A 59006-nucleotide genomic window follows, 5' to 3' on the forward strand; every position below is an offset into this window, starting at 1 on the left:
AGATTACCATGTGGTTAGGGGAAACCAGAATTATATCTTGGATTAGTCCAACCAGGTGACAGGTTTTCTTTTGTAATGATGACAAATCTGGACCTGGGACGGGAGATCAATTTTCACTGGAGATCATGTTGAGTGATTGGATCACGGCTACCTGAGAGACTGGAATGTATGGTCCAAATCAATGACACCTGACCAAGGATGGATAAAGCAGAGCAGAAACCAGAGACAGATGGCAAGAACCAGGAAGAATGAAACCCTGTGAAACATGAGCCAAAGTGCCACGTGGAAACCAATACCAGGCTCATAACAGGAGCAGGGACGATGAATCCCCATTGTTATGGAGTCATCACAGACGAATTACCTCAGCTATTTGGTTCTGCTTGTGTGAACTCCATCACACGCTACTCTGAGTTATTTATAGATGGGGCTGGATTGGGGGATTTCTCCCTTCCCCGTCTGCACTGAATCTAAAGGAGACAGTGATGAAATGAGAGCTGAGGCCAGGTCTACACTACAGACTTACCTCAGTATAACTACTTCCATACCCCCGAGCGACAAAGTAATACCAACCTAACCCGGGGTGTGGACAGCGCTGTCAATGGGAGAGCTTCTCCCCTCGACACAGCTACCGCCTCTCGGGGAGGTGGATTAATGGCACTGACGGGACAGCCCTCTCCCATCAGCGTAGGAGCCACTATCTGAACAACCAACCGCCGCATGAGGACCGTCAGACCCCTATATATACATCTATTGCAGTGACGCTGGGCCGGGGGTGGAGGGAACTGAACTGGCCAGTTGTTAAAATCTGATACATTTAAAACACCAGAACAGGTGCACAAAATGTTAGAAACCACCACAGAGACTGAAGGGCCGGCTGCGGTCAGGACTCAACACCGCTAATGGGATGAGTGGGTCACTTTGCCAAAGTTTGTTTTGCTCCCTGTAAAGGTGCTTTCATTACCAGAGCGGCACGGAACAACTGTACCAGGGCTGAGAATGCAGCCCATTATCTCTGCTGTTAGCACTAGAAGGGGATTTTGCATGTGTTCAGCTTCTGTTGATGGTCGCTCACCATTTGAGCCATCAACAGCAGCCATCCTCCTGAACAACATGGCAGCTCCTTTAGGGCCCAATCCAAGCCCAGTGAAATCAATAGGAGTCTTTCCATTTCTGGAAAGCCATAAAGCAAATGGCATTAGCTAGCCCTCCCGGGGATCAGTTCCTGGTCCTGTGTTATTTAACATCTTTATCAGTGACCTGGAAGAAAACATAAAATCATCACTGAAGTTCATCCAATAAAAGATGTTACCTCACTCACCTTGTCTCCCTAATATCCTGGGACCGACCCAGCTACGACTACACTGCATACTGATCCATTGGCAGATGCCACAGACACTGGGGGAGTGGTAAATAACGAAGAGGACAGGTCAGTGATACAGAGCGATGTGGATTGCTAGGTAAACTGGGCCCAAGCAAACAAATGTCTACACTGTGAAATTAGGTTGATTTAATAGAAGTCGATTTTTTAGAAATCGATTTGATGCAGTCGATTGTGTGCGTCCCCACTAAACGCAGTAAGTCAGCGGTGTGTGTCCACAGCACCGAGGCCAGCGTTGACTTTCGGAGCATTGCACTGTGGGTAGCTGTCCCACCGTTCCCGCAGTCTCTGTTGCCCATTGGAATTCTGGGTTGAGCTCCCAATGCCTGATGGAGCAAAAACATTGTTGCGGGTGGTTCTGGGTACATGTCATCAGGCCCCCCTCCCTCCCTCCCTCCGTGAAAGCAATGGCTAAAAATCTTTTCTTGCCTTTTTTCCTGGGTTACCCATGTGGATGACTTGATTACAGTCTATAAATACCTACCTGAGGAACAAATATTTAATAATGGGCTGTGCAGTCTAGCAGAGAAAGGTCTAATGTGAACCAAGGGCAGGAAGTTGAAGCTGGACACTCAAACAGGAAATAAGGTATACATTTTTAATAGTGAGAGTAATTAACCACTGGAACAATTTACCAAGGGTCATGGTGGATTCTCCACCACTGACAATTTTAAAATCCAGACTGGACGTTTCTCTAGAAGATCTGCTCTAGGAATTATTTGGGGGAAGTTCTATGGCCTGTGTCATGCAGGAGGTCAGAAGAGGATCACAGGTATCTCTTCTGCCTTAGAATAGATGAATCTCTGAAATTCGACAGACATAGGCTGAGATCCTGGCATTGGCGCTACATGGGTTTGGGACTCAGCCCAAATAAGGAAAGTTATGTTTTAAATGTGGCATAGAAAGAACTTTCTCCCAGCAGGCAGCTGACCCACCAGGAAATGTATGTACCTACTGTGGGTGGATCTGTGGTTCCAGGATCAGAATCCTGAGTCATCTCAGGGACCCATATGTAAATCCGTGGTAGAGATCACCCTTGAATCAAGGGATTGCCGATGATGATGATGATTTTTCTAACTAAGAGACTGTTAGTAAATGTAGTTATGGTTGATGCCTCATCCTCTGTAAGTTTCTAGCCTGTGATACAGTTACTATCGAGTTAGTAGAAAGCAACCTTGGGAGTGTAGCTATGTAACTGCTCCTTTAAATTTCAGATATCTGCCATTTTGTGTTCTGTTCCCATGCAGCCTGTTGTCCAGAGGATAATAAACACACTGTGCTCTCTCTCTCACAGAGGCTGTGTATTTGGTCTTTCTTCTTTTGTTGTTTTCCCCTTTAATCTAAAGTAAAGCATGCAGGCTGTTCTCCCATTTCCAGCCTGGATTTTCCACTGCCTTACACCTTGTGTCGTCAACCATAAACTATGGGCCCAGAGACTATAAAGCGCTGTAAAATCCACACTCGCCATTCGTGCACAGGTATAAATGACAACACAAGACGCAGGACAATGAAGACTCAGGCCCCCTAGCACTAAGTGGCTGACCTGACCCACGCCATGAGTCCAATGTTGTGTGTTTTTCTGGAAATAATTGTTGCTGTCACTACAACATAAAGCAATGCAAGGAATTTAGCTCTTTTCCTGCTCTACGTGTCAGTTGTGTTGTCATTATGAATGTATGGGAAACCCAGCATCCTGAAATCAGGCCTCAGTTAGCAGGAAGCTTTCAGTTCTTATAGCCCTTTGATCTTTGGTGGGGGGTGGTAATTCTGGGGTTGTCATAAACAGATAGCTAAGGGTGATAGCTAAGGGTTAATGTCTCTTTCACCTGAAGCACCTGACCAGAGGACCAATCAGGAAACCGGATTTTTTCAACTCTGGGTGGAGGGAAGTTTGTGTCTGAGTCTTTGTTGTCTGTCTGCCTGCTTTCTCTGAGCTTTGGAGAAGTAGTTCTGCTTTCTAATCTTCTGTTTCTAAGTGTAAGGACAAAGAGATCAGATAGTAAGTTATATGGTTTCTTTTCTTTGGTATTTGCATGAATATAAGTGCTGGAGTGCTTTGATTTGTATTCTTTTTGAATAAGGCTGTTTATTCAATATTCTTTTAAGCAATTGACCCTGTATTTCGTCACCTTAATACAGAGAGACCATTTGTATGTATTTTTCTTTCTTTTTATATAAAGCTTTCTTTTAAGACCTGTTGGAGTTTTTCTTTACTGGGAAATTTCAGGGAAATTGAGTCTGTACTCACCAGGGAATTGGGGGGAGATCTGTGTGTGTTGGATTTACTAGCCTGATTTTGCATTCCCTCTGGGTGAAGAGGAAAGTACTTTTTGTTTCCAGGACTGGGAACGGAGAGGGGGAGTCACTCTGTTTGGATTCACAGAGCTTGTGTCTGTGTATCTCTCCAGGAGCACCTGGAGGGGGGAAGGGAAAAAGGATTATTTCCCTTTGTTGTGAGACTCAAGGGATTTGGGTCTTGGGGTCCCCAGGGAAGGTTTTTCAGGGGGACCAGAGTGCCCCAAAACACTCTAATTTTTTGGGTGGTGGCAGCAAGTACCAGGTCCAAGCTGGTAACTAAGCTTGGAGGTTTTCATGCTAACCCCCATATTTTGGACGCTAAGGTCCAAATCTGGGACTAAGGTTATGATAGGGGTGGACAGTCTAGTCTGATGGAGATGACCTATTTCTCTCCCAGTGGAATCTGTACTGAATGCTGGGTTAACAGTCCCAAGTGACAGCTGACAAGAGGCTGAAATATGGCTGATCTGCATAGATTTATGGCCCAAAATGTGAAACAAAAAATCAAACCAGGCGTTATTGTTTTGCACCAGAGCAGAGCCATAAACCATCCTCGGGGACTTTCTTTCGCTGACTCAGGTCTGTTCAACTTCATGCGTCATCCTTCCCTCCCCAAGAAACTGTCAAATCAGCGGTGCCCGGATTCACTTGGCCCTGTGTGAAAACGCACCAGCCTGGTGTTGTGCTGACAGCAATGGAGAAATTCTTAGCTCTAAGCGCTTAGAAAGGTAATTAAAGAAAACCATTAATGCAGCTCTGTGCAAGGTTTAATTTTACTCCAGGTACAGTAATGGGAATGACTCAGCCATGTATATCCTGGCACAGCGTTTTCAGGTGGTGAGGTAACCAGTCCGTGTCATCAGGAGGAGTTGGAGTGAGAGCCTGTTTGATACACACAGAGCCAAAGTTCCTAGATTTAATCTCCAACTGCCCTTACCCCAACCCTCCACCCATCTTTTTAAAGCAGTCCTCACAAGGTAAAAATTATAACCTAAAACCTCCAAATTCCTTGTTGGTTACTAATAACACCCCAGATTGTTCAAACTGGCTGGTTTTTAAAACCTAATTTACTTTGCAGCATGCCTCTGCGGTATTGCTAACTCCAAATCATCCATCAGACCCCGGACATCTTCAGATGGGCTCAAACATCCTGAGATTTCGAAAAAGAATAAATGTGGGGTTCTTTTTATTTTGTCTTCTGAGGTCGGAGACTTCAGAGTTCATCCCCCCCCTGTGGTTTTTCTCTGCAGCCAGGAGGGCTGGAAATTTACTTTTTTTGTTTAATGAAAGCTGAGACTTTCAGATAGCAACATGATTCCAGCAATCAAAGGCCTTAAGAAACACACACACCACACCCCCGAGTTCCCACCCTAATTGCACAACTCTTGATAACACTGCAAGAGTTGGCAATGCTGCATCTGCAGTTACTTTACTCTTTTTTGCTTTTTCTCAGCTGGGATACTGAGTCTGGAATGGTAAATTTCATGTTCTTTCTCAGACCAGTTTCACATCCTGGTTCTCAGGCACTGACTGGCATAATGCTGATCCATTTCAGTGCCCAGTCCCGCCGGGGACGATTGACGTATAAATGTACTTTACATTCAAAGGAATATAAAAACATTTCACAATGAGCTTTGTGCCAGTTGGACAACATCTCTGCTTAGGCCACTTCTCCTTTATTAAAGAAAAGGCTAAACAGGATTTCAGATTACAGCAAAGCAGAAGTCATCCCAGCCAAATGCAGCCCTGATACAGCAAAAATCCCTGTCATACAATTGCCTCCCAAAAGTCTCTGCAGCAGGGACTTTTAGTAAAAAATTCTCACTGGCTCAGCTGACTTGGCGGTAACATCATCGGGACTATTTTGCTAAAATCCCCATGACTGTACAGTGTCCACAAAAGGAAACTCTCCTTTAGCTCACGCCAAGGGCACCAGAACAGAGGGACCAGGGGGCCATGCTAGCCATAAGTGTGAATGATGGGGAGTGAGGGGGCAGAGAGGAGCGAATGGAGGTGGGGCCTCAGGGGGTGGGGCCACGGTTCGGGTGCATGTGCGCCCCCCCCATACCTTAGGGGGCTTCTGCCACTCCTGGCTCAGGTGCCAGGGCCCTGAGATTTTGGAGCTGGACAGTCTGTGGCCAGCATCGGGGCATCTGTGAAGCCCCAGACAGCAGTGGAGGTGTCTGAGCCCAACTACATTCATAATAAAGAATGACTGAAGAGAAATACAGAGAGATGGAATTACATTTATTTTAAAAGTTTCCTAAGCTTTAAAAAATCCCCTTGGGCTGCTTTGTCTTAGGCTCTCAATGGCTCGAGCCCCAGAATTTCGGAAGTCAGCAGCCTCCTAGCCCTGTAGTGATTCTCTCATTAACACAGTTCAATTACAAAATAAAGTTCTACGTCTCAGATCGCTTTTCAGGCCCTGCGTGAAGCGATGGCCTTTGCAGCGAAATGAAGAACTGAAACTTATTTGTACCCATTTTGTATGAAATATCCTTCTGCTACATCCTAAATGCGGCTGTGTCTTAGACGCAGGAATGTACACATCACAACCTGCATCAGGTTTGCTTAAAAAATCAGTTGTTGATTCTTTACTGATTTTCTAACCCATTTCAAGGTGCAGCGTCTGTCTTTATCCTGTTGCAAAAACACTTTCCCTGATTTTGGAAAGTTCAGAGGTACTGTTTGCCAAGAAACGCTCATGTGTCCCACTCCCTTACCCCAGTTTTACACCCGTGTAACCCCATTGACTTCACTGGAGTGCCTCTGCTGTAGACTGGTGTATATTGAGAGGATACTCAGGCTCTGTTTATGGGTTTCCTCGAGGGCTAAATGCAGAAGTGATGGGCAGGGACACGTAGGTTAGAGGAGTTGTAATAATCTGCGACCACAACAGACCTCATGGCTGTCAGGTGCCGTGCACACTACCACCATGTAGACTTTGCAGTTGTCAGCAGGCATGAAACTCAAGTTATTCTGCTCCATTAACAAGGGAGGCTAATTGTTAGCAGCCATATGCACAGCAAACATGCCTAAATTGCAGCAGAATCATCATCTGCAATGTAGTGATGCAGATGGCAGAGACAGCAGGGCTAGAACACCAGACTGGGACCTGTATTCTTTGCACACTGTTACTCCATATTTAAGATGATGGTAGCTTTGGTCCCCATGTAAAACTTCCAGGAGAGGAATTTGGCTCATGGGTCTCCCAGTGGCCAATCTCTTGTGTAGAAGAGCACTCTAAATAGCAAATTATCCTGGGGATAGCCGGTGGCTCTCTGGCAGCTGAAATGAATGGGGAATCTGTGGAAGCATGTGAGGATCAAAAGAGGGTGATCTCTTACTTCAGGCATGCCCGGGCACTGCCAGGAGTTGCCATTTATTGCCAGTCATGGTGAAGTTTGATGTTCTTAAAGCCCTAGCTCCTAGAGGCCTGTGATTAAGTGAGAATCGCATCTGTTGTTCTTCTTTTTTTTAAGTACATTTCTCACCTTGGTCATGGTTGGAGAATAAAACTTGCAGACATGACCCCCAGATGCTCAGAAATCAGAAGAATAAAGACTCTGTATTATTTTTAATGATTTTTAAGCCAACCTCGTGACTTTTTTGAGCCTGAGGCATGATTTGTTGAACACTTAGGATTGGGGATACCAAGGCAATTCCATAGCCCCCTCACTGTATCGGGGTGACCACTGCTCCTGTTAGACTGTAAGTGTCACAGCGCAGGGATGGTCTCTGCCTGTGTCTTGTACAGCAATGGTTCTCAACCAGGGGTACACGTAGTGACTGGCAGGGACATGTAGGGCAGCAGAGGAGAAGCAGGAAGAAGGAGGGGGAGAGAGAAGAAGCGGAGAAGGGGGCAGACGAAGGGGGAGAGATCTTCCAGTGGGTACATCAACTCATCCAGATATTTGCCTAGTCTTACAACAGGCTACATGAAATGCACTAGCGAAGTCAGTACAGACTAACATTTCATACAGACAGTGACTCGTTTCTCCTGCTCTATCTATCATGCACTGAAATATAAGTACAGTATTTATATTCAAATCCATTTATTTTACAGCAGGGTGGATTTGATTTAAATCACTAGTCAGGAAGACTCCATTTAATCATGGTTTTCTACACAGAAGTGCATTCTTGTTGGTTGTTATAACCTTAATACATATTCTTCACAACTCAGAGATTTTAGAAGGTACACACGATACATTTTTAACCAGTGATTTATTTTGAAAACTCTTCAGATTAGTTTTACAGCTATATCAGAAAATGAACGATTGTTTGGTTATTTCATTTACCAAAGGTAATTGAAGCAGATATTTATGAAGTCATTGGAAGGCTAACTATCTCCAATTCAACAGGTTAAACATCAATATTTGGAGGATTTTCCTGCCATGCTGCATTAGGAGGAGAACATCACCAGACAGACGTTTAAATTGTTTTAACTAAAACAACAACTTTAAATATTCTGGATTTTTTCTACAACAGCAAACATAATATTTTAACAAAACAAGCATATGTCCCTCACTTCTCATATTTATCTCCAGACTTCTCCTTGTCCAGATCTATTCTGCCCCCAACAATCTTCTATTCATTGAACTTTTTAAAATTTTGCACTTTTAAGAGAAAGATAAGGGATTGACTCTGTGTACACAGATTTTCTGAGGAACAATACGATTGAGGTCTGTTATTTCTCACCTCTGTATATTATTTATTTTAAAAGATTTTTGCTGTTAACAAGCATGTTACCTCTGGAGACACAAACGCACAGTTTGAGAACTGCAAAACTAAGCATGTCTGATGGTCTCCTCTAGACTGAGCACTGAGTCCCATTGGATAGATAGAAAGATTAACCTAAATAATCTATACAGAAGCCCCTGGAACCCCATAAAATTGAGTCCCTAATCCATGAACTATTGAAACTCATTTACAAAACTTTTCTTAAACATGACATGAATATATTGTCTCATACTATAGAATTAGAATGTATAATCCCTATTCCATGATGAGATATCTTTGAGCTAACGTATCTTAATTAAAACTATCTTTAGCTAGGTTTTTTCCTTAAAAAGCATTTTATCAAAAAAAATCCAATTTAAATAAAAAAATCCAGGACATCTTTGTATGTTATGTCTGATTTTGTAAGCAAGTCATTTTTAAGTGAGGTGAAACTTGGGGTACACAGACTCCTGAAAGGTTGAGAACCACTGCTGTCCAGCTGCCCCGAGATCGCAGTACACATAGGCAGGTAGAGTTCTGGGCAAAGTGGATTCACAGACTCCAGTGGGGTTCTCCTTTTCCAGCAGAGCTGGTCTGGCACGGGGAACCCCTTCTCCTGGACCAGCAGAACTAGAACTAGAACTAGAACTAGAACTTCCCCACTCTTCTAGGTCCATGCCCTCCCCCACCCGGGAAGGGGACGCTGCCCCTTTAAGACCTGCCCCCCCCACGGGTCAGGGGCGGGGCGGGGCTCCCCTCGCAGGTGTTGCCAGATGAGATTGATACAGAGCGTTCTGAGCGGGGAGGGGCCGCGGCGAGAGTGGAGTGACGGGGGAGAGAGACCAATAGAGAGGCAGGCTGCGGGGTCGCCGGCCAATGGGCGGGCGAGGTGGGCGGGGCAAGGCTGAGGTCTGCCAGCTGGCGCTGGTGGTCGGGGTCGGTCGGTGGCTGCGGCTGGCCAGGGCGGCCGCGGCTCCCATGAGCCGGCGGTGAGTGAGCGGGCCCGGGGCCATGCCCAGGCGGCTGGCGGGGCCCCCCGTGGGTCCCCACGGGGAGGATTTCTCCTTCGTGAGCCCGCTGGTGAAGTACCTGCTCTTCTTCTTCAACCTGCTCTTCTGGGTGCGTGGGGGCGAGAACCGGGCCGGGGGGCAGCCGGGGGGGCGGGCCTCGGGGGGGGCACCTGAGGCAGGGGACGGGCAGCCAGGGGGGCGGGCCTCGGGGGGGCACCTGAGGCAGGGGACGAGAACCGGGCCGGGGGGCAGCCGGGGGGGGGGGCGGGCCTCGGGGGGGGCACCTGAGGCAGGGGACGGGCAGCCAGGGGGGCGGGCCTCGGGGGGGGGCACCTGAGGCAGGGGGCGAGAACCGGGCCGGGGGGCAGCCGGGGGGGCGGGCCTCGGGGGGGCACCTGAGGCAGGGGACGAGAACCGGGCCGGGGGGCAAGCAGGGGGGCACCTGAGGAAGGGGGTGGGTAGCCGAGGGGCACAGGGACAGCCAGCCCCATCCCTTGGCAGAGTGTGGGGGGCATGGGGGGCGATTCCCCTGTCTGGTGCATGGGGGGCCGGCAGGGCATGGGGCTCCCAGGGTTTTGCTATGCCTGGGGAGCCTGGCGGGGATGAACCGTCAGGTCAGAGGTGTGTGGGGATCTGGAGGGGAGGGCCGTGAGACGGTCCATGGGTGGAGAAAAATGACCCCATAAAATCCAACCCAGCTAATGTTCTCTTCATCCCAGCTCTGCACAGGGCTTGCTGCTCTTTAAGGAGCACGGTCAGTTTCTCTTTATCCATGTAATGGAGGAAGCACTCCGTTTTTCCCTCTTTCTTCCCCTCTCTCTTTGCCTGCTCATTAATTTTGGCGGGGGGGGGGGGAGAGGGACATGATATTTTTATTCCTAACAAAATCAGGAGCTGAGATCTGTCCAGACCAAAGTTGTACATGTAAAAAAACCCTTCCCTGGGCTTCTGAAAAGAAAACCAAAAGAAGGGGAAAACTCTCATTTACTTCACCTGCACCTGAAAGGGGACTGGCTTCACTTTTGCTGTTGTGTTCAAATGTTAAAATCCAGGAAACCAGAAACAAAATGCATTTCTAGTTTCAGTAGGTTTCATAAAACTGTCTGTCTCCCCCACTCCCTCCAACACAGGTGCAAGTATGGTAAAGGTTGTCTCTAACCTACATTGTGAGATGTATCACTTTAAGAAGGGAGTGGTGCTTAGACTATCCGAAAGGTCACTGGATAGTGATCACAGTTCCTTCAACCTGGATACAGTTCTAAAGACAGCAACTCTAGCCTGGTATGAACTTGGCTGAGAATTGGGGAACAGCAGATAATGCTACACTTAAAGGGGCCTATTTGTAGTTTTGGTGGTTGTTTAGACTTTGATTATTGTGTGAAATCAGTCAAAAGCGATGGGGGGGACGTGCAAAAGAAATGTCTCACTTGCTCCGAGTAGTTGGAAAGAAATGTGCTTCATGGACCTTCAGCCGCCATCAGCAGTGGTGTCATGTCAGGGTATGTTGTCCTTTTGGATAAACAGCCTAATGTAAATTTGGACATGTTTTGTCTCTGTTGGTGTTTGTTGCTCTATGCATTTCTATTACACAGGGACCTGTGTGGTGCTGCATTGCTTGAGACTGTGGAATGGGGTTGCCAGTCAGCTATTGGGTGACTTCCACCCATATCTCATATACTCATCTGGCTTCTTTTTTTTTCCCTCAGAAAAGATCTTTTAATCAAGGGAGGTAAGAGGGAGGTAAAAAACAATAAGTACCCCTGTTCTCCTTGCCCTTCAAAGCCTGTAGAATTTACTGAGACATTGATGTTAAAAATCACACATCCTTTTGGCTTTTCTTAAACCCACTATGGAGCTTTATTCCTGTCTTACACAGTCAGTTTCCACTTCTGCTTTCTGTGGGTTTTCTTGAGACTGGCAGGCCAGAGAGAGATCCTTTATTTTTAAAGGAAAATGCAATTGCTGCGCGGCAGCATTGGGGACACTCCTTTGAATATTTTTAAATTGACTGTATTTCCAGTTGATGTTGGCTGTTTTGATATTAGTAGTAACTTTACTCCAGTTAGTACAGTGAAGTGATATCTTGGGGTAAAAAGAAGATGCTTTTAGAGCTTAGAATGACTATACATTAGGAGTGTATGCCCAGACCTACCCTGTAGGCACCGTCAGGTTGGCTGGCTATTTCCAGTGCTGCTGAGTGAATTTGTTGCCATGTATAACATCCTTTGCAGTTCAGCTCTCTTTTTCCCAGGTTCGTGTAGTTCAGACAAGTGTTCAGAGCTTACTGGAGTTGCCGTCGTCAGAATATCTTTGCTAGGGGAGCACAGTGTCCGAGAAGGGCTAGACACAGGCCAGAGAACAAATCAGAGCAGATCTTCCTATCTGGTCAGCCCTGTAAACAACTCCCTGGTGAGATGTGCCTTCCCCAATGAACTAATGAACCTTACAGCTGTGCCCAGCATACATGGGGCGCGGTTGCTGATTGTCTCCAGCAATGTCCTTCATCTTATCTGGCAAGTCTTTGTTCCCTGAACTGAACATCAGGTTGTCAGTCTCCGCAAGTAGCATTGTGTAGAGAAGACTTGGAGATAAAAGAATTCCTGTAAACTGGCTGGGGCTTCAGAGGAACACTTTTTTGATCTGCATGCCAGTGAGGGGATCTTGTGCTAGCAATGCGCGCTCGTGCAAGTACTGTGGTGCTAGTGAAAAGGGTTTGCATAGCTGCCGAACAGAGACCGTGTGGACAATGGCAGCCTTCCCACAGCCTCCTGCCCGTGTTCTCCAACCATGTCCAGGGCCACCTTGGAGTAAAAGCAGTTCAGTCTCCGTGGTACATTGGTTCCTTGTTGCCTCTCCTGAGATTGTTGGTTAGATAGGTGACTTTTTGTGGGGTGGCCGCCTGCCCCTTGGAAATGGGGCTGAGATCCCATCTCCTTTCCCAGTGGCCTCCCAAATCCATTGGTGGTTGGCTTTCTCTGCCTGTCTTCATTCTGCATTGCCCTGTGCAGCACCTGTCCCCTCTGAATATTATGGTGTTATCTCCCTGTAAAATCCCAAGAAGAAGAGGAAGCATAAAATATAGTAGTTCCACAAGTTAATCTCGTACATCTGAATGGACTTGGGCCAGCTCAGTGTAAAAGTGAAATTGACTGACTTCTAGCACAGATAAATGTACAGCTGTAAATACCTACTGGGTTACCCATTTTTCCTCCCCCCTACGCACTTCGAACCCTCCCTTGGCCAATGATGATTTCTTTAATAGCTGAGATCCTTAGAGTGGTCCTCTGACTGGGAAGCAGGACCTCACAAGGTTGTAACTTGCCAGGAACTGCCCCAAAGCTCCTGTACTTCCAGTCTAGCAGAATCCTCTGCTTCTAGCTTTCTTGCCTTGATCTGTTTGTATTGGCCCCCTCTTCAGTGAGCATCTACATCGCTGTCTAGTGGTCAGAGCTGGGGGGCCTGGGAGTCAGGTGATATTCCTGGGTTTGCTACTGGACTCCTAGGCCTTGCCTACACAAGAAGGGGTTTGCTGGTATACCAGCAAAAGGGCTTGCATCCCCCAATATAACTGCCTCTACACAGGGTTTTGCCAGCATGACTGTATTCTGTAGAGGTGTATTTATTATTCTGTTCACACTTCGAACCAACATAGCTATTCCAGCTCTAAATACACCTGGCACAGGCCACAGTAGGTCACTTTCCCTGCCTGTAAAACAGGGATTTGACTCCAAGGTTGAAGATTAACTAATTGTCCCTTGCAAAGAACACAGAATTCTGCCAGGAGGTGCAACGAGGTCAAATGAGGCTCGCTCTGATAAAGGCTCCAGACCCAGCCTAGCCAGGGGGACGTCTGCCACCCTTGTGGGTGCAGCTTTGGCATGATCGGGGCCAGAGGGAACCTGCTGCCCGAGAGAATAGTGCATGGAGGAGGCAGTTTCTTTCCTCTTCTTGTTATAAGGCACGTCCCTGTGCGATGCTTGCTGCTTCGTCTGGTCTGGTGGGCTCTCACCCCGATGCTTCTCTCCGGCCTGATCGCACTGGATCTAGAGACAGGAACGGTGGCGGCAAAACGTCCAGGCTCAGTATTGTAGTGGGAGGAGGGAGCCAGCAATGTGTTTGCCCTTCCCCTTCATAAAGGGGAACCAGTGTCCCTCGGGGGGGCTCCTTTCAGAGCCCCCCCAGCCCTGCCCCTTGGTTAGCTGGCACTGCTGCTGTAAATGGGCACAGCAATTCCTGGTCAGAAGTACAAACGCATTCCAAATGCATGTGTGGGAGCCCCCCCGCCCCCTTCTGCCCTCTTGTAATGCTGCAGAAATGCCAGGGGCTGGAGTGGCGCAGAGCAGGCCATGGGCCAGGATGAGCATTGCAGATCTCGCCACCGGCCTTCTGAATTCATGCAGCCCTGTGGAGTCTGTCCTCGCTGCATGCCTCAGAGAATGATGGGAATTCGGGGGCCGTTGACTGGTGGGGATGGAAAATGTCTGATTCGGGGGATGGCAAAAACCGGGGGGGGGGGGGGGATGCTTCAAAAGCCCCACCCCAAAAGAAATGCTATCAGCATGTTTCTAAGCAGAGACCTGCCAGGCTGGGCCAGCCGTGCCAGGGCTTCCTGTGCTGCTTGCACGCACCGTAATTACTGCTGCCTCTGTTATCCAATTACCTGCCTGGCACTTTCCTTTGCAGCTCCTCTAATCCGGTCAGTCGTTGGCGTGATTGTTTTTATTTGGCTTGCCTGGGGAAGAGGGAGAGCAGACACTTCCCCCCACTCCCCCGCATGCCCATTGCAAATAGCACAGGTAGGAAGTAAAGAGTTAAATCAGGCTGGGTGGGTTCAGAGGTTAAGCCAAGGGGCACGGCAGGGGGATACATTCATTGGGGGAAGCCGTCCCATACCAGCGGAACTGCCCCATGGAGCAGGGCTCTGGTGTGTAACGACTCCTTGATTCTCAGCAGAGGCGGGCAGAGCCCTGTCCTTGTGTGGAAACCCCGGCTTGTGTTCCCTGCTGGGCCGCTAATTGAATTATAATCCCTCTGGCCGCCCAACGGAGAGGGTGCGCCCCAGCCTCGGGATGCAGATTACAGCACTTTATATAGCTAATGAGCAGCGCTGGCAGCTGAGCAGAGGAGCGTAATGAGCTCGGGGAAGAGACAGGGCCCCTGGAGGAACGTGCTGGGAATGGGGTGATTCCCACGGGTGTGACTCGCTTTTCGCTGACTTTGTAATAAGAGACACTGACTGGGTGGCTTTGATTTTAACTTCCACGGGAAGGAGCTTTACTTGTGGTGCAGTGAATATTAATGCAGCTGAGTTCTGGTTTACCCCCAGCCGCACACACAATTCCTGCCCAGTCCTGGGCCCCCCACCCCCATTGCAGTCCCATCCAGGCACTACTGGCAGTTTGAGGAAGAAGGACCCGCTGTCTTGTGACCAGACCCCGTTGGGGAAGTGCTGCCAGCTGAATGCAGTTAAAGAAAGGCAGAAGCAGGAGAGGGAAGCATCTGTATAGAATTCCCCTTGCAGAATCTAGCTGCAGAATCTTCCGGATATTGCGGGGAGGTGCGGGGACTTGGATGCAGGGGCGGCTCTAGGGTTTTTGATGCCCCAAGCACGGTAAGCAGGCTGCCTTCGGCGGTTTGCCTGTAGAGGGTTCGCTGGTCCTGCGGCTTCGGTGGACCTCCTGTAGGCGTGCCTGCGGGAGGTCCACCGTAACTGCTGGACCAGCAGACCCTCCGCAGGCAATCTGCCAAGGGCAGCCTGCCTGCCACCCTCGCGGCGCCGGCAGAGCGCTCCCTGTGGCTTGCTGCCCCAAACACACACTTGGCGTGCTGGGGCCTGGAGCCGCCCCTGCTTGGATGGAGTTTGTAAAACTTAGGGGCCTGTGTTAAATAGGAAAAATTCCCAGTTTCTTTTGCCCCCAACCCACGCCAAGTCCTGTGTGTAGAGATGTCACTCTGCTGAGAGCAGAGTATCGAGGGTAGCCGTGTTAGTCTATATCCACAAGAACAACAAGGAGTCCGGTGGTACCTTAAAGACTAACAAATTTATTTGGGCATAAGTTTTCATGGATAAAACACCCACTTCTTCAGATGCATGGAGTGAAAACTACAGCTGCAGGCATTATACAATGACACATGAAGAGAAGGGAATTACCTCACAAGTGGAGAACCAGTGCTGACAGGGCCAATTCGATCAGGGTGGATGTAGTCCACTCCCAATAATAGATGAGGAGGTGTCAATTCCAGGAGAGGCAAAGCTGCTTTTGTAATGAGCCAGCCACTCCCAGCCCCTATTCAAGTCCAGATTAATGGTGTTAAATTTGCAAACGAATTTTAGTTCTGCAGTTTCTCTGACGTCTGTTTCTGAAGGTTTTTTGTTCAAGAAAAGTGACTTTTCAATCTGTTAGGCCTGGTCCACACTACAGTGTTAAATCGATTTAACGCTGTACCCGTCCACACTACAAGGCACTTTAAATCTATTTTAAGGGCTCTTAAAATCGATTTCTGTACTCCTCCCCAACGAGGGCAGTAACCCTAAAATCGATATTACTATATCGATTTAGGGTTAGTGTGGACGGAAATCGAAGTTATTGGTCTCATTCTTTTACTGAGCTACCCAGAGTGCACCGCTTTGGAAATCGATGGTAGCCTAGGACCATGGACGCACACCACCGAATTAATGTGCCCTAGTGTGGACGCGTAAAATTGATTTTATAAAACCAGTCTTATAAAACCGGTTTTAATTTCGATTTTATGCTGTAGTGTAGACGTGGCCTTATAGAATGTCCAGGGAGGTTGAAGTGTTCACCTTCTGGCTTTTGTATGTTACCACTCCTGATGTCTGATTTGTGTAGCTAATCAGTCACCATCTGCCTTGCAGATTTAGGTGCTTGGAAGAGCAAACCCAGGCGAGAAAATTGCATGCAAAGGATTGACCCTGGCTTAGTGCCGAGTTACAGCAGTAAGGGGAGAAGTTAGGGACTGATTCCCAGACGGTGCCCCCAGCTCCTATGGACTTCAGCTCCTGTGACCTGCCTTTGGGTATTGCTTTCTGAGCAGGTCACAGTAGGTCTGTCTACACCGCAATAAAAGATCAGCGGAAGCGAATCTCCTGACTTGGCCTCACAGGGCTCAGGCTTCAGGGCTAAAACAGCAATGTAGAAGTTGGGGCTTGCACTGGAGCCCGGGCTGAGAAACCTTGCGAGAGTAGAAAGTCTCCGATCCCAGGCTCCAGCCTGAGCCCAAATCTCTACTCTGCCTTTTTAGCCCTGCAAACCTGAGTCAGTTGACCTGGTCTGAGTCGCTGTGGGGTTTTTTTTTCTTTACAGTGTAGACATACTCTGTGGTCCATGCATCCCTGGGCGGGCGGGCAGGAGATGGAGAAGTGTGTGAAATTATCTCATCCAGCGGCTGAGGCTTCATATAAAAGAAAGAACCACCCGAACTCTACAGAGTGGCTGTATTTTTGTATATTGCAACCAACAAAAACTTTCTCCCCAAATGCTCTGAATGTTTAATTGTCTATTGTTTCCTGCGATCCTAGATGTCCACCTTGGGATTCCATTTTTCCAGTGCGTTAGCACGTCAGAGTCCTTGGGGCTGTACAGACACCTAGAAAGATACCCAGGAGCTTACGAACTTTACTGGACAAAACAGACTTGCAGAAATAGGCAGGCACCATACACAAACGTTGTCTGAGGGGGTGTTAAGGCATGTCTAAACTGTGGGGTTTGGTTTTTGTGTCTCACACCCCTGCCCCCTTTACTGGCGAATAACATCCATAGATTTGGGGGGAAGCAGGGTAGAGAGGAGAAGCAAAATCATACAAGTCACTTTCGAAAACGTTTACCTTGGTGTCCTCGATGTCTGTCTGCACGGCCAACTCCTAACTTCCTAAAGGGACTTGATTTTTCCCAGCACTTTCCTCTGTAAAGGAATGTTTATGCTGCAGCTCGCAGCGAGCTACCTGGCCCAGCTAAGCAGACGCACGTTTCTGGGGTTCGAAATAGCCGTGTGGATGTTGGAGCTCCAGCAGAGACTCCTGAGCTGCCCAAGTTCAAGCCCACCAACCCCTTAGGCTTAGTTCAGTGGCTAACCTTAGTCTCCGCTGAAGCTGCAGCATCCACGCAGCTAATTTTAGTGTGTTTAACATAAGTGGGGCTGAGATTACAGACGTGTCCTCAGGTGTCTTAAACTTCCCAATCCTCCAAAATCACTAGCTTGCTTGACAATCTCAGCCACTGACTTATTTTTCTTTAGATAAACTTCCCCATGGCACACTGTCAGAAGGTGGCTTTTCAGAATTTTAAACCCCGGGTCGGCTGACAGTACCACGGCTCTCCTGATTGCAGGTGGGGGCAGTGGGGCATGCCTGTCCCCTAAAAATAATTACAGATAGAGCCGTGTTGCTGAATAGCCCACATTCAGCACTGGCTTTACCGAAGCTGCTGCTCCCGGATGATAACAAGTTCCCCCGCTCTTTTGGGATGACTTTAAGCACTGGAAAGAGGCTGCACATGTAACTTACATTACTGCCTCCATGGAAGACGTCTTTGTAACCCCTGTAATTTCAGTCTGTTCAAAATATTGGCAAAGAAAACGAATCCTCTAAGGCAGCAGTTCTCAAACTTTACTAACCTGAGGACCTCCATTTTGATTTAAAATTTTTCGTGGACCCCCAACCTGACTTCTAATTTTCCCTGGGGGTGTTCAACCCCCGCTTGGCTCCAGACCCTGCCACCACTCCACCTCTTCCCCAAGGCCCCTCCCCCACTCCACCTCCTGCACTTTCTCCACCCCTGACCCTCCTCTTCCCGCCTCCTCCCCCAAGCTTGCCCCATCCCACTCCTCCCACTCCCTTTCAGCACCTCCTGCACACCCTGGAACAGCTGTTCTGCAGCATGCAGGAGGCCCTGGGAGGGAGAAGGAGTTGATCAGTGGGGCCGGCAGCTTCGGACATGACTTATGGCCCCCCTGGAGCCGGACGTGACTCGCAGACCCCTTGGTGTACCCTCATGGACTCCCAGGGGCCCGCGGACCCCAGTCTGAGAACCGCCATGCTAAGGAGACGCTTTAGGAAATAGAACGGTGGTTTTAGGGGGGAGATGGCAAAGGGGGCTGTCAGTAGCATAATGCCCAGCACATTAAAATCTTGTAAAGGATTTTACCAAAAAATGCTGGGTGAATTTCAGTCCCTGCAGAAGACCAGCATATGATGTCTATATATCCCTTAAGCCCCTCTTTGTTTGCCAAAAGAACAAGGAGTACTCGTGGCACCTTAGAGACTAACAGATTTATTTGGGCATAAGCTTTTGTGGGCTCACACCCACTTCATCGGATGTTTGCAGTGTTCCGTAAGCACGAATGCTTGTCTGTCTCGCTGACAAAAGTTGGTGCAGTAAAAGATGTTTCCCTCATCCGCCCTGTGTCTCTCTTGAGCATAGTGGAGGTAAAGTGACACACAGGAGACCGTGCATTAGGTATCCATGGGGATGGATTTGATTCATTATAAGTATAAAAGCTCTCATGAAATGAGGAGGAAATGCATGAGAGTGTTAAAGGCGTGCACCCGCACAAGAGCAGGCAGCTAGAGAATGCAGCCTATACAATGAAACTGACCTGGTTTGGTCTAGTTTAATGCTGAATATGGCATGAAACGCCCCTAGCAAAGTAAATCAGGCTTTGCTAAAATGTTGTTTTAATAATCTAGCCAAGGGAAGGACACCTTGTGGAAGGACTCGTATTTAGGTGGTGTCGCTTTAAAATCGAAAGCATGGACTGCCCCGAGCGCTCACACCACAATGTTCTCTTTCTCCTGCTGTGCGAAGGCTGCTGTTGGATTTGTCTCCCCAGCACAGATCTTTCCTCTTCTGAGAGCCATTGTGCGGGCTGAATCGCTCTGGCTGCCTTCTGAAAAGCCCTGGCATGCGTGTTTGCCTGCTGCTTCCCTTCCACCACCTCCAGACTAGTTCCTTGTGTTTTTGTCTTCTCTCCGGTTTATAAACGCTCTGTGTGTCGGGGCTGCCTGATATTCCCCAGCAGCTGCAGCAGCCTGCACCCGGGTTCTGGAGCTGGGTTGTGGTGTTCACGGGTGCAGTGGGGGAGGGAAGGGGTGCCCCACAGAGGTGCTGGGCCCTCAGGCGGTGCCAGGGTTCCTTTGGTCTGAGAGCATTGCATCCTGGATGTGCTCCGAGCGTGAGGCGGGCGTGCAGCGTGCCAGCACTAGTGAGCCAGGGAGCACGTAGTGTAAAACGCAATGCCCTGGGGGGTAAAATTGGTCTGAGTGGGACAAAGAGAGAGTGCTACTGGAAAAAGAAAATCTTGTTTCATACAGGATGAAATGAAACTGCAGCTGGAATTCCTGCTGCAGCTTGGATGCTGTCCTGGCCTCACTCTGGCTGTTTTTCCGGCCTTTCCAAGCTCCCTGCTAGGCCTGGAGATGCTCATAGCTCCATCCCCTAGGGAAGAGGTCAAGTCCCGTTGGGGATAGGGCTCTGCCTGACCACACTCTCTCTCTCTCTCTCTCTCTCTAAACAGGTACCGGTTCCTTTCAGCCACTAGAGCGGGGACAGCTCTAAACTCACGCCGTGTGGGCCATTTTCCTTTTCAGCTCTTGCGTTTCTCTCCTGCCCGCTCCTCTTTGGCCAAGAGACTCCAGCCTGGGGCTGCTGTGCCCCTTTGGAGGTCTCCCAAGGGGAGCAGGGCCCCATCCCATGGTCTTCAAGGATGCAGTCAGGCCATCGCTGATTCTTAGCTGGGAGCCTTTTGGTGCATGCAGTGCACCTGGGCGTCAGACCCTGCTGACTTTGGAGGAAGCAGGGTCACCCAGAGGATTCAGGGGGCCTGGGGCAAAGCAGGGGGAGCTGCGGTGCTTGTACTAACCCGGCGGCAGTCTGGGTCTTCGGCAGCACTGAAGAGCCCCCTGCTGCAGAAATGCTGCAGAAGACCCGCACCGCCGCCAGGCCAGGGCTCGCGGGGGGCCTGGGGCAAATTGCCCCACTTGTCTCCCCCCGGGCGGCCCTGGGGGGAAGCGGAGGGGACTGTGCCACTAGCTGCCTGCGCACCCCACCTCGCTTGTCTCCCCTAGGAGAGTTCGTGAAGTGCCTCCGAGTTGCTGCCATTAGCTCCATTCACTTCACTGGCCCTGGGTGTGATCCGCCCTATGACTCCTGTGCCAGCACCTGGTGTCTCATGGCTTATCCCTCTCATGGCCTGTGGGCCCATCTGGGGCTGGAGACGTACGTGGGTTCCTGCACTGAGGTCAGCAAGGGCCATCAGGGCCTCCGAGCCTTGTTGCTTTGTCAGCGGGTTTGGCTAGAGGTGGCCGGCGAGGAAAGAGAATGGAAGATAAAGGGCGCCCGGGCATGGTCGCACCGCAGCAGGCTGGCAGAAGCATCTGCAGTTCAGGCTGGGTAGCTGAGCCCGTGATCCGTCACTCAGCCATGTCTGTATTGGAGCATTAAAGCAGGAACCGTGTGCATGGCTGGGGCGGGGGCTGAGTTATTTACATACATTTAAATATTGTCACTTGTCCCTTGTGTAACTTTGCATCACTCCAGGGGAGTTGGGATTTCTTCTGACCTGGGTTCAGGTAGCTCCACTACTACGGGAGGTGTCTGGTACGGGGTAGGCGCAGGACAGCCTTCCCCGGCGTTTTAACCCCCATCTGCCCCAGGCCTGCTCTCTGCAGGGTTAGCTGCTGAAGCACCCGTGGATGCTGATGCAGATGAAGGCAATAGGGGATTTTTAGGGAGGGGAACGGCCTGTCGCAGATACAGCCCACAGTGTGACTTGCGTGAGGAAATGAGTGGCAGTCTTGAGGCACAGGGAGCTCTCAGCATCTGTGGGTCTGTGTAAAGGGCTCTAATGATCAAGCACTGTGGGGCTCTGCATTTTTTTTCTATCAGGAAACTGCTTCTACTTGGAGGTCTCCAACTGATTCTTTCCCCCCTTTGCCTCCCCTGTCGTGTGAAAATTCAGCTGTTCTCTTTGCCTCGCGCACGATCCCAAGTAACCTGCCGTCTGAACCTAGCTAACGCTTCAATCGATTTGATTATTCACTTCTATTTAATAGCCCAACGTTCTGCATTGCATCCTAGTGCTATACAAACATGTGCTGTGCGAAGCCAGCTCCAGCCGCTGTCCTGGCAGCCCCGCTACACCACTGCTGGGTAGGTCATTGGCAGCAGAGATCAGACTGAAGACCTCTGGGTCTAAAAGCCTGGGCCTTTCTAAGGGACCTCAGGTCTGTAAGCTAAGGCTGTTACAGGCTTGTCAGTGTCTATATATGGCCCAGCCGAGGGGAGGGGAGCAGACCACCGCACTGAGTAGGTGTGGATGACACTAACACTAATTCAGGTGGAGCTGAACCAGTGGTAGCAATGCTGAGAAAGTTGTGCAAAAATCTCTCTAATGTAGCACAGACTCCGGTGCCGCCATACCGAGCAGGTGGGGTTTCCGTGGCAATTGCAAGGAATAGAGAACTTGATCTAAACTGTGTGTGTTCTGCGCGTACAGGCCATAGGGGCACAAATGGGGAAAACTTGCTGGGATAGGAGGCAGAGCAGATTTCCTCCTCTAGCTATCTGGGTTCTGCAGGGCTCACAGGGATAAATGCGTGTATGAAAACCAATACAGCTGAGAGGCTGTGTGAAGAAGGTCCCTTTTTCTCTTCTGCTTGTAGCTGCACTTTAGATCAGACTTAAGTCAAAATTTAGACTCTGTAAAAGTGTGTGTGTTTCTTATTTTCCTAATTGCCTAGTGGCCCCAACCAAGATCGAGGCCGTGTTACGGTAGGCGATGGTCTTTGTGCTGAAGAGCTTGCAAGCTAAATGGACAGGACAGGAGAAGGGTGGGATGGGAAATGGAGGCATGGAGCAGGGTTGTGTTACACCTGTGATTGCACAGTGTCAATGGCAGAGCTGGGGGGTGATAGGATATTTTTTAGAGTCTGCGCTCCTCTGGGCAGCGACCGTGTCCGTCGTGATACGGGGCTGAGTGCGTGGATGGTGCTCAGATAATAAAGGGTGTTTAAAACACCTAGATTAAGGTTTAACATGGGGCTGTCCTGTTTGAAATGTAAATGCTGAAGGCTGTTTTTACTTCCCTGTTGCTCTCGGAAGCAGCAGCAAAGAATAGCCCCTGGGGTGAGGTGGGGGGGGTCCTTCTACGGTGTTCTAAAGCTACAGGACCTGTTAGCCTCCTAACTCCACCTCAGGCTTCCCAGGAAAGCTGTCCCACTTGCACGCAATTGCCCAAGGGCCTCGGTGCTTGGCTCCTACCCGCTCAGCCGGGCCGCCTGGCGTTACTGCTGGTTTGAGCACAAGGCCAGTCAGTGAGCTCTCAGGCTTTGTCCAGCCCAGTCTCATGTGCCCGAGGGCTAGGTCGGCTATTTCTCAGGGCTCAGGTGCACCATATGGGGAGACTGATCCATGCTAGCTGAACTCCTTTCCAAAAGACGAAATGCCCAAACATTTGAAAAAATCTCCAAGGGCATGAAGGACAGAGGCTATAACAGGGACTCACAGCAGTGCCACATGAAGCCTACGAAAAATCAGAGTATCAGAGGGGTAGCCGTGTTAGTCTGGATCTGTAAAAGCAGCAAAGAATCCTATGGCACCTTATAGACTAACAGACATATTGGAGCATGAGCTTTTGTGCATCCGACAAAGTAGGTATTCACCCATGAAAGCTCGTGCTCCAATATGTCTGTTAGTCTATAAGGTGCCACAGGACTCTTTGCTGTTTTTTACAAAAAATCAGAGGGGCAAATGGTCACTCTGGGTCAGACCCCCAGACATGCCGCTTCTATGATGAGCTGCCTGCAGTTCTAGGTGGTGCAGCCACCACTACCCCACCGCTGTGCTTTGACTCCATCCGTGGAGTAGCACACAACAGGGATGCGGGTTTGGGAGACGAGGAAGATCGCTCACAGCAAGGAAGCGGAGAAACCATTCTTCCCGACAGCCAGGAACTGTTTCTCACCCTGGACATGGAGTCCGTACCCCCCGAACCCAGCCAAGGCTGCCTCCTGGACCTGCCAGGCAGAGAAGGGACCCTCTGGTGAGTGTACCTCTGTAAATATTATACATGGTTTAAAAGCAAGCGTGTTTAATGATTAATTTGCCCTGGCATTCGTGGCCAGTACAGCTACTGGAAAATTCTGCTAATGTGTCTGGAGATGGAGCGGAAATCCTCCAGGGACATCTCCATAAAGCTCTCCTGGATGTACTCCCAAAACCTTTGCAAAAGGTTTCTAGGGAGGGCAGCCTTATTCCGTCCTTCATGGTAGGACACTTTACCACGCCAGGCTAGTAGCAAGTAATCTGGTATCATTGCATGACAAAGCCTGGTGTTTGCTGGCATTCAAGCAACATCCGTTCTTTATCTCTCTGTGTTATCCCCAGGAGAGTGATATCGTTCATGGTAACCTGGTTGAAATATGTTAATTTAATTAAGGGGACATTCATAGGTGGCCGTTCCTACTGGGCTGTTTGCCAGTGGCTGAAAAGAAATCCTCCCCACAGTTAGCCAAATGGGGGGTGGGGCTTTGGCTCTGAGCTGTTCGCATTTGCCTAGCAGGGATCTTCCCTGATACCAGCCACATGGTGCTGGGAAGGTTAAAGTGGTCATCGCAGAGAATTGGGGGGGTGGGAGAGGAGTTAGTTGGGTTTGTGCTGCACGTTAACCCAAAAACCGCAGCCCCTCCTCCTTTTAAATGGCCAACCCAATGGGTGCTTGGTATGGGAAATGAGGGCGCTGCTGTTTGAAATCATTCCCACATGTTATGAAGGTTAAAGCAGCCAAAAGACTGTGTCTTACCATGGCCGCCTGCAAGCCAAATTCTGTTGCCTGGCCCTGCCTGAAAGATTTCACACCAAACTGGCATACCCTCAATAAGAGGCAAAATGCGACCTTGTACCGAAAGGACATGTGCTATGTAATGTTAACAGCAAGGTTTACTGTGGAAAAAGTCTACCCATTGTCCTCTAAAATGTCTTTTTAACTACCACTCTCCCTTTTTTTTTTCTCCGCCAGCTGCAAATGTTTCAACGCTCACACTATCTTCTTCCCAGAGGCTAGCGAAGATTAGAAGATGGGGGAAAAAAAACGCATTTGTGATGAAATGTTCTCTGAGCTCATGCAGTCCTCCCACACTGAAAGAGCCCAGTAGAATGCATGGAGGCAGACAATGTCAGAGTCCTGGAAAGCACAATCTGAACGTGAGGACAGGTGGCGGGCTGAAGATGATAGGTGGCGTCAGCTTGGTGACAGAAGGCAGGAGGCAATGCTGAGGCTACTGGAGCATCAAACTCATATGCTCCAGCGTATGGTTGAGGTTCAGGAAAGGCAGCTTGAGCACAGACTGCTGGTACAGCCCCTGTGTAACCAACCACCTTCCTCTCCAAGTTCCACAGCCTCCTCACCTAGATGCCCAAGAACACGGTGGGGGGGCCTCCGGCTATCCAGCCACTCCACCCCAAAGGACTGCCCAAGCAACAGAAAGCTGGCATTCAATTGGTTTTAAAGTGCAATGTGGCCTTGTCCTTCCCTCCTCTCCCACCCCTCCCGGGCTACCTTGGCAGTCATCCCCCTATTTGTGAGATGAATTAATAAAGAATGCATGAATGTGAAGCAACGACGACTTCATTGTCTCTGCAGGTGGTGAGCAAAGGAGGGAGGGAAGGGTGTTTAGCTTACAGGGAAGTAGAGTGAACCAAGGTACGGTGGGGGGGAGGGGGGAGTTCATCAAGGAGAAACAAACAGAACTTTCACACCATAGCCTGGCCAGTCATGAAACTGGTTTTCAAAGCTTCTCTGATGCGCAGTGAGTCCTGCTGTGCTCTTCTAACTGTCCTGGTGTCTGGCTGCGCGTAATCAGCAGCCAGGCGATTTGCCTCAACCTCCCGCCCCACCATAAACGTCTCCTGTCATGGTATGATTCCCCACTCTGAACCTTAGCGTCCAAACGATGGGGTACCAGCATGAATTCCTCTAAGATCAATTACCAGCTCAGTACTTGTAGCGCTGCCACCAACCAGGAATTCCAGTGCCTGATACACTCTGGTCCCCCCAAAACCTTGCCCGGGGACTCCCAAGACCCAGACCCCCTGGATCTTAACACAAGGAAAGTAAACCCTTTCCCTCACCGTTGCCTCTCCCAGGCTTCCCCTCCCTGGGTTACCCTGGAAGATCACTGTGTGATTCAAACTCCTTGAATCTTAAAACAGAGAGGAAAATTCACCTTCCCACCTCCTTCTCTCTCCCCCTCCCAGACTCTCCCTGAGAGAGAAAGTAATCCTAACACAGAGAGAAATTAACCTCTCTCTCCCCCTTCCCTCCTTTCTTCCCACCAATTCCCTGGTGAATCCAGACCCCGTCCCCTGGGATCTCACACCAGAATAAAAAAAACAATCAGGTTCTTAAACAAGAAAAGCTTTTAATTAAAGAGGGAAAAACGGTAAAAATTCTCTTTGTAAATTTAAGATGGAATATGTTACAGGGTCTTTCAGCTATAGACACTGGGAATACCCTCCCAGCCTAAGTATACAAGTGCAAAGTAAAATCCTTTCAGCAAAATACAAATTTGAACTCCTTCCAGCCAAATACACACTTGTAAATAAAGAAAACAAACATAAGCCTAACTTGCCTTATCTACCTAGTACTTACTATTCTGGACATATAAGAGACTGTATCAGAGAGATTGGAGAGAAACCTGGTTGCACATCTGGTCACTCTCAGAACCCAGAGAGAACAACAACCGAAAACTAACAGCACACACAAGAACTTCCCTCCCTCAAGATTTGAAAGTATCTTGTCCCCTGATTGGTCCTCTGGTCAGGTGACAGCCAGGCTCACTGAACTTGTTAACCCTTTACAGGCAAAAGAGACATAAAGTACTCCTGTTGTATTAACCCTTAACTATCTGTTTGACATCTCCCCTTACTCTCTCAGATATTGTGGAGCACACAGCAAGCAGCAGTAACAATGGGGACATTGGTTTGGCTGAGGTCTGAGCAAGTCAGTAATGTGCGCCAGCGCGCCTTTAAATGTCCAAATGCACATTCTACCACCATTCTGCACTTGCTCAGCCTGTAGTTGAACTGCTCCTGACTACTGTCCAGGCTGCCTGTGTACGGCTTCATGAGCCGTGGCATCAAGGGGTAGGCTGGGTCCCCAAGGATAACTACAGGCATTTCAACATCCCCAATGGTTACTTTCTGGTCTGGGAAGAAAGTCCCTTGCTGCAGCTTTTGAAACAGACCAGAGTTCCTGAAGATGTGAGCGTTGTGTACCTTTCTTGGCCATCTCACGTTGATGTTGGTGAAACGTCCCTTGTGATCCACCAGTGCTTGCAGCACCATTGAAAACTACCCCTTACGGTTTATGTACTCGCTGGCATGGTGCTCTGCTGACAAGATAGGGATATGGGTTCTATCACCCCACCACGCTTAGGGAATCCCATTGCAACAAAGCCATCCATTATGACCTGCACATTTCCCAGAGTCACTACCCTTGATAGCAGCAGCTCTTTGATTGCATTGGCTGCTTGGATCACAGCAGCCTGCACAGTAGACTTACCCACTCTAAATTGATTCCTGACTGACCGGTAGCTGTTTGGCATAGCCCTCTGGAAACTTGCAATCTCCACTCACTTGTGAACTGTGAGGGCTGCCCTCATCTTGGTATTCTTGTGCTTCAGGCCAGGGGAAAGCAAGTCACAAAGTTCCATGAAAGTGCCCTTACGCATACGAAAGTTTTGCAGCCACTGGGAATCGTCCCAGACCTGCAACACTATGCGGTCCCACCACTCTGTGCTTGTTTCCCGGGCCCAGAATCAGCATTCTACGGCATGATCCTGCCCCATTAACACTATGATGTGCACATTGCCGGGGCCCGTACTTTGAGAGAAGTCTGTGTCCATGTCCTCATCACTCTTGTCACTGCACTGCCTCTCCTGGTTTTGCTTTTGCAGATTCTGGTTCTGCATATACTGCAGGATAAGGTGTGTGGTGTTTACAGTGCTCATAATTGTGGTGGTGACCTGAGCAGTCTCCATGCTTGCTGTGCTATGGTGTCTGCACTGAAAAAAGGTGCAAAACAATTGTCTGCTGTTGCTCTGATGGAGGGAGGGGTGATTGACAACATGGCTTACAGGGTTGTCACACAAACTGGCCCCTTCAAGGATTGAACACTCAACCCTGGGTTTAGCAACCCAGTGCTCAAACCACTGAGCTATCCCTCTCCCCATTATTCATGGGGGTGGGGGGGAGATGAGGCAAATGAATACAAAACAAATCTGGTCTCTATTGTTTTGATCCACTCCATCTCTCTTGTACATCTTAGGCTGGCAGCAGACGGTGAAGTACGACTGCTGGCCATTGTCGTCTCCCATTGTATCCAGGCGCCCCTGACTGACCTCCCCGAAGTCTGCTAAAAGAGCACCCAGGAGACGACGACAACAATGGCTACCAGTCATAATGCACCGTCGCTGCCAAAAGGCAATGAGCTGCTGCTGTCTAGCAACGCAGTCCCACATCTGCCAGCACAGCAGATGTACGGTGACGGTGAGCTGAGCAGGCTCCATGCTTGCCGTGGTATGGCATCTGCACAGGTAACCCAGGAAAAAAGGCGAGAAACAATTTATTGTCGGTGCTTTCATTGGGGGGGGACCTGATGACATTTACCCAGAACCACCTGCGACAATGTTTTTGCCACATCAGGCATTGGGAGCTCAACCCAGAATTCCAATGGGCGGCAGGAACTGTGGAACAGCTACCCACAGTGCAGTGCTCCGAAAGTCGACACTAGCCTTGATGCTGTGGACGCAGTCTGCCAACTTAGTGGTCTTAAGTGGGGACACACACAATTGACTGTAAAATCGATTTCTAAAAAATTGACTTCTGTAAATTCGACCTAATTTCGTAGTGTAGAGATACCCTATGTGATGCAGAGAGCAGCTTTGGCCTTGAGCCCAGCCCGGCCTCCGGTGAAATGCTAACAGCACAGTATAAACCAGAGAGTGAACTCCCTTCTGTGTGCCTGGGGCTGGGCCTGCTATGGACCAGCTGGACAAGGAGCCAGGGATACCTGCTCTGAGACTGCCGCTCCCCAGCCCAGGTACAAGGCAGGGGAGCCATTGCTGTGCAGTGGCAGCAGACTGGTTCTGCGCCCTGTCAGGGCTGGGTGGGATTGTTATGGCCACCAGGAGACCTCTGCTAGGGACTTGGGCAGTTTGGTGATGCGCCCAGCACCTCCTGCAGGAAAGAAGGGGCTGCTGCCCCTCCAGCCATGCAGGTGAAGTGAGCCCAGGTAAGTGGAGGATGGGGAGATGCCACAGCTGTGGGTGGGTAGATGGGGCAGAGATGCGACCAGCCCCAGAGGGAGGGATGGTCACTGCTTGAGCAGGTGGGGCAGAGGGTAACCTCATGATTTCAGGAGTGAGTGAGCAATTTTCCATCAACTGGTTTGCTCTAGCCACTAAAATGGCCCCAGTGAAGGGACGCAGGTGCCCGGGCCTGGCGGGGGGCGGCCACAGGAGCTGCTGTTATGATGTAGGTCTCCCCTCCTCTCTGTCCTGAGGCCTTGACTCCTGCCGAGGCTAGCAGGAGCCTCCTCCATCCAGGCTGGTGAGGCAGAGAAGACATGATGTGTCCCATGTCTGGCTCTGGTGCTTTTCCAAACCCCGCAGTGTCTTTGGAGTGGTGAGAGGTGCTGGAAGGGGGTGGACTGACTCCGTCTCTGGAGGGAGTCGCGGAAGCTGCGATTTCCCTCTGCTCCTCCAGGTAAAGGCTAAGGTGACGTTTTGTGCAAGGCCCAGTGGGCGCACGGGCCATGAACTTGGGTGCCGTGGGGGCAGGGAGAACATCCTCTCCGCACCCTCTGGGCATGCCAGGCCAGTGCGGGCGTCGGCCTATCCGAGTAAGTGGCTGGTCCCTGCTGGGGTGGTGGGCATGTGGATCTCCCATCCCTGGATGGCCTGGGGAATGGGTCACTGTGCAGGGCACGGCCTGGCCCTACGCTATTTGGGAGAGCTGCTTCAGGTTGAGGAGCTGACTGGACAGCCTGGGAGATTTCTCCCCTTTTCCAGCCCCCAGTGCTATAGCCGTGGGTGAGGGAGGCAGGGAGCTGACCCCCCTGCCCAACTCCTCCCAAGAGTTGGCGTTTCCCTGTCAGCCGTCTTGTGGCAATCTCTGTTTCTGAGGCTGGTGCCCAGGGCTCCTTCAGGCTGAACAGCCGTCACATCGCCTCCCACCCCTGCCTGCAGCCTCCCTTCCGTCAGGAGAGGTCCCCGGTGCCGAGGTCCTCGTGGGAAGCCTGAGTCACCGCAGGGTGTGGCCCGGTGTCCATCTTCCCCTCTCCCCGTGGCAGCCAGGGCTGGGCAGGGCGAGGCATGTCTCCCATCCCTTGCTTTGTGGTGTTTGAAGGACAAGTGCCTCCGTTTCCAAGCATCGGCTCCGTGCGCTTGGCATCTCTCGTGTCTCGGCTCGGTGAGCCTGGCTAGTGCGCTCCACATGAGGGGCCTTAACAGGCGGTTAGCTGCCTGGGGGCTCTCCTTGCACCCCTTACCCAAGCCAGGGCACAGAGGGGGCAGCTGTGCTCTGCTTTCAGCCACGAGGGGACAGTGGAGACTGGACTGCTCCTGGCCCCTCCAAGTCAGAATGAGACCCGTTAGCCAGGCAAGGGATGGGCCGCTTCCCCTGCACCTGCTCTGCGGGATAAGAGGCCTCCCTGCCTGCGTAGGAGTGGCCCTGTCCTCCGGGGAGACCAAGCTGCTTTCTGCCTAGGAGAACGGGCAGGAGGGGACGTGCGTAAGCTGCTGTGTGAAGGGAGAAGGCTGGAAGCCAAAGTGGGGAGAGCCTCTGGCTTGACTCTCCTTCCCCAGCCAGGGCCGCCTTTGTGGTCCTGATAGACTTGTCTGTAAGCCACCCTGCTCCCAGTCCCTGAGTTCAGAGCTGTGGGGGACCAGCGAGCAGCATGTCTTATCGGGGCAGAGATGCAAGGCCCACAAACGCAAGAGAAACTGCCTGAATTCACCGGCCTCCATCTGCCTTCACCCTCTGGGCTCCGGGAAAGGACAGCTGTGGTCTGCGCAGGCCCTGCAGCGAAGCGTGGCTCTTGGGAGCTGGGCAAAAGGCCCTGGAGGGGTGTTGTATTAATGTAGAGGGAATAAAGGGGTTATCCAGTCGCTGTCCATCGTTAAACAAGGCTCGCTGTGCTGAGCCCTCAGCCGGCCTAGCGCCATGGCAAACGCACCTTGTAAAAACTATTGGATTTAGGAAAGGTAAAGAAAAGAAGGAAAACCAGCTAAAGCTTTTGAAATGTGAAGTGTTGAGTCAGGCTTCGTTTTAACATCCTCCCTTGTTCCCTTCCCCTTGAGCTGCCGAGAGTTTGACGGAAAACCTCCTTGTTAGACGGTTTCTTTGATGGTATCTCAGATGGTGGTAACCGTCCTGGAGAACAGAGACGAAGTCAGTTGAGATGCTGCTGTTAAAGTTCGATCCCGTTTCATCCCCGCAGGTGTTCGCGATTCACGGTACCCAGCAGAGGTGACGATGCCCTCTGGGGCGGGGGTCCCTCTCCCTGTCCTGGTCTGGTCAGGATGTCCCTCAGGGTTAGGAAAGAAGGAATCTGACCCTGGAACTCGGCCTTGTCATTGGTGCCTCCTGTAATGAGAGGCCAAAACAGAGAATCCAGCCCGAGAGGAAGCCTTGAGGGACTCTGTTACCTTCCAGCCGGCAGGGGGTAGGTCTGCCCTGTGCCAGCTGATCCAAGCTAAGGGGCAGTTGAGTTGCTGTGTGGAGGCTCAACCCTTCCACCTTGCAGGGTCCTAGAGCCCAGACTCTGGACCAAACCCAGATGGCTAAACAGTGCCTTAGCCCAAGCCAGCTGGCCATGGGTTTTTAACAGCAGTGTGGACGTACCATGCGAGGCCCAGCGAAGGAAGTGGCTAGCAGAGGCTGCGCGGTCTGGAGGACAGAGCACTGGGCTCTATTCGCAGCACCGGTCGCGGGCCAGCGGCTTCACCTCTGAGCCTCAGTTTCCTCCATCGACAAAAAGCAGGCTAGTGCTAGTGAAGGCCTCTTGGTAACCAGTTTTAACAAGGCTCCTCCCCCGGGGGCTGGAGGGGGCCAGGCTTGGTGGCAAGCCACCTGCCTGCTGCCCGCTTTCCCTTTACCTCCTGTGGCTGGCGCCAGCTTCCCCGCTGGGTTTACTCCTGCCTCGCTAGGAGTCTGGTTAGATGCAGGAATCAGATGCAGGGCCGGCTTTAGGCCGATTCGCCCGATTCCCAGGAATCGGGCCCCGCGCCTTAGACACTTTTTTTTTTAAACTTACCCCGGGTCCCTGGCTGCGATCTGCTCAGGGGTCTTCCGTGGTCCCGCTCCCTTGAGCGAAGTGCAGGCGGGAGCGCGGCAAGCCTCGCGGCCCCGGCTGGAGCCCCAGCCGGAGCGCGGCAAGCCCCATGGCCCTTCTCTCCCGGCTGGAGCTCAGGGCCTTTAAATAGCCTCCAGAGCCCTGGGGTAGTGAGGGGCTCCAGCTGCCTCTGCCACCTCGGTCCTTTAAATAGCCGTCAGAACCCTGCCACCCCCATGCATTCCCCAGGGCTCCCGCGGCTATTTAAAGGTCCAGGGCAGGGTAGAAGCTGGGGAGCCCCATGCCCTTTAAATAGCCCCCAAAGCCCTGGGATAGCAGGGAGCTTGGGGGCTATTTAAAGGGCAGGGGCTCCAGCTGCCTCTGCTGCACCCCCTGCCCTGCCTGCAGCCAGCTCTGCACCCCATGCCCACAGCCAGTCCCTGTCAAACCCCCTGCCCTGTCTCCAGTCAACCCCTGCCACACACCCGTGGCCCTGCCCAAAGCCAGCCAGCCCCACACACACTGCTGCCCGCACCAGCCCTGCACACCCTGCCCTGTTTCCAGCCAACCCCTGCTGCACCCCCCTGCCTGAAGCCAGCCAGTCACACTCCTCTGTCTCCAGCCCTGCCAACCCCTGCTGCATCCCCCCGCGGCCCTGCCTGAAGCCAGCCTGCCCCACACTCCCCTGTCTCCAGCCAGCCCCGCACCCTTTGCCCTGCCTGCAGCCAGACCCTGCCTCCAGCCAGCCCCATGTCCACTTGTGCCCTGCAGTTCCCAGGGCAGTAACCCTGCACACCTGCTTCAATGAGGGGGGCAGGGAGCAGCTGGGACCCACACATGTGAAACGGCAGTCATTAATAACCAATCTACAGCATATATGATGCAATGTACATAATATATAATTTTATTATTTATATAGTTACGGAAAGTAAATAATACATGAAAGAAATGAGAGGCTTTTTTTTCCACTTTTTTTTTTAAGTCATCTCTGCCAGGGCCCCGCCGAAAATGTTCGAATTGGGCCCCGCACTTCCTAAAGCTGGCCCTGATCAGATGACCTCTTCCCCTGGGCATTGATACTCGGCTACCAGTGCAAAGCATCAGGAAGCCTTTTACAGAGCAGTAGGCAAGGGGACTGTAGGGTCTGCGGATCAGCCTGCCTGTGGAACAGAAAGAATCCACTCCTACCGCCTAGCTTCTGGCTATGGCGGTTGGCTGTTCCAGGATGAACAGAGCTGTGGGAGAGCAGCGTTGCTTGAAATGCAGCTGCTTTATTCAGCCAGCCAGGCGTGGTGTCCCTGAGTGGGATGGGGAAGGTGTGTGCGGCTGTGTATGTGAACCTGGAAAGTATATGGCACCCACCCCACACACACACACATGGCTTGGCTGCAAAGCATCACTCCAGGTGTTGATTCCATGGGTAGGTGGGAATCCAGAGTTGGTGAAAGGGGCTGGCTGATGGCCTTGCAGAGTGAAGTCCCTGCCTGCAGAGAAGGAGATGATGCTTCTCCAGTGTACTGTCCCCAGCCCTGCTTGGATACCCCGTCAGTGTGAGAGGGGAGTGAGTTCTGTAGTGTCCATCCAGTCCTTGCCGTCCACCTACTGGGGAAACTGAGGCATAAAGTGACTCATTCAAGGCCACCCAGCAGACTAATAGCGGCTGTGGGTAGAGAGTCCATGGGCCCTATCCATACTGCTTAGTGTTAGAGGGCTTTCCCGTCACTCTCTCCCCCGGTTCTTGTCACACACACAGCAAGCATGATCCCAATTTCCTGTTCGACCCCCGTTTATATAGTAATATTTGTTGTCAGCAGCTACCGGTGTGGTGCTCTGCTCTTGTTCGACGATGATAACAGTCGGCTGCGTGCGTGTTCCCTCTGTGCGCTGCCGCGGCTCTGCGCAGGTCACTGACACAGCAAACCCTGAGAAAGCCCCCAATGACCACAGACTCTAGTAAGGTACAAAGGAACCCGAGCCAGGTTTATTGTCAAATGAAGCACAGTAATAGTTTCCTATAGACTCTACAAGACGTACTACGAATTTGTGCCCCCTGGCAATGGAGCGGCTCAGTCAGTTTCGGGACCCTCCACTGCCCCGTAGGCCAGACAAAGATGCGCACTGTGGGACCTAGTTTTATACAGTTACAGGACAGGTTACTCATCCCTGCTGACGTATTGAGGTACAGCCCCTTGGCTCATTGGGGGGCTGTCTCCCCTTTGATCATGTTGTTTCAAACAGATCTCTCCATCATGCTGTCCTTTCGACCCTGCCTTTAAGATGCACCTGCCTGCTCCTTGTTATCTCTGTGTCATCTTGGCACAAGTTCCTCTTATAGACTCATAGACTTTAAGGTCAGAAGGGACCTTTATGGTCATCTAGTGTGACTACCTGCACAATGCAGGCCACAGAATCTCACCCACCCACTCCTGTAACAAACCCCTAACCTATGTCTGAGTTACTGAAGTCCTCAAATCGTAGTTTGAAGACCTCAAGCTGCAGAGAATCCTCCAGCAAGTGACCCGTGCCCCATGCTGCAGAGGAAGACGAAAAACCTCCAGGGCCTCTGCCAATCTGCCCTGGAGGAAAATTCCTTCCCGACCCCAAATATGGCGATCAGCTAGACCCTGAGCATGTGGGCAAGACTCACCTGCCAGCACCCAGGAAAGAATTCTCTGTAGTAACTCAGATCCCACCCCATCTAACATCCCATCACAGACCACTGGGCATACTTACCTGCTGATAATCAAAGATCAGTTGCCAAATTAATTGCCAAAATTAGGCTATCCCATCATACCATCCCCTCCATAAACTTACCAAGATTAGTCTTAAAGCTGGATATGTCTTTTGCCCCCACTACTCCCCTTGGAAGGCTGTTCCAGAACTTCACTCCTCTAATGGTTAGAAACCTTCATCTAATTTCAAGTCTAAACTTCCTAGTGTCCAGCTTATATCCATTTGTTCTTGTGTCCACGTTGGTACTAAGCTTAAATAATTCCTCTCCCTCCCTAATATTTATCCCTCTGATATATTTATAAAGAGCAATCGCACTTACGTGTGGATGTATCTGCTTCTAGCAACCCTCTTCTCACCAACTTCTGTGAGTGAGGCCTGCCTCTGGCTCACAGCCCAGCTTTTGCTTAGCAATGCCTGGAAGTACTTTGGTTCAGGCGTCAGGCCTCAGACTGGGCCTCTGACACAAGAGTTTATGTTTCAGGGCCTCATCTTACTACATGCCCCCACTTTTTGTCTTTTTATGGGAAGGATGTTTACCCGTCGTCCCGGAAAAGCATAATTCATGGACTAAAGATAACCCAGTGGGCTAAACACTGTTATATGGTTACCTCCTTTTACCATCCATACACTCATGCCCCACTTGTCATTCACTCTGCACATTCCCTCGTACGACTGATAGACAGATTTTATTATTCAATTAATTTTAGTCCCTTATTGTGGGCCTGGGAATATTAGGCCCGGGCCCTCGACTAAGGAATGCAGTTTTATAATTGAGTCTTAGGGGCACTCCCAAATCATTAGTATATATTAGTAATATGGATATAGTGTATATCTTTGTAGTGTATATGGACATACATGTATAGTATGTATGTATACATACAGCAGCACTTTATATCCAAGCATAACAATTCTTTTCCAATCTGTTGTTGTAGTTTGGCCCTTGTGGTACCGCAGATAGCAACCCACTTTTATTAGGGCAATTACAGTTACTATCTGTATCATTAGTAGTAGTAGTAGGCTAAGTGTTTTGAAATACTGGGATAGGAATTGTGATAATGTGCCCCACAGTGCAGTATATGTGAGAAGTAGAAGAGAAATTTGGAGTAGTAACGCTACCACTGAGGCCTTTTTTATATATTAATATGTTGTGACTAGTATTTTATAGTATTGCAACTTTTTTTTATGGAAGAGGCCCCCGAAATTGCTTTGCCCCAGGCCCCCTGAATCCTCTGGGCAGCCCTGAACAAGATTGTTTTAAATAACGTGCCTCAGTTAGGATGCATTGTCACTGACCCGAATTACGACTGGCAATTTGTTTACCCAATTTGTAGTTACTATGTAACTTTTTGTTTTTTTACCACTTTGTTTTTTCCTTATCTTCACTTTGTTTGCTGTCATTTGTTTGTTAATTTTTACCTGTGTGTTGGTTAAACAGTTTAGCAAAGTTATGCGCGTTGTAAATGTTGTACCGCAATAATACAATACAGCAGTAATACAACAGTACAATGATAATACAGTAACACAGCAAGAATACAGTTGTTTTTACACAGTAACCAAGTTGAAATTAATGACAGCTTATCCTGGTCCAGCTAGTGGTTTTTAGCTGATCGTTAACTTAATTGTCCATATATGGTAGGTAGAGATGTGTTTGACCAGTCTCTCACTTATAAAGCACTTTATTTTTCTTTTCTTGATGCTGGGGGTTTCTTCACTGTATCCTGATATCAACTGGTGTCTTCAGGGTGTGATATTTTCTGGAGTCTGTGGGATGCAACTTAAACAGCTAGTTAGTTAACATAATAAAGGGGTTTTTTTGTTTGGTTTTTTGTTTTATTTTGTTTTCAGTAACCCAAACTTAATACACAGTTTAACTTAGTTTGTTTACAGTGTAATAAGAACAACGTAGTAGAGACCGAGTCTTTTATAACACAAGCTGTACTTTTGCGATTGTTGTACAGACATTCATTTTCCTTTGGGGTGCGTTACTAATATTTCACAGGAAACGTAATGCTTAACAGCTGAAATAGATGCTCACAATGTTCCAAGCGAAGGTGTGTTGCTTTCCCTTGCTGAACACTTAGTTTCAGCAAAAGTTAGTAAAATAATTTTAAGAAGCTTTTTAGAGTTAATTTGCTTGTGATACCAACTTCACTCTTGTTAACTGTTTAGAAGCATAAACCTTAACAACCACTGCTTCCCATTAACTTAGCATAGCAGAAGAAAAGCATATACAATTAAACCAACTATAAAATTAAACCAAAATAAATTTTCAATACAGGTCCATGCAAATACTTTGAGGATATTAAACTTTCATGATGCTTTGTTGTGTTTGGGAGCCAAAGGTGGAAACCTGTTGAAAACATGAAAACCTGTTGACGTATGGTTAGCTTTAGGAATACATTTTTTGCTGTCACATTCTTAAAGCTGTATTTAAAAGTGCAAACAAGTTTATAAAAAGTCCAAACAAAAAATTGACATTTTGTTAATATTCTCTTTACCTTAATGTTACCTTTTTTCTTTGAATGACAATAACAAATACTTAAACAAAACCGTTTTCAAAAAGAGAATTCTTTTTGTTGGCAATTGCATGATTTGTTGAGGCATAAATATATGGACATATATTTGTAACTGAAACCTTTTTGATCTTTGCGCAAAAAATTGGTGGTGTTAATACTATGATTATATCCCAACCACAATTTTAAAATAGGGTGGTACCACATATACGTATATTTTTTAAAAAGGGTATAAAATTGACTTTTGTCGCAACAAAATAAAAATAATAAAAAATAGTCCCTTGACACACACACAATATAGAACACAAGACAACACACATGACATACAGGACAAACTTACAGTTAAAAACAAATGGTTCCAGAATTCTATTCATAACTATTACAAATTAAGGCAAACACAATATAAAATAAAATAAAAAGGGTTAAACATTTGAATAAACAAATTATGACCTTCTTTAAAACTTGTAACATAAATTGATAAAAAAAATCATATTTGCCAAATGTATTAATTTGGTAACGAGGAACTTTGCATTACTTTATATTTAACATTATTTTCAGACTCTGCTATATGGAAATAAGAAAAGTTCATGTTTTAAATATTAGTTAGCAGTTAGGATTAGAAGCAGAGATTGCATTTCTGTTGCTTGGCAACCATATCTTCTAGAAAGTTGGGAATAATTCCAGCTGTTGCATTCCTGAAGGGTTAAAATAATTAATATACTGGATTTATTTAAAGTTTTTACCTTGTTTTCTTTTTGTGTCTTGTTCATTCTTCAATTGCTTTATTCTTTGAAGGTTTCTGTAAAAACTATAAGTTTTAAAACAAAGTGAGAGAGCCGAAGTGAGGAGAGGCGGGGGAAAGGGGAGGTGAAAAGCAACCTAGGAAGGTAGCGAGACCTGAGCCAAGAGAGATTAACTCTGTCAAGATGTTTGAAAGTAGGGGCAGCAGCAGCATGTTTAGCAAACTGAGAAAGCATAGAAAGGACAAAACTTAACCGGTATGTAATATTTGAGAAAGAAGGTTCTATTTTCAGATATGAGAGCAGAGTGTGGTTCTGTGGGTCAAAGCATTTGGGAACCTGCACAGCTGGGAACTGCGCCCCTGTTTTTTATTCTGGCTTTGGGGGTGGGGGGTAGTTACCTGCTCTTGTAAAACCTGAATTTGTTCCCCCAGTGTCTGTTGCTTTTGTGTGCATGCCAAATAGATAGTGGGAGTGCCCTTTTTTGCTGCAGTTAACTGTTTCTGGACAGCTTCATGTGTTAATGAATCAATTCTAGGTGTTTAACCCGCTTAATTTCAGTTTTTTACTTGGCAATTCTTTTTTATTCACTCCCCTGCGATCGAGTCGCAGCTCCTGTCTCCTAATGGGCTCTGTGAACTGTTCCATTTTTTTCCTTCATTTGATTTACCAATTCAGGGACAGTATTGGGTGCTACTCTCCTTCCGTGCACTTACTTCTCCCGTTCTGACGGGCACCCATCAGGTCCCGGTTTAGGTTGTACCAGAACCTGGCTGTTATCATAAGGTGGTGGTTGCACTGCAGTGGACTCCGTTTCATCTTTTAATTTTACTAGGGCCACGTTTTTCCACATCTGTCCCTGTGATTCAGGCACAGGGGAGCTACCTGACGCCTGGTATTTACCACCAATATTCATAACGGGACGGCACGTGTATTTTTTTTTTCAGTTCTTTGCATTTGTTTCCAGTGTTTTACTCTGTTCCTGTGCTGGTTGTCTCCAGGCTGCTGGCCACCCTGCAAGGGGGGTGGAAGCATTCCAGGGCTGTGTAACTTCTTTTGATTCTTTTAACTCTTTCTTTGTTACTGTTACTTGCCCCACCAATTGTGGGGTGCTGTTTTAATCATTCAACAGCCCTGGTTATAGTTTGCAATAGTTTACATGTTAAGGCTACAGTCTCAGCTCTAGCCTTACAAATTATATGACATGTTTCTTCCCCATTATACATTTTAAACTCTGTGGGGATTTGTAGGGAGGGGTTAAGGGGGTTCCCTAGCTCGTGGTTTTCTGCCCTGTTAGATCACGATTCCTACAGCGGACAGCTCGCTTACTCACCAGATCAGCGGTCGGGGTCACCAGTGTTGTCAGTAGCTACCAGCGTGGTGCTCTGCTCTTGTTCGATGATAACAGTCGGTTGCGTGCGTGTTCCCTCTGTGTGCTGCCCCAGCTCTGCCCAGATCGCTGACAGAGCAAACCCCGAGAGAACCCCCAGAGACCACAGACTCTAGGAGACTACAAAGGAACCTGAGCCAGGTTTATTGTCAAATGAAGTACGGTAATAGTTTCCCGTAGACTCTACAAGACATACTACGAATTTGTGCCCCTTGGCAATGGACCGGCTGAGTCAGTGGTGGGACTCTCCACTGCCCCGTAGGCCAGACAACGATGCGTACTCCGGGACCTACATTTATACAGTTACAGGACAGGTTACTCATCCCTGCTGACATATTGAGGTACAGCCCCTTGACTCGTTGGGGGCTGTCTCCCCTTTGATTATGTTGTTTCAAACAGATCTCTCCATCATGCTGTCCTTTTGACCCTGCCTTTAAGATGCACCTGCCTGTTCCTTGTTATCTCTGTGGAGTGTTCTGATGTCATCTTGGCACAAGTTCTTCTTATTAGCATTTACGTGTGGATGCACCTGCTTCTAGCAGCCCTCTTCTCATAGATTCATAGATTCTAGGGTCAGAAGGGACCAATGTGATCATCTAGTCCGACCCCCTGCACAAAGCAGGCCACAGAACCCTACCCATCCACTTCTATAACAAACCCTTAACCTTTGCCTGAGTTATTGAAGTCTTCAAATTGTGGTCTGAAGACCTCAAGCTGCAGAGAATCCACCAGCAAGTGACCCGTGCCCCACGCTGCAGGGGAAGGTGAAAAACCTCCAGGGCCTCTGCCAATCTGCCCTGGAGGAAAATTCCTTCCCCACCCCAAATATGGCGATCAGCTAAACCCTGAGCATGTGGGCAAGACTCAACAGCCAGCACTCAGGAAAGAATTCTCTGCCGTAACTCACCAACTTCTGTGAGTGGGGCCTGCTTCTGGCTCACAGCCCAGCTTTTGCTTAGCAGTGCCTGGAAGTACTTTGGTTCAGGCTTCAAGCCTCAGACTGGGCCTCTGACACAAGAGTTTATGTTTCAGGGCCTCATCTTACTACAATAGTCTCAGCTAGACCTCAACCCATCATTTTACTGAAATTTAACTAACTAATCCCAACATATTGTAACACAATTCTCTAACCAATTATATCCCACTCCCCTAATTAACTTACACCTAGCAGTCTTAATTATACAGCAGACAGAAACAATTAGAGAACCAGACAGATTAACAATAGAAAAGTGGGGGCCATAAAGATAAAACAATACAGAAATGAGGGTTTCACAACCGCAACCATTGAGAAGTGATTTCTTGCCAGACAGGCTGCTGTCAAACTACGTTTTCTTTAACCATCTTAATCTGATGGTGATGGGCACTATCAGGACAGGATCGTCTTCCTAACAGCCCAACAGCACCTTATTTCAGTGTGGCTGGTTTGGGACAGGAGGATGTGACCGTTCGCTTCCCAACTTATGGCTGCCCCTGCTGCTTAGCCAAAGGCCTTAGCCTAAGAACCAGACCTCAGGCTCTCCTAGTGAGAGAAGGCCCAGACACAGGCGGACTGAGATTTTGATTCTTTGTTTTTATACCCTTGTAACTAGCTAAGTGATAAAAATACACCTAAGTTCTTAAAGTAAAGGCCTGTGCAGGCCTGAATATCTATATTCTAACACTTAGCAAGGCCCCAAGCACCCCTCAGATGGTGGTAACTTTCAACCTTGGCTGGGCTGACCGGGATTTGATCTCATGCCTATGGGGTGGGGAGGGGGGGTTTCTTATCCTACTGACGATCGCCTGAGCCCTCTGGAGGCCCCCAGTACCCTCTCCTCATTTAGGGACACTGCATGTGTGGGTTGAAGTGCCGAGCAGGTGGCTGGCTCTGAATCTCCATGTCCTGCCTCTACAGATGATCTCGATGGTGATGGTGGCCGTAGGCATCTACGCCAGGCTGATGAAGCACGCAGGTGAGCGACTGGCACCTTCCCCTTGCCCCAGGTCTGTTCTGGGGCTCTGGGATCTCTCCTTCCGGTGGGAGGCGGGGGAGGGCCGTGGAGACTGGCTGCTCTGGAAGCAGAGGGGTTTGAGGAAGAGAGCGGAGCCGTTCCCTGGGTCTGAGACTGGAACGCAGCTAAGGGGGGGTGAGGTCTCTGTGTGGGGAGCACAGCCCGCTGCGTGCGGCAGATGTCGTCTGCGGTGAGAGGGGAGAAGCTGCTGCTCTTGTCCAGTGAAACGGGGCTTGGACGCGTCCCCACCCTAACCCCTGCTTGTCACAGGCCTGCTCAGATCTGGGGCCATTGTCCATTGCCAAATAAACCTCTGGTTTCGGGGCCGCGTGGAGTTACAAGAGCCTGGATCTGAGCTCGTTCCTTCTCACCCCTGGGTCAGAAGCACTGGAGAGCCCTGGGGAAAGGCATCTCTAGTGGCTGGCTGGTTCTGGAGGGGCCTGTTGCAGTAGAGGGTAGAAAGGGGAGGGGGTCATAATGGGAGAGTCTGGGGACCCAAAGGATCCTTCCCTGAGCCCCACCCCATAGAACCATCTCCTTTGGGTTCCTTTAGCGGGCAGGGTGGTGCCGCTGGACTAACAGCTCTCGCGCCCTCTCTCCCCTTGATCTCTCTGCTCCTGTCTGGCAGAGGCGGCCATGGCTTGCCTCGCAGTGGATCCCGCCATCCTGCTCATCGTGGTCGGCATCCTGATGTTCCTGATCACCTTCTGCGGCTGCATCGGCTCCCTGCGTGAGAACATCTGCCTGCTGCAGACGGTGAGCGGACGGGAGGCTGCGGGATCCACGCCTGGGCCAGGGGGGAGAAGGGGACAGTCGTATGGGGGTTATAGCCAGGGCAGGGGATGGGAAGACTCATGGGGACCCCGCTGTCTACCTGGGCCTGCAGAAACCGCCAGGAGTGGGTTTGGGGTTCCCCCCCCCAATGACTGGCACCTCAGGCAGCCGTCAGGACTGATGGGACCCAGGGTGTCTCTGCTCTGTCTCCGATTTCCTTCTCCCACCTATTGGTGCGAAATCTTTGCTGGTGCCCAGCCGTGCTGATGATGGGAAAGCTTGTGGCCCCCTCTAGTGGCCAGAGCTGGGGAACTCCTGCACCCCAGGAGATACCCCGGGAAACTGACCCTTTCCAAAGTGTCTTGAATGGAACTGAGCCAGGCATCTCGGCTAAAGAGCGTTTCTCGTTCCTTCACACATCCAGTCAGTTGTTGGTAGGAGCTGCTTGCATAGCCGGGGGGGGGGTGGGGGAGGAGAGCAGACGCTGGAGTCTGTACAGGTCTCCTGTAGTTACATACAGCTCTCAGCCCTCAGTGTTTGCTAGCACAGACATGGGCAATCCTTTAGAGCAGTGTGGCAAATCCATAGGAGGTGGGTTCTGTCTGATTCAGCCCTGAACCAGTGACCCAGCTAGGTCCTACCGGAGCGCTGTGCTCCAAGAGGTGCCATCTTCCAGAAGAGATGTAAAACCCAGGCTCTGAGCACTTTGGGATGATCCCAGAGCATACTTCGCAAGAATGAGGTATTAACTCCACTCTGCCTCTCTGACGTCCCCTGCAGTTTCAAAAAGTGACTGTTTCTCTCTTCCTGTCCCAGTCCTCTGAGCAGTGTTAAGCAGCTGCTCTGTTCCACCCCAGAAGTGACTGCATTTCAGTGCTGGGTGAAGTGGTCAGTAGATAGGAATCAGTAAAAAAGGCACTACAGGAATATAAGGTGATGGAGTCCTGCTGCCCTAGGACCTTGCAGCTTCAAGCGTCCCTGCTTGGGTCATGGTGGCACAACTCTGGCTCTGTAAAAGATGGTGCATTGTTGCCTCTTCCATGGCAATTTGTTGATGGTAGTTTTCTCTCTCCTGCAGTTCTCAATCTGCCTGACCGTAGTCTTCCTGCTGCAGCTGGCAGCTGGAGTGCTGGGCTTTGTCTTCTCTGACAAGGTAAATACAGCAGAGAGCTGGGGTGAACATCGTTCTTTTGGGGGAGGAGTGGGGGAAGGATGCCCCAGCATAACTGGAGGACCAGTCCTGGATTGGCAGGGAGCTGCCCGGGAGGACAGAATAGATTTCTTCCCTCACTAAGCTGCGATTCTCCGGGGAAAGGTGGTTCTACTTGGGGACGGAGGGCCAAAGACGCTGAACCGCAAATGGGAGGCGAGGTGTCTGGGCATGAACAGAGACTGTTCTCTTTTTTTAAATCTTATTTAAATGAAAAAGTTTGTTTTGATCCAAGGTTTCCCCAGCAGACTTGGAGACCCAAACGCATCAGCCTTCTGCTGGGACGTGGGCACCAGAGTGCAGCTGGCTGGGTGGGTCCGCCCCAGGGTTTGGTCCCTGACCTCCTTGTCTGTGTCAGTGGCCAGCATTTTGGTTTCCAGTATGTCCATGCCTCACCCCAAACAAGTGGAGGGGGCAGGGCAGGATGAGCTGGGGTGAGGCCACTGGCCTGCAATTCAGGGAACATGGGTTCATGTCTCTGACTCCACATGTGATCTATAAACTGGGGCTGACGCCATCAGGCAGCTGTCAGTTTAAATCGTAGGGGAGGAGGCGCTCGGACGCTGCCATGGTGAGGGGCGTGCAAGCACCTAGGTAGGAGGGAAATCTCACTGGTGACCTCTCGGCTTTCCTCCTCCAGGCACGTGGGAAGGTGAGCGAGATCATCAACAATGCCGTCGTGCATTACCGGGACGACCTGGACCTGCAGAACCTCATCGACTATGGGCAGAAGGAGGTGGGTCCCGTTAAAGAGCCCTCAGCCGGGTCTCCTGCTTCCTATGGGGTGACTGGCCCTGGGCGAGCTCTCTGGCCTCCTCTGTGATGGGGATGGCTGAGTCTCCCAGCCCCGTAGCAGGGATGGCTGGTCCTTGGTCAGGCCTGGGGTATGGTCCGGGCCTTCAAACTCTCTCTCGTGCTGTTCCCCTCTCTTTAAAGCATCCCTGAAATCATCTCTCCTGCCTTGACCCAAGTTCCCTTTCAAAGCACATAACACAGTCTCTCTCCTCACCGAGGCTGCAGGGCCAGGATCTGCTTCCCTTCTCGGAGCAGTGGGCGCGGCTGTCCACGGGTCTCTGGTTCCCTTCCATTGTCCATCAGACCCCATTCCACTAGTCCCACACCCTTCTGCTTCTTTGTGGGCCCCCATCTTCCGTCGGGAGGGCAGTGCCATCGCAGACCACACCCCTCCCAGTGTGAGTCCAGTCGTGCTAGTCACAAGTACCCGCCTAACTCTCTCATGTACGCACACGATTCTGTGTTCTCCTGCCACGGGCTTGGTCCCAGGATGGTCATGCAGCTGGCGTTGCACATCTGGATTCTAAATATACTCTCACCGCTCTGCTCAGAGACCCTTATTAACCCTTTGTCCCCCAGAGCCCTGTTCTCTCATTTCCGTTGCTCTCTGTAGGCCATGAGGAATGTTGGATTGGGGATGGAGGCTGGAGGGAATGGGAATGGGACTAGTGCTAGACAAATACAATCATGCTTCCTTTAGAGTTCCCTGTCTTTTGCTTTCGCCCATGGTCTAACCCTGGCAAAGCATGAAGTCACGTTACAAACAAGTTAAAATTTGACCCAAACTGACCGTCTCTCTGGTTCTTAAGATTTCTTTGCCATGGAGAGTAATGTATTTATTTAAGTCTTTCATTCCCCTGCTACATCTCTTTTTAAGCTGTTGTTTATATAGGACCTACTAAAACATTAAAAACCCATTCAAATTGACCTGGTCTCTCTTTAAAGACACGCCCTTTGAGATCTGCCCAATTTCCCCTTCCCTGGCCCTCTTTGACTGTGCTGTCTCATTACAGTTCAGTTGCTGTGGGGGCATCTCCTACAAGGACTGGTCCCAAAACATGTATTTCAACTGCACTGCTGACAACCCCAGCAGGGAGCGCTGTTCTGTGCCTTATTCGTGCTGCCTGCATGCAGCTGACCAGGTAAGAGCAGCCGCGCTATTCTGCTGGGAACAGGACTTCTCCTTACCACCCTCAAGTTCTGGTGACCGCCCTGCACCCAGGGCCGAGGAAGTCTCTAAGCCGGGTAGCTGAGTAGCATTGGACTCCTCCTCCATGTGCCCTCTGCCATCCATAAAAAGGGGAATAAGGACAACCTGGGGAATTACAGACCAATCAGCTTAACTTCAGTACCCAGAAAGATAATGGAGTAAATAATTAAGCAATCAATTTGCAAACATCTAGAAGATAATAAGGTGATAAGTAACAGTCAGCATGGATTGGTCAAGAACAAATCATCTCAAACCAACCAGGGTAATAAGCCTTATGGATAGGCGGGAAGCAGTAGATGTGGTATATCTTGACTTTAGTAAAGCTTTTGATGCTGTCTCACATGACCGTCTCATGAACAAACTAGGGAAATGCAGCCAAGTTGGAGCTACTATAAAGTGGGTGCAGAACTGGTTGGAAAACTGTTCCCAGAGAGTAATCATCAGTGGTTCAGTCACGCTGGAAGGGCATAACAAGTGGGGTCCCACAAGGATCGGGTCCGGGTCTGGCTCTGTTCAGTATCTTCATCAATGATTTAGATCATGGCATTGAGAGTACACTTACAGAGTTTGTGGACAATACCAAGCTGGGAGGGGTTGCAGATGCTTTGGAGAATCAGATTAAAATTCAAAATGATCTGCACAAACTGGAGAAATGGTCTGAAGTAAATAGGATGAAATTCAATAAAGGCAAAGGCAAAGTACTTCACTTAGGAAGGAACAATCAGGTGCACACATACACAGTGGGAAATGACTGTCTAGGAAGGAGTATTGCAGAAAGGGATCTGGGGGTCTGGGATGTATTAGCAGAAGTATTGTAAGCAAGGCATGAGAAGTAGTTCTTCTGCTCTACTCTGTGCTGATACAACCTCAGCTGGAGCATTGTGTCCAGTTCTGGGCACATTTCAGGAAGGATGTGGACAAATTGGAGAGAGTCCAGAGAAGAGCAATAAAAATGATTAAAAGTCTAGAAAACATGACCTCTGAGGGAAGATTGAAAAAATTGGGTTTGTTTAAACTGGAGAAGAGGAAACTGATGTACCAACATTTTACGTACTTGAAAACTGTTATAAGGAGGAGGAAGAAAAATTGTTCTCCTTAACTTCTGTGGCTAGAACTAGAAGCGATGGGCTTAAATTGCAGCAAGGGAGGTTTAAGTTGGACATTAGGAAAAATTTCCTAACTGTCAGGGTGGTTAAGCACTGGAATAAATTGCCCAGGGAGGTTGTGGAATCTCCATCATTGGAGGTTTAAGAACAGATTAGACAAACCCCTGTCAGGGATGGTCTAGTTATTACATAGTCCTGCCATGAGCGCAGGGGACTGGACTAGATGACCTCTCGAGGTCCCTTCCAGTCCTGGTCTGTGGTCTATGAGTCCCCCCTGTGATCCCTGTGCCAGCTTCTCTTTAGTGACCTTTGCAGCTGGACAAACCCTCGTGCCACTAGGGGGCGCTCATAGCCCAGTGGCTCCTGCAGCTCCAGCTGACCAGGCTGCAGCCGTGGCCGGTCCATGCCGTGGCCTGGCTGGGTGTGGAAGCAGAAGCTCCCTCAGCTAAGTGACAAGGGTGGGGTAGGAGGAGAGAGCTGGGGACGCTGTATAGGAATCGGTGTAGGCCCTGCTAATTCTTCTCCCTCTGGAGGCAGGGTGTCTGGGGGAGCCGATCAGATGGCCAGTGCTGCCCTGCCCCGATCGCGACTGGGAATGGCTATTGTTTCTGAGCCCCAGGAAAAAGGGGGATCCGATCACTGATCCTGGGTGAGAAACAAGGGGCCTGATTCTGGGGTTTCCCAGGCTCTCACCAGGCACAGGCAGGCTGGGACCTGCAGGGTACTGGCCCCCGTGGTCCCCGAGTGGGTCAGGGAGACAGAGGCTGTGCAAGGGATTCATATCCTCCCGCTTCCCCCCCCACCAGCCCCAGCAGCTCCTACGAGGGGGAGACCCTCGCTGTAGATGCTGGGTGGAAAAGGAATCCCATGAAACTTGTATGGCTTGTGTTGGTAAATGCTCCATGGATGTGCGGCAGGATGGGAAAGCAGCTCACGTGGGTTCCCGTATGTCATGGCACTTTTTGGCTGCCTCGTCCGTAAGGGATGGGATCCCCTCTAGTCCGCCCATCCCATAGCCAGACAAGGTGATGCCCTGCAGCCTAATCTCCCGAAAAGTCACAAGCAACGGACCTTCTGCCCTTTCCCTAGGAAGCAGCACAGCCACTCTCCCAGCTAGGAGCCCAGACACTCCCGCGGTGGGGGAACTAGGGAGGGCTGAGGGTTGGGCTTGCGGGAGAGAGAGCGTACAGGGAAAACCTGACATTAACAAGGACATGTTGGCTGTGCCTGGGTCTGTCCCACGTGCCATTAGGCAGCGGCTCGGGAAAGCCCGACACCCCCTCCTCCCCCCATCCCACAGGTGTGAGAGGGAGCTGGAGCAACTTCCACGGTGTGTGAGGTGTGGCCGCACCAGGCTATCCATCCCCTGGCACCCCGGCTCACCGTCACCTGCCTCGGTGCTTCCCCACAGGCTGTCATCAACACCATGTGTGGCCAGGGGATGCAAGCCATGAACTACCTGGAGGCCAGCGAGTTCATCTACACCAATGGCTGCATTGACAAGCTGGTGAACTGGATCCACAGCAACCTCTTCTTGCTGGGGGGCATCGCGCTCGGCTTGGCCATTCCCCAGGTAGCCCCCACCTCCCCCAGCTGCGCTCTGCTGGGGCCAGAGGGTCTGGTGTTTGACTCAAACTTGGGGGGGTGGGAGTTTCTGCCCCATTAGCTCTGGCGGAAGGGAGCAAGGGAGAGGCCCAGCCTGCTCAGCATAGCCCCCATGCCCCTGCAGGATAATGAGAGCCACCTTATATGGAGCAGGGGTCGTCATCTGGATGAAAAGGGAATGGCCCCTTATCTGAAGCCAGGGGATTGGGCACTCCTAGATCTGAGGGGTGTAACCTGTAATTTGTGCGTACGCATGAATTCACGCCCCCCGGCATTCAGACTGGGAAGGACTGGTTCCCCCGCCCCCCAGGTCACGTTTTGACTTTGTGCATGTAACTGGGGGGAATCCTAAGGAAGCCTCGAATCGCACTGGTGCCCTGGGCTGAGGAGCGTGGCAGAGCCGTGTGGGGGAGCCTGGGGCTGGAACAGTCTGTGGGTCGGGATCGACAGAGTTACTGGGGGTGGGGGGCCCTCGCCTGGCCTGCTCACCCCTTTACCGGCTCCAGCCAGAGCACCAAACGTAAACGACGGATATTCTCGTCAGTAGCCATGCGTTTGTCCCTTGGCGAGAGCTTTCTGACGGGCTTAGCCTCGGGAGGGGAGTGCACCAATTGGCCAGCGAGGATGCCGGCCATTCCCGGTTGGAGCAGCAACCTCATCTGTGCCTGAGCCCTCCCAGGTGCCTTCAGCCTGTGGTGCTCTCCTCTCCTTGCAGCTGGTGGGAATCCTGCTCTCCCAGATCCTCATCAGCCAGATCAAAGACCAGATCAAGCTGCAGCTCTACAACCAGCAGCACCGAGCAGATCCTTGGTACTGAAACCCCACCCAGAAGAGCGAATGCCTCTCGTCCCGTGGCAGGGAACGGCGTGGGGAGGGACACGCCCCCCAGGAGGAAGAAGAGACCTGCGTTTTTCCCTGCTATTGCTCACCCTGCCCTGCAGGGGACTGGACAAGGGAATAGCCCCCAGGAGAGACCCCCAGGCAGCCAGCGAGAGGCTGCTGCATCTCCAGCAACACCTGTAGCATCCCCGCCCAAGGAACTGACATCTTGGTCCCTTATTTTGGCAGCTTTTTTTTTTTTATTTAAAGAAGGAAAAGAGCAAAATATTTCCCAGCTGCCCCAGCCCTCTCTGGGAATTGCCTTGAAAGCTGCCTTGGCTGCATCTTCCCCTAGAAGGCTGACGCTCTGGACCTGGGCTGGGCTGGCTGGTACGGAAGGGAGGTAAGAGGGGGGTTGGCGGTATAATGCAGGTACAAGCGTCTTTCCTCCTGTGTGGTCTTGGAGTATGGGGAGGGGGGCCTAGCCAGCTTCCTGCCCCCCAGGCCTGGACCAGCTGGCTGTATCCAGATGGGAGTGACACCAGACAGGAGAGAGATCAGCCCCTGACCCTGCACTGATCTTTACTGATACACTGAAGCCAGAGGAGCACCAGGAGGGGGCTGCTAAGGGGGGAGGGCTAGTGGCCAAAAACCAGATGGGGGGGGCTGGGAATGGGATCTGGAGCCCAGCCCTCCAGGGCACTGACTCCACTCTGGGGGCTTCATCTGACTCTGAAGTGAGTCTTGGGCACGGGATATGAAGCCTTTCACTGCTAGGGCCTCCAGGCCATGCCCACGCTGACGCGACAGCTACGCCGGGACTGGTATCCCCACGGCACACAGCTGGGTCACCTCGGGTCCGGCCGATGTGCCTGCAGCCCCAGGTGCTTGGCTGTGGGAAGGGGCCGAAGCGGCAGATCCTCCAGCGTAGAGCAGAGACAGCGGTGGAGTAGAGTGTCCTGTTCTGGGCATGGAAGAGTCCAATTGTCAGGGCCATTAGTGTAACAGCTTCTACCAGTCTGACTATACTGAATTCAGTTCCCCCAAGCCTCGAATTTAGGGATGTTTAAAACCCTCAGAGCAGCTGCTCTCTTGCTGAGCTCTCGCTAAGCCGTGTGTATAACAATGCTCCTGAATGGATCCATCTGCAGGGATTGAACCTGCGATCTCTGGCTCTAGAAACGTGGCTGTGGCTGTTTGAGCTGACAGACCAAGTCTGTTCGCTTACCCGGTAACACTCGTAAACCTGTGTATGCGGTGTCACCCCAAAGGGGACGAAGTCGCACCGTTAGCACAGGTTACGCGTGGCGGGAGGAGGTAAGCAGTTCTGTATTCTAATGCTGTATGCCTATCCTACCTTGTTTGCGAGTGAGGCTCGCCCCATTGTGTGAGGCAGCGATGAGGGGCCATGTGGCAGGAGGCGATCAGGGTAACAGGCGTTTGCAGTCACCAGCCTGGCGTGGGTGAACCAGGCAGGGTATGACTGAGAGAACATGAAAGAAAAGCAGCACAGCGTCTCTCCCCAGAGGGTTTGCTGCATCCGAACCAGTCGCTGGTCCATCTAATTAGTTACCTGCATGGGCAGAAGATACTTGATACTGGAGGGCTCCTGAGCCTAGCAGGCAAAAGTGGAACACAATACAAGGGCTGGGAGTTGGCAAAGTTAAAACTGGAAATATGGTGCAAATTGTTACCAGTGCTGGTAATGGACCATTGGAACAGCTTCCCCAGGGATGGGGCGGCTTCTCCATGCGGTGGGCGCTTTGCATCGAGGCAAAGTGGCTTTCTAGAAGATGCCCCAATTCAACCACACGTTATGGGCCTGATGCAGGCATCACTTGGTGGAATTCTCCGGCCTGTGCTCTGCAGGAAGTCAGACGAGATGTCCGTAACAGTCCCTTGCAACTCTAATGCCTGTGGGTAGCTTATCTTGGCCAGAGGCTGGTGCCAGGTGGGTCAGAGGAAGATATAACCGTCCTTCCCTTCTGCCAGTAACGCTCAGTCAGCGCGTGCCCTGCAACCACCACCAGCTGCACCAAGGTGGAAGGTGAGACCACATGATCTGTGTGTTACCTCTGTGGATGGACATCTGCCCATGTGCTCCTCTGCCCCATGGAGAGGCAGCATCTCCTCCTAGCGTGGAGAGGCTGTAACAGTCTTCTTGGAACATGCACAGATATATATTTTGAACACTGTACAAAGGGAGGGATCGGCAGAGACTTCTCTCTTTTGGGATGTTTGAAAGTAGCACATGGGTTCTATATTATCTGTGAAATTAACTCCTCTGTGGTGTGTTCCCTTTGCTTCTGTGGAGAATAAAATCAAATTGGGTTCTGGCTGAAGTTATTTGGTTTTCTCTGTATTGCACCTGCCCTGAAATAAAATGTGTGCCTGTGTTTGCACTGCCCTCTGCTGGGTGGAATCCTAACAGCTCAGCTGGGTCATATGCACTATATTGCTCATGCAGATTCTCCTTCAGTTCAAGGAGTAGAGTGCTCTGCTTTTTGGAGCAGGAGCATCCGAGGTCTTCATAGTGGACAGGAGCCTGCTCCGTTACTTGGGTCAGTGCATATAACAGAACTGCTGTCTCTCAAGCTAGTGGGGTGGCGCTTGTCCCAAGTGTGTGTTGCCTCTGTGGGTAGGGGCATGGTGTAGAAGCTGCTCATCCCCCATCCCCACCCATGGCCTGACTGAACAGTACTCTGGGAAGGGGAATTGGTTGCTAGCCCGGAGCTGTGCATGTTGGGGAATCTCTCCTTTCCTAACACATCTGTCTGTTCTGTTTGTACAGCCCCGAATACAGCTGGGGCCTGGTTGGTGACTGGGGCTCCTTGGTGCTATGGGAATGCAACTTGGTAACAGTGCTGGGGACATAACAGCAGCTCTGGCCCTGCTTTGATGCCGAGCTGCTGGTCTCAGTGCAGGAATGGCTGGGTGAAATTCGAGGCCAGCGTGATGCACATGACGCTAAATCTGCGTGATGGTCCCTTTCCACGCTATGAATCCATCCTGCCGTGCTCCTTGACCTGTGCACCTACGTGCTGGAACCAGGGGTGCTACCCCCTCCTCGGCTTGAAGTGGTTTCCATTATATTATATGCGGGGTTTACAGTTCGGTTCAGTGGCGCTCAGCACAGATTGTTCCAGCATGCTGCCAGGGCAGGATTGTGCCATTTACGAGGCTGGCCTGTCTACTCATAAGTGCCCCCAGCCCAGCAGACCCCTCGCTATCAGGAAACTCTTCCTTCTGGTCAGCCAAGCTCTTCCTTCTAATTGTGGCCCATTGCTGCCCTGCCCTGCCCTGCTGGGCCGCAGGGGGCCCTTGTCATGGAGTGTGGGGGAGTCAGGGCCCTGCACCCCCCACTTCCTGCCATTCACCGTGACTCTCAGCCAACCAGTAAAACAGGTTTATTAGACAACAGGACACAGTCAAAACAGAGCTGGTAGGTACAGAAAACAGGACCCCTCAGTCAGCTCCATCTTTGGGGGGAGGGAGCCCAGACCCTGGTGCAGGGCGTCCTGCCGTTTCCCCAGCCAGCTCCAAACTGAAACCCCTTCCAGCCGTCTCCCCCCAGCCACACACCCCGGCTTCTCCTCCAGCCTCTGTCCAGATTCCTGGGCTCAGGGTGCGTGTGCAATTATCATCCCTCAAGTGGTCACACCCTGATATCCCACCACCATCAGTATTGATGGAGACAGTAACTAGTAAAACTCCCACGCAACATTACCAGTTTAATACTCCCTACTCCGTCATATCTCTCCCCCCTTCGAGACTGATCTGAGCGGGGTCACTCTAACCAGTGAGCTGGGGGAGTTCAGGGCCCCCTCTCTGGGGCAACGCATCAGTTATCACATTGGCACTCCTCTTCACATGGACCACATCCATGTCATCATCCTGCAGGAGCAGGCTCCACCTCAGGAGCTTGGCGTTGGCTCCTTTCATCTGGTGCAGCCAGGTCAGGGGAGAGTGGTCGGTGTACACGGTGAAGTGTCGCCCAAAGAGATATGGCTCTAGCTTCTTAAGGGCCCACACCATGGCCAGGCATTCCTTCTCGATGGCCGTGTAGTTTCGTTCCCGAGGTAACTTCTTGCTCAAGTACATGATGAGATGTGTCTCCTCCTTTTCATCAGCCTCTGTTAACACCGCACCCGACCTCATGTCTGAGGCGTCAGTGAACAGGGCTTGTCAAAGTCTGGGTTTGTCGTAACTAGGCCACTGACCAGAGCCTCTTTCAGCGCACAGAGAGCCCTCTGGCACTGCTCAGTCCAGACCACCTTGTCTGGCTTCTCATTCTTGCACAGCTCAGAGATGAGGGGGGCTATGGAGCTAAAGTGTGGCAGGCACAAATCTTTGATAATATCCTGCCATCTCAATAAAGGCTTGGACCTGCCTTTTGGTTTGGGGAGCGGGCCAGTCTCTGATCGCCTCCACCTTGGCTGGTTCCGGCTTCAGGCAGCCGCTCCCCACCCGATGGCCCAGGTAGGATACTTCAGCCATCCCCACCTTGCACTTCTCAGCCTTTACGGTCAGCTGAGTCTTCTGGAGTCGGTCCAGCACTTCTTTAACAAGGGAAACAGTCCTCCCAGGTCTGGCCAAAGACACAGATGTCGTCAATATACGCCACGGCAAAACTCTCCATCCCCCTCAGTAGCTGATCCATTGGGTGCTGGAAGGTAGCAGGTGCCTCCCTGAGGCCGAAAGGCAGGGCCAGGAACTCAGAGCCCCAGAGGGGTGATAAAGGCCGATTTCAGCCTGGCATCTGCATCCAGTGGCACTTGCCAGTGGCCCTTTGTAAGATCCATGGTGGTGAGGTACCGAGCTCCTCCCAGCTTGTCTAGGAGCTCGTTAGGCCTGGGCCTGGGGGAGGCATCAGACACAGTGATGGCATTAAACTTCCGATAGTCCACACAGAACTGGATCGACCCGTCCTTTTTGGGGACCAGCACCACAGGTGAGGCCCAAGGGCTGGAAGAAGGCTGGATCACCCCCAGAGCCAGCATGTCCCTGACCTCTCTTTCCAGGTTCTGAGCAGTTTTCCCAGTGACTCAGAATGGGAAGCATCTTGTAGGTGAGTGCGATCCTGTCTCCACCTGGTGGACAGTCAGATTCATGAGTGGAAAACAGCTGTGGGTACAGATGCAGCACCCCTCTGATCTCAGCTTGCTGGGCCGGGGTTAGCCGATCAGAGAGAGGGATTGCTTCCAGGGAGGAGCCAGCTCCTGTCTCAGGAAATAGATCTACTAAAAGGTCATCTCCCTGCTTCTCCCAGTGCCCACACGGCCAACACCACAGTCCCCCTGTCACAGTATGGCTTCATCATATTTACATGGTACACCCGGCGGTGGTGCGCCAGTGCGACAACTCCACCACATTGTTTACCTCATTTAGTTGCTTGACAGCCTTGAAAGGGCCTTCCCAGGTGGCTTGTAGTTTTTCTTACGGGGATGAGAACCATCACCCAGTGGCGTAGGCGCAGGCCCGCGCCATGCGGTGATACCAGACCTTCTGTTTCCTCTGGGCTCTGGCCAGATTCTGCTTGGCCAGGCCCATGAGCTCGGCCAGTCTTTCTCAGGTCAAGACATACTCCACCACTGAGTCTCCATCGGGAGCGGCCTCCCCTCCCATGCGTCTCTCATCAGGTCCAGGGGCCCCCTTGTCCTTCCATATAACAGTTCAAAAGGCAAAAACCCAGCAGACTCCTGGGGCACTTCCCTGTAAGCGAACAGCAGGTGAGGTAAGTACCAGGTTAATACTCTGTACTCTGTCACAGCCCTCTCCTCCCTTACTGGTTACATGACGGCAAAGTGAGCTCACAGAAGTACGATTCTCTCTTCCCACATGCCCCTTCTCCCACCCCATCCTCTGTGAAATGGGGATAAGAAGGTGCTCAGGATCTTGAGCTGAGATTTCTCCTTGGCATCCTGACAAACTGGGCCCTGGGCTGTTTGGAAGCTGGCCAGCAACTGCACGGGCTCCATCTCAGCTGCTTCCGACCCCGTCCCCCCCGCACCCTTTGCAAGTCCAGCAGCTGGAGCTGGCCCCAGGCCTCCTCCCTGGAAACAGGCCCCTTGGTGCCTTCCCTGGCTCTGACGGCTCCAGCCTTGCTGCAGCTTTTCAGCAGGCCCCGCTCACTGTGAATGTGGGTGGGTTTTTCTTCAGCTGGCTCCATTCAGCTTGCTGGGAAAGGCAGGGAGGGCTCAGCCCTGGCTGGAGCTGCCAGCATTGGGCTCGGTGTGTGGTCCCCCTGCGTGTCTCCTCTTCCCCCTCCCCCCACCCCAGCTCCTTGGCGAGGTTTCAGCTCCACAAGCTGGGAGAGACTGAGTCAGGGAATCTGTGCTGGTGTCTCCAGGGGGCAAGGGAGACTTAAATGAGTGTAAAAGAGCAGCGTCCGGTCCGGCCCTACTGTGAGCAGATTTTCTTGCTGGAGAAAGCTAGATCATCTCTGTGCAAATGACTGTGGGGGTGGCCTGGGGAGCGCAGCCCAAACGCACTGTGTGTGAGTAAGGCAAGGAATGGCCGAGTTGCACTGCACACACCTATCCTGGTGTGCTAATGCAGGGGCCTTTGTTCAGGGCTAGGAGGAAGGCTGGAGTGAAGAAACAGCCATGCTTCTCAAGGCCCTTTGGAGCCGACAAATTGTCCTGTGAGCCTCCATAGTCCCACAATCCTTTGCAGCAGGGATTTGCATCCTGGCTGTTTCTTTTCTGCCACTTTGGGGTGTGGGCGTTGTGCCCGATGAGTATCCCCCCTGCATCACAGCTGGGTCCTGTCCCAGCAGATGAGCAGCCCACGGGTAGAGAATACGGCAGCCTGCATTTCAGAGTTCTGCTGGGGTGAGACCTGGCTCAGAAGCCAGGACAGTAGAACGGGGATGGTTAAAGGACCATCCACAGTCAGGGCTGAGCCCTAGGGGGAGCAGCTCTGGCCGATAACAATGGACAATCTCCTGTAAGGAGGAAAACTTCCTTCGATGGATTTTCTTGTGTACTCTCAGGGGAGCAGCTGTGTGCCTGTCTCCCCACATCATAGCCCTTGTCACTCCAACCTAGCCGGACAGGTGTGGAACTTCAGACGCGGCCTCCGAAGGAACGGCCGGAGCCAGGGCTGTCAAATGAGATAAGGGAGGCCTAGTTCAGTGTTACAAGGGGGATAGCTCCTGACCAGACATGGGAGGCAGCAATACCCGCCCCTGAGGCCTGCACATCTCTCTTGTCAGTTTCTCTGTAACTCACACACGGGACAGGCAGGAGATGAGGTCTCTGCTGAAACTGTTCCACTGCTGTCCTGTCAATTAAAGGCAGAGAAAGACCCTGCTCCGCTTATCTGGTTCTCCAAAGAGACCTCCAGAAAAACTGGGCAAAGCCAGACTGGAGGTTCCTAAGGCAAGCACCAAGCAGGGAGGAAAAAAATAATCTTCCACACGCTCCTTAGACATCACAAAAGCCACAACCCAGCTCTTGCTCTTTACTAATCACCTATAAGGAGCAGCTCGAGCTGCTGTTTGTATGAATAGTGCCTGGAGAGACCAACTGCCCTCAGAGCCTCATTGTGCTAGGAGCTGTATAAACACACACTAAGACTCCCTTCCACTCTCAAAGAGTTTGTCAAGCTGCTTGGAGTGACTCGGGGTGGGGGTACCAACCTCAGGGCAGCCTGTTAAGTAGTAAGTTACACCCCCCAAATTGGCTGTGAGTTCTATACATAGATTTCACCCTGTATTTGGTGTGAACTGTGGCACTACACCAGCCTTAAGACGGTGTCACAGTCCCCATGGAGGCTCGCTGCCTGGCACTGTAGATTAGCAGGTTGTTGGAGCACCAGCACATATAACCCACACACCTCCTGGGTGTGGTGTGCTGTCCTGTTTAGTGGCACTGAGACCACTTAGAGATTAATGAGTCTACTCTACAGCCTGAGCTCATGTGGTAGCGGCTCATACACTAAGATCCAGAGGTCCCAGGTTTGATCCTGCCTGCCGACATCTGTGTTGTCAGCATGACAAATGCAGCTTGTTTCAGGGGTGGTACATTTGGGTCTGTCCTCCCTCCCCCCACACTTCTAGGTTTTGTGGGTTGCTGAAGGCCCCCATGCCCTGGCATTTGTCTACCTTGTCCATGAATAGTGCTCCATGGGTAACACCCAGGGGAACTAGTGGGGACCGGACCCTGCCAGTTTTTATCCCCACATTGTCCACAGTTGCTCTGAATTGGAGGCAGTGGTAAAAACATCCATGCCACCGTCAGCATGAGAGCACCACGGACAGGGCGCTGGTGGGCATGTTGAACAAAAACTGGGGCAACGGCAGCCTGGAACCAGAGGGGAAATTCTAGTGCGAAGGGACTGTTGTTTTTTTATGTCTAATCTGTCCAGCATCTAGCACAGGGGTAGGCAACCTATGGCACGTGTGCCAAAGGAGGCACGCTAGCTGATTTTCAGTGGCACTCATGCTGCCTGGGTCCTGGCCACTGGTCTGGGGGGCTCTGCATTTTAATTTAATTTTAAATGAAGCTTCTTAAACATTTTAAAAAACATATTTACTTTATATACAACAATAGTTTAGTTCTATATTATAGACTTATAGACAGAGACCTTCTAAAAACATTAAAATGTATTACTGGCACACGAAACCTTCAATTAGAGTGAATAAATGAAGACTCGGCACAGCACTTCTGAAAGGTTGCCGACCCCTGACCTAGCACAAGGGGGCTTAAAAGTGACTTGGACAACGTACAGGAGAATGAATGAGCTAATACATCGCTCTTCTATAGGTGAGTAATAGATAGTTAAATAATAATCTATCGCATTAATGTGTAATATATATTTAAATACATTCTGGAGTGATACAAAATCCACTTAAAGGATTTACTGGACATGAACAATCACAGATCTGGGCTGGAGACAGGGAACTTCCAAAAACCTTAGGTTGATGGGGGAGGGGCATTAGCAGCCCCAAACTACTGCCCTAGATCAGTGGTTCTCAGCCAGGGGTATATGTATCCTTGGGGGTACGCAGGGGTCTTCCAGGGAGTACTCAACTCATCTAGATATTTGCCTAGTTTTACATCAAGCTACGAGAAAAGCATTAGCAAAGTTAGTACAAACTACAATTTCATACAATGACTTGTTTATACTGTTCTACCTACAATAGACTAAAATGTAAGTACAATATTTATATTCCAATTGATTTATTTTATAATTATATGGTAAAAATTAGAAACGCCGCACTTTTTTCAGTCCTAGTGTGCTGGGACCCTTGTATTCTTATGTCTGATTTTGAAAGCAAGTAGTGTTTGAGTGAGGGGATACGCAAGACAAATCAGACACCTGAAAGGTACAGGAGTCTGGAAAGGTTGAGAACCGCTGCCCTAGATCAGGGGGAGTTCAACCTTTTTCATATGTGGACCCCTAAAAATTTTCAAATGGAGGAGTGGCCCCCCCCTTGGAAATCTTAGACTGTCTGGGGACCCCCAGGGGTTCACAGCCCACCACTTGAAAACCAAGGCCTGGGAGGGTCTGAACTCTGCAATCCAAAAAGGGTCTGCAGACAAAGGCTTTAAATGGAGGACAGATTTGGTGCAAGGATAGAAGGGCTTTTAGGTGGTATCTAGTTTAACCCCCTGCACAAAGCAGGACCAATCCCCAGACAGATTTTTATCCCAGATCCCTAAATGACCCCCTCAAGGATTGAACTCACAAGCTTGGCTTTAGCAGGCCAATGCTGAAACCACCAAGCTATTCCTCCCCCTTCATGAACTCATGGGTGCCAGTTGTTTTTCAAACCTGGGTGCTTCCAGAACCGGTCTAGATGACCTCAGGAGGTCTCCTGCAACCCTAAGAGTCTGATTGTATGAACGTGGCTCCCCTGGCACAGACAGGGAGTAGAATCCGGCTCGGATGCCGAAGGGCAGTGGAACAAACTGGAGTTGGAATCTCTCTCTCACTCACACACACACACACACACACCACCCCCCACCCCCGCTCTGGGGCACTGTGCAGTCCCTTTGTCCTGCCCCACATGTGCCAGAAGAGCTCAAGCCACAGGGGTTCCCTCAGCCGGGGGGGAGCTCCGGCTGGCTTCTCCCTGCCTGCTGACCGCTCCCCGATTGGGGGGAGGGGGCTCCCCGTTACTTGCAGCCAGATCCCGCGGCTAGGAAGCCAGGCGAGGGGCTCCCCTTCTGCTGCCCGCGGCCGTGCGGAGCAGGGGAGGACCCCGCTCGCTCTTTTGGGCTCCCTCCAGCCTGCGCATTCCTGAGACAGGATCCAGGACAACAAAGGAGGCAGGAAAGGAGAAGGCGCAAGACAAGTTTCTAGCGGGAGGAGGCGGCGGCGGATTGGGGGCGGGGCTGTTTCCCAACTTTCCTCCTT

General features: G+C 50.7%; 1 protein-coding gene and 2 long non-coding RNA genes across 5 annotated transcripts; all 3 read left to right on the plus strand.

Moving 5' to 3' along the window:
• Nucleotides 1-9293: 9293 nt before the first annotated feature.
• Nucleotides 9294-49265, plus strand: TSPAN33 (tetraspanin 33). Of its 3 annotated transcripts, none has more exons than XM_050937008.1 (8): nucleotides 9294-9384; nucleotides 41026-41083; nucleotides 41751-41878; nucleotides 42975-43049; nucleotides 43747-43842; nucleotides 44915-45043; nucleotides 47629-47790; nucleotides 48538-49265. In XM_050937008.1, exons 2-8 carry the CDS (start codon nucleotides 41026-41028, stop codon nucleotides 48637-48639), a joined length of 750 nt encoding a protein of 249 aa, XP_050792965.1. In that variant the 5' UTR covers nucleotides 9294-9384; the 3' UTR covers nucleotides 48640-49265. The 3 variants fall into 3 exon arrangements, with proteins under 3 accessions (XP_050792965.1, XP_050792963.1, XP_050792964.1); XM_050937006.1 differs by having other exon boundaries at nucleotides 9312-9514; XM_050937007.1 differs by having other exon boundaries at nucleotides 9312-9475.
• On the plus strand, nucleotides 22816-25035 carry LOC127043205 (uncharacterized). The gene is made up of 2 exons (XR_007772169.1): nucleotides 22816-23463; nucleotides 24439-25035. It is a non-coding gene; the product is annotated as an uncharacterized LOC127043205 (long non-coding RNA).
• Nucleotides 49266-49323: 58 nt separating the features above from the next.
• Nucleotides 49324-50983, plus strand: LOC127043217 (uncharacterized). Its single transcript, XR_007772182.1, has 2 exons — nucleotides 49324-49938; nucleotides 50045-50983. It is a non-coding gene; the product is annotated as an uncharacterized LOC127043217 (long non-coding RNA).
• The last annotated feature ends 8023 nt before the right edge of the window (nucleotides 50984-59006 follow it).

The sequence above is a fragment of the Gopherus flavomarginatus genome, chromosome 1 (genome assembly GCF_025201925.1).
Source record: "Gopherus flavomarginatus isolate rGopFla2 chromosome 1, rGopFla2.mat.asm, whole genome shotgun sequence".
Taxonomy (NCBI): Eukaryota; Metazoa; Chordata; order Testudines; family Testudinidae; genus Gopherus; species Gopherus flavomarginatus.

Excerpts from the sequence above, each read along its gene's own strand:
- TSPAN33 (XM_050937006.1), top strand. The coding sequence starts at position 9,407 with ATGCCCAGGCGGCTGGCGGGGCCCCCCGTGGGTCCCCACGGGGAGGAT. Across the intron at positions 43,843-44,914 it reads TCGACTATGGGCAGAAGGAG|TTCAGTTGCTGTGGGGGCAT; the intron begins GTGGGTCCCGTT and ends GTCTCATTACAG. Across the intron at positions 47,791-48,537 it reads TCGGCTTGGCCATTCCCCAG|CTGGTGGGAATCCTGCTCTC; the intron begins GTAGCCCCCACC and ends CTCTCCTTGCAG.